Source organism: Miniopterus schreibersii (genome assembly GCF_964146895.1).
Source record: "Miniopterus schreibersii genome assembly, chromosome: X".
Taxonomy (NCBI): Eukaryota; Metazoa; Chordata; class Mammalia; order Chiroptera; family Miniopteridae; genus Miniopterus; species Miniopterus schreibersii.
The window spans coordinates 27,511,888-27,583,976 of record NC_138104.1 but is presented as its reverse complement, the minus strand read 5'-3'; the positions used below and the strand labels follow the sequence as shown (position 1 = coordinate 27,583,976).

Genomic DNA, 72,089 nt, shown 5'->3' with positions numbered 1-72,089 from the left:
AGTTGGCTGCTACTTGTGCTGGGCTTGGAGGTGTCCAGGAGAGGCCAGGCTATGAACCAATGCAGCTGCCACTAGTGCCAGGCCTGGGGCCACTTATCAAGCCATATAGGGCACACTGCTGCTTGTTTGAGAGATTTTAGAAAAGTCCTAAGCATGAGGCTCGAGAGGCCACTTCCATAGAAAAGCCCCTGGAAATGGCCTGGATGAGCTGCAGGTGGGGAGGGGCGGGGCCTCCGGGAATCACTGGGGCGGGGCCAAAGGTGTGAATCAGGTGCTGGGGATTCAAATATGGCACCTGCCTGCTGGCTGTGTGAGGGGAGGACTCACCAAAGGAGCAATGGCCTCCGCCAGCTCTCCTGCCTGGGAGAAAGCTGCCCTTCCACCTCGCCCTGATTTCAGGCAGGTTAGTTCCTCCCCAAGTGTCCCAGGTTCCTTTCAAGCTGCTGCTGGGCGCTGAGGCTCAGAGGGAGCGTCTGAGTGAGTCCGTGCACAGGCCCTTTAAGAGGAGCTGCCTGGGGCTCCTGCAGCCTCTGTGATCCTCAGGGACAGTCCCTGCTGGTTTTCACAGCCTGGAGTTGTGGGGACGTCTCTTCCTGGCCCTGGAGCCCTGGGCTGGGGGCCTGCTGTGGGGCTGGGATCCCTCACTCCTCCGGGAAACCTCCGCCATGGAGATGCCCTCCCGGATTTAAACTGTGGCACCTGGCGTGGGCCAGCAGCCGAGTCTCCACGATTCAACCCCGATCCGCCCGCGTCTGTGCCTCTCCTACAGGTCTCAGTACTTCTTCAGGTCCCTGGTTGTGGGGCTTCTGTTCAGCCAGATTTCAGGAGGCTCTGAGTGATGGTGGTTCTGTATTTTAGTTGTAATTTTGATGTGGTTGTGGGAGTCGGCGGGTGCAGCTGCTACCTATGCCGCCATCTTGTTTCTCCTCCTATTCCTATTTTTATTTTTCTTAATTATAAAACCAATTTGAATGCAACTTGGAAAAACATATTTAAGTTAAAAGGAAAAAAACAACAAAAATCACCTAAAATCCTAATACCCAAGGATAACTATTTGGTGTATGTCATTTACTCATTCATCTGTTCATTCATTCAGCAATGATTTACTGAGCAAGGATTTTTGGCTTTCTTGTAAGCTTAGGAGTTATAATAGTAAACAAAATGACCAGTGTCCTTGTCTCCATGGAGCTCAGAGTCTAATGGGGATTTTTCCATCATCACAAATTAAATATGCAGTTACACATTGTGTAAAAGGCCAGGAAGAAAAGGCACATTGTATGGTGAGAGGGTATGGGTGGGGGACTGATCTTGGTTTAGACATCAATGAAGGCTTTCCCAAGGAAGTGGCATTTGAGTTGAAATCTGAAATATGATTAGGAAGGACTAAGGCCAAGGAGGTTTGAGTGATAGGGTAGTGAGGAGGGGACAGAAGACTGAGATGGGAAGATCCTGTCAAGTTTAGGTGAAAGCCTGTGGAAAAAGCAGAAGTCCAGTGACTACAGGAAATATGAGATATCATAGGACAGGGGTGGGCAAACTAGATTTGCTGGAGCATTTCCTGTTTTTGTAAATAAAGTTCTATGTGAAGACAGAATGCCCATTCATATACATATTGTCTATGGTTGCTTTTTTTGCTCCAATTGCAGTTAAATTGTTCCAACAGACACCCTCTTGTAAAGCCCAAACTATTTATGAACTGTCCCTTTATAGAAAAAGTTTGCTGACTCCTATTGTGGGAGTTAAAAGAAGGCTAACATAACAGGAAAGGAGGAATGTGTGTGTGTGTGGTGGTGAGGTTGAATCAAAGGCAAGAACCAGACAGACTGTGCAGGTTAAGGGTTTTAAACTTCATTCTAAGAACAGTGGAAAAGCACTGAATGGTTTTAAGCAAGGGCTTGAAAAGGCCTGTCCTTCCAATACATACTGGTTTGTAATCTTTTTGTTTTAAATTTGGTAGTTTATTTTATATATGTCCTCATTCATTCTTTAGTCATATAATCTTTAATGGTTTCTCTATTCTTCCATCATATGGCTGTTGAAATTATATGTACTCAGAACTAAACATCCTGTGCATATTGTTGCTAATTTCCTTATGATAATTTTTTAGAAATGGAATTGTTGGGTCAATGGATATGTGTATTTTAAAGGCTTTTGCTTGTCCTGTATTTCTTTTCCTTCAGGAGTGATGGTTACTATCACCATCAAGATATGAGAGTATGTGGTTCCCCCATTCTCATGAGACATTTAATATGTTTACCAATTTACACAGGAAAAATGTTATTTTATCATTGCTTTAATGAGCATTTCTGTGATTATTGGAGAGGGTAACATTTACTTCCCATATGCACTGCTCCTTTTGTGAAATGCTTATTCATATAATTTTCTTATTTCTCTATTAGGATATTTATTTTTTATTATTGATTTTTTTAATGATCTCATTATGCATATATTGAGTATATTGACTCTTTGACATTCACATTGGAAATATTTTTTCCAAGCTTGTCTTTTGCCTTTACATTTTATTTATGAAATTTTTGACAGAATTTATAAATATTTGTTTAGTTAATAAATCAATTTTTCCTTTGTATTTTCTGCCCTTGGAGTTAGGCTTAGGAAGACTTTCTCCACACTGGGATTATATAACATGCACATATATTTTCTACTAGTTTTAAACTAGTTTTCTTTATCTTTTACTCTTCAATCCATCTAGTATTTATTTTGGTAGTGGCATGAGATAGAGATTTAACAGATTTTTAAAAGAGGGGAAATCTCTTTTGGGGGGAGAAGAAGAAATATCTCTTTGAAATATTGGGAACTGAAGAACACTGAGGTTCAGTGACTTGTTCCAGGTCATACAGGCAGCAAGTCATCACCATAATCTGTTGCCTTAAGTGACAGATTAGGGAAGGATTATTTTAAGGGATTTAAAATTTCCTCTGTGGAGCAGAAACAAATACCACCATAGGAAGAAACTGAAGTCTGAACTCATAGACATCATTATTCCATCTCAAAACATGAATCATATGGTTTAGAGTCTGTTGCCCTCACATAAGCCTTTTTAGTTACATCTCTACTTTAATAATCCTATCAGTGTTCATGCACATATTGCCATGTATTTATATGTGCTTTTAAAAAATATTTTAATTTAAACAATATTTAAATTAAAAAAATTTATTACACTTATTGGGGTGACATTGGTTAATAAGATAATATAGATTTCAAGTAAGCATTTCTATGATACATGATCTGTATATTGCATTGTGTACTCACCACCCAAAGTCAAATAATCTTCTGTCGCCATATATTTGGCTCTCTTTATCCTTTACTACCTACCCCCCCCCCCCCGGTGTTGTCTGTGTCTATGAGTTTCAGTTTTATATCCCACGTATGAGTGAAATCATATGGTTCTTAGCTTTTTCTGACTGACTTATTTTGCTTAGCATAATATTCTCAAGGTCCATCCATATTGTTGCAAATGGCAGTATTTCATCTTTTCTTGTGGCTGAGTAGTTTTCCACTGTACATATATACCACATCTTCTTTATCCAATCCTCTATCGAAGGGCACTTTGGTTGTTTCCATGTCTTTGTGTATGCACTTTTATTGGAAGCCTTCTAGAATCTCTTTAGATGTAGGCAAGGTATAAATTAGATTAAGAGTCTGAAATGTGCTCAGAGCATTTCAACTGAAGTAATCTTAAGACAAAAGAAATTAATTTATAACCTTAAAACAAAGGAAAATAATTTGTAGAAATGTTAATGAGAGTTCTACTATAACCATTAAAAGCTGGAAACAACTAGTCAGCAAGAGGTGAGTGGCTAAACAAAACCTTGCATGTCAATGAGATGGAATGCCCCATGCTTATTAAAAATGACAAATGTGGGGACTATATTGATCTATGCACATTTGTATCTAAAGTAATATTAAATGAAAAAGGCAGAATAAAAATAATACATACACAGTTATAAATATGTGGCAATCTATGACTACTTATGACAATACTTAAGACACTCCGTGAGAATGGAGATGCCCTGAGTGCTCAATAGAGGTAGGCAGAAAAGGGCCAGAGAAAATCTTGTCCTCTCTTCCAGAGGTGTTTGGTGGCTATGTTGGTTTTAATAATATCTGCTCCAGTTCTTTAATATTCCTCCCTTTAAGAGGTGGAGACTAATTTCCTTCCCCTGGAATGTGGGCTGGTCTTAGTAACTTGCTTCAAATGAACAGAAATGATGAAGTATCACTTCCAAGATTAGGTTATAAAAGGATTGTGGCCTCCATTATGGGGACTCTTAGACCACTTGCTGTGGGGGAATCCAGTTGTCATGAGTAGCCCTGTGGAGAGTTCCCTGTGGGGAGAAACTGAAGCCTCCTTCCAGAAATCACAAGTGTGAGCTTCTCCAGACCCCTCAGATGACTGTCGAGTTGGCCGATAGCTGCATTCTCCAGAGAGACCCTGAGCCAGAACCATCCAGCTAAGCTGCTTCAGGATTCCTGACCCTCAGAAACTGTGATATGTTTGTTGTTTAAGCTGATAAGGGTTTGGATCATTTGTTATGCATCAGTAAATAATTATTAATACAGTGATTGTCCAGTGCCTGATTATATTGTGAAACTATGTGACACCTTGGCTTAGTGCTAGGGAAAAGCCAAGATGGGATAGGGTAGTATATAGGTAGTTGAATGCTTATTCCAAGCATCTGGAATGGGGCTGAGATGTGTCAGCCACTGACAATCCTGGATGGTAAATGCTCAATGAAATATTGTTCTGTGTGTACTGATGAGAGGTATCTATTTCCCTTCTCTGTGTGGGAAATAGTGCAGGAAACATCTCAGCTGATTGGTCCCACAGTACCAGGGCCATTAACTCCAAAGTGTGGTGCCTGATGCTCAGAGCCAAGTGAAGAACTATGGTTGGGACTGGAGGGAACATAGGGAGAGTGCCATTGAGCCAAAAAGGCAAGTCTAGAACATATTGTTAGATGAGGTAAAGCTAATCTAAAGGACCAGGAACACTAGTGTGAGGAACAGAGTGGCCCAGCAAAAGGAGGGGTGGATTGGCCTGGATTCTTTCCACAGTTGTGTTTGCTGATGACAAACACAGTGGCACACACAAGGAGCAAGACTCTTGTGTTTCTGACTCAATCTTATGTGGATGAGCTAGACCCACTTGGGCCAAGATGGGCTGAGAAATGGAACTTGGCTCTTCTTCTTTCAATGACTTGAAAAGAGTTGGGAGTAGTTATTAGGTCTGGGTTGATGATCATTTCTGTTTCTTCCTCTTCAAACATTGTTCATTCACTGGACTTAGGAGGAATGGGGATCTATAATGAGGTATCAGTTGGTTGCATCATTTCCTGCAACATTAGAAATATGTCACATGTAGCTCGACTAGCCTTGGCTCTGGCTGCTGTTGAGATGGTTCTTTCTGAGAAGCTTGCATCTGGATATGTTGAATATCTCTAGAGAGCCTAGCAGCTGGTGCTAAAATACGTGTTCAAGTGTCTGCTAATTCTATCGACTGAATGCTGCATGGCCCTCTCAGCAGAATGACATTTCACAGCTTTCAGCTGCCATAAATCATTGACCTCAAGAGCTTCAGGGTTCAGTACCTAATCCATCAGGCCTGCCAGGCACTTGAGGCACTTTAAGACTTTGAATAGAAATAGACCCAAAGACATGCTGTCCCCAAAAGCCATTCCACTCCAGAATGATTAAATGTCCATGCTCCAGAGGTTTTCTGTGATAGTTTAGAAGACTGGCATAAATATACTCAAACTCTCCCCCCCCCCCCCATGTGTGTTCAGGCAGCAAAATCTTGATGGAGATGAATTTGTGCCATTGCAACTTTCTAGGGGTATCTTTCAGATGCAAACTCTTTGTCTTAGCTGAGCTGTCATTTGGGCATTATATCCCCTCAGGAGGGATTTGGAGCTCTGAGGTCAAAGCCTATATTTGAAAATAACTGTACTTTGTGTTTTAGTAGAGTTTGCCAGCAAGGAGATGCAGAGCAAACTAGGAGAGGTGAGCCAATTGGCACCTTTAGCTCATCTGGCTCTTGATACTGTTCCTAGCAAACCTCCTCAGGGACATTTGCTGCTATAAAACACCACTATATTCCTTCTGGTACAGTTGAACAGTGCAGCAAATCTCTGAAATAAAAATTATTTTGTAAGTTGTCTCTAAGGTTAAAGTTCAATTAAGTATACTGGCTAAGTGGATTTGCAGAGTCCACTTAGATGACTAATTAATCACCAATAAATTAACATTCTCCATCTCTATGAAGTTGTCACTGGGATTATATTTCTGAGTTCCCTTTGCATATAGATGTTTCCATGTGACTAATACTTGCTGATGGAATGTGAGCAGAACTGACTCATGTGGCTTTTAGAAGCAAGTGTTCATTCTACACTCTCTCTTTGCATTTCTTGATATAGGCAACCATAGTGATCTTTGAATTAAGTGTATTGAAGATGGAAGAGCTACAAGATGTAAGGAGCCTGGATCCCTTTAGTTCCATCTAAAAAGTCACCTGCTGACCAGGATCATCCACATTGGACTGTTAGGTGAGCAAGAAGTACATTTCTATTGTGTTAACCCACTAAGTTAATTTGTTATAGCAGTTAGCATTACCCTAACCAACATGCATGGCATTTCGAGATTCTTGGGTAAAATGCGCTTCATAGTGTTATGATTCGATAAGTTGTATCTTTGGCTAAACTGAATTTTTGAACTGAATGGCAATAAGATGTATACAACTCTACCATGACTATATTACTGCTACCTCCTCATCCTAATTCATTCATTCATTCCACAAAAATTTATTGAGGGCTTAAGATGTGCCAGGTACTATGCTAAGTAGGCACTGTGGATACAATAATGAGCATAACAGACATGGGCCATACTCACAGGAACTGCAAAGCATATAGAGAAGAGGAGATGATGAATTCCTGAACTATGTCAATGGAAGGGGGACTGGAGAAGAATGGATGGATCAGAACAGTGATTCTCAAAGTTTGATCTGTAGACCATCAGATTTTCAATCACCTGGGGAGATTATAAAAATATAGATTTCAGGTCCTGTCCCTACAAAATATGAGTCAGTAAGATTGGAGTGGAACCCACGTAATTGCATTTATTTTATTTTATATTTTTAAATATGTTTTTATTGATTTTAGAGAGAGGAAGGGAGAGAGAGAGCAAGAGAGAGAGAGAGAAACATCAATATGAGAGAGAAACATCGATGGGCTGCTTCCTGCACACCCCATACTGGGGATCAAGCCTGCAACCTAGGCATGTACCCTGACCAGGAATTGAACCAGTGACCTTTTGGTGCACGGGACAACACTCAACCAACTGAGCCACACCTGCCAGGGCCTATGTAATTGCATTTTAAAAATGTCCTCCCAGCCCAGCTGGGCATGGCTCAGCAGTTGAGCTTCGACCTAGGATCCAGGCAATCAGGGTTTGATTCCCGGTCAGGGCACATGCCTGGGTTGTGGGCTGCAGCCAATCAATGACTCTCTCATCATTGATGTTTCTATCTCTCTCTCTCCCTCTCCCTTCCTCTCTCTGAAATCAATGAAGATATATTAAAAAAAAAAAGTCCTCCCAGGTTACTCTGGTGCACAATTACTTTTGGGAACTGTTGGAGGGGGGAGAGAGGAGAGATTGAAAGAAAGAGAGAAGGAAAAGATAGAGTTGATAGTACTTTAATGATTTCTTGGAAATGGTAGGTAAAAGAGAGAGAGCATTCAATGATGACTCCCCGGTTTGTGGCATGAATCGTTGGAGGAGCAGGTTTCTTTTAAGGTGGAGATATAAGTTCAGCTTTGGAATTAATAACTTTGAATCACCCATGCACTGTACAAGTGGAGATGCAGTATGTTTGGCATGTATGGGGGGGGGGGCGGGGAGCAGAAAGTGAGATTGTTGGAAAGATGGGAGACCAGCAGAAGTGATCTTGATCCTGGCAGTTGGTTAGGTATCAAATGAGATGCAGCCTTGTCTTCAAGGAACTCACAGTCAAGTTGATATTGCATAAAGCTGATCTCAAGGTGTACATGGCGGCTTGTACTATTCCATCTCTCTACTATATACAGAGCATTTCAGATATTGAATACAACAGAAAAAGTGGGGTAAAGTTAACAGAAAATATTTGGCCTTAGCCCTTTAAACCTAGCCACGAAAACAGCACTTTTCCTATTCATTTGTCCAGGTCCAGTCCCTCCTTTCCATTGTTGTCCCTAATGCCCCACTCTTATATGACTGGCCCTCCAATTTCTGGCATTGCTCTTTTTTACAAATATTGTATTTGGTTTCATAGGTTTTGATAATCTTTCCTGGATTCTCTTGGTTTATAAGGCACCACTCTCCACTTAATTCTCAGCTCTGCTTGCTCCTTGGAGTGTGGTGTCTCTTGATGTTTTGGGCAAAAGGATCTACCAGCAAAGGTTTCCCTGGACCCCTGCAAAGGAGATGGAGTCAGACAGAGATGGTGTATGTGAAGCACTCCCAACATGTAAGCTAGTATTCTGACTTGCTTCATAAGGAAATCAAGGTTCCAGATGATACTGCATAGGGACTTATGAGGCCCAAAGTGGTCAGAATTTTCTCCTTTGAGTTCTTGATGCCTTTATGTCATTACTGTGAAAAATTTCCTAAAAAGCAAATAGCTACTATCTCATGAGAGTCTGTGAACTCACAAATCTATGGAAAGGCTTGATGAAAACAAACAGAGAATTCTCCAAAGAGAAGGAAAATTCAGTGATTTCTTATCCAGAGCCAAGTTCAAATTTTAAATTTCACTTTCGGCTAAAAAAACTTCCTACCTAAAATGTCGAAGTTTGAACATAATTATCTAGGCAGATCTAAATTTGCTGTATACAGCACTTTAAGCCCTGAGGTTGTTATCTTGAAGCACCCAGTCAGAGTTTTGGGTGCTTTCTTATTGGGGTCAGCTTTGATTTCCAATGAGTGAGTGATTTAAGTAAAATAACACGATTAGGTACTAGGAGAAGGGAACCAACTTTTCCTGAACTCTTATTATATGCTAGGTACTATATTATGGACTATGTATGTTATTTTATTTAATTGTCACAACAATCTTATTACCACTAACCTGTAGAAGGCAAAACCGAGGCTCAGAGAGCTGAAGAAATATGTTCAATGGCACACAGCTTTTAAGTAGCAAACTAGGTATTTGAACCCTGGTCTGTTGACTTGAAAGCCTATGTGCACTTTACATTAGCTTAGGGCCTCCAAAATTCAGTCATTGTAATTTAGCTACTGCCTCTACTATCTTACCTGATTTTTTTCCTAATAATATTTTTTAAAACTATTTTTGCCTTTACTTAAGCAAAGATATCTTGAAAATCATGTGTTTTGGAGGGGGGTGTGTGTGTGTACATACATTATTCATCTGGGTGCCATCTCAAATCTACTCCTGCACTATACATTCTTTGGAAACATTGCACTGTACTATCAGTTGAGGAGTAAAGGGAAGGCAGGTAGGTGCTTGAGCCAATTTGCATGTTCATCAGCCTTCCCCAAAACAGCCCCAAATGAAAAAAATCAATACATACAAAGAATATGTCAGCTAAGTGTGTGTATAAAACTTTCAGGCTGATAATTTGTAGGAAAGAAGAAAATGAATATACATTATAATCCAGTGCTTCCCAAGTCTTTTAATGTCACAGAAAACAAAAGAATATTTGTAGGGCACAGTGATGTCAATAAGAGAGGTTGCTCCCAGCCGCAGGCTCCCCCCAAGTGTCTTGAAGGTGGATAGGATGATATCTCAGCAAAACTGTAACACTTCTGTTGCACACTAAGTCCCCACAACTCAGGGTTGGGAAGTTCTGCTATAATCTACGACTGGAATAATTGACTGACTTTTGGAAGGAAAACAGTCCACTTTGATAAAATCTTCTTAAGTACTGTGCATGTGTCCTTGGGTGCACATCTCTGCTTGTGTGTGCATGTGTGTTGCTAATTATGTCCTTGTTTTTGTTTCATTTCTGCTAATCACTCCTTGTCATTTGAGTACTCAGCACTCAGGTAAATGCAACTTTAGGACATGCCTGAGTCCCTCCTGTCTACTCATATTCTTTTATTATAGAAAGTATAGAGTTATCATGCTATTTTATTCAGGGTCTTAGGATGATTCATGTAAATATATGCATGATAATGCAATATAAAGATGTTTCAATAGTTAAAATAAATTACTAGCAAAAGGTGCTAGCATACACTGATGCCCGAGACATTATTACCTGGTCTCTGCTCTCACCTCATTCCCTATGTGTCCCTGTTGAAGCCACCACCAATGTATATGCTCATTAAGGTTCTGCTTGTCCTTTCTTCCTGGCTTTGGATTTCTGGATGTCAGGTTTAGCTTCAGAATTCAAGATGTATAAACATATGCCTCACACTCTAAACTGCTAGTTAACTTCTGTTTGGGATCACTTTTTTGTATAGAACATTAACCATCACTACTTACTACCCTAACTCATCCTGATTTGTCTTGTAGACATCATGATATGGACACACTTAGTGGGCACAGTTGGCCATGGCTTAGTTAACTTTTGTAGCAGTAAAAGACTGGGAGGGGCAAACACTTTGGATTAGATGTAAACACTTGTTGGTATAGGCACTAGAAGGGTATAGTTGAGAGTGGGAAGTAAATACAGTCAGCACACCCAAGTTATGATTCAGGAAAATAGTTGGTGACAGGAATAAATGTATACCAAACATATACCTTCAGTGCAGATCTCTCTTTTCTGAGTTATATCCCTATATATCCACCTATATACTTAGAGTTCCACAGTGACCTCAAACTCAGTATAGTCCAAATTGTACCTGTTTCCCTTTTAGTGCTCTTTATATCAGTGAAAGATCTCATGATCTATCTAGTTGCTCCAACCAGAAACCTCGTGCTGCTGGTGGGGTCATTCTTGGTCTCTCTCCCCTCCCACCTACATGAAACCCCTCACCAAATCCTGTTGATTTTACCTTCTAGATGATTTCTCAAATCTCTCCATCCTCACTAATGTCCTCTAGACCAAAACACCAACATCTGTCACCTTGACAACTGCAGTAGCCTACCAACTAGTCCCTTGACCTCTACTCATGCTTCCCTTAAATCCATTTTCCTTATAGCATCCAGAGTAAAGCAAATCATGTTGTCACCATTCCCCTCTCTCCTTCACATTAAGACCCTGCACTACCTTCCATTGCCCTTAGTATAAAGACAATAGTTCCTATGGTCTGTAAGAGCCTGAATGGTCTGTTCTGGCCCCTGCTTGCATCTTTAGCCACATTTCATAGCATGTTTTTTCCTACTCAGAGTTGGAACAAAGTTTCCTGCCCAGTTTTCAGTAAATGAGATTGGAGCTCTAGCTTAATGAGGTTTTTAATTAAGAAGTCTATGAAAGGCAACATAAAATGAGTTGCAAATCAACACAGAAACCTGCCATCTTAAGATGATTTATGGAGATAATAGGGCAATGGTACTGACCTATACTGGGTTCACTGTTTTATTAAATTATTTTTCATGAGAATGATTACTAGAAGTCAAGTAACAACATTCCTTACTACCTGACATTCGGATTGGGCTCTTCTCTTTTTTTTCTAAGCATATGTACAGTTGGATTTGTTCTTACCACATACTGGGGAGGTGGGTAGAGCAAATATTTGTATTCCTTGATGGAGATAAAACAACTGAAACCTAGAGTAAGATGAATATCACATAGCAAGTCAGGGGCCCATCTCGGTCCAAAAGCACTGAGAAAAAATAATAATAATAAATAGTAACAGACACCACTTATAAAGCCCTTACTATGTGCTCAATACTGTGCTCAGCTAAATACTTTTATGTATTATTTGATCCTCTCAACAACTCTGTGAGATAGGGAATATTACTATATTTATTTTAGAGGTGAGGAAACTAAAGCTTAGAGATGTCACTTAAATAGTCAATGCTACTTTGACTTCAGCATATCTTGAATCTGGTTTCCAAATCTCTTCCAGTCACCTACTGCTTTTGTTCTGCTAGGGTTTTAAGTAATATAAAACACAGAAGGTACACTATATGCAAATGCATGTTCTTCACTAATTGCTGGGGCTTTGATCCCCAGATTCCTGTGCTATATGACTCTGGGAGAGTTGGCTTGAACCATTCATGAGCCTTGAGAACTGTTGGTTTAGCATGAAGCCTCCACTGGAAGGGTACTCTAGGCCTCTTTTACCTGCCAACATCTTCCTAGTCCAATCCACTTAACCATCTAGTTCCCACCATTCTGAAATGAGGGAAGGGAAGAAAGAAAATGAGAGAGATTTTCCTGAAGATTAAGAGCAGAGCAAATGTAAGCAGTTTGTGCCTTTTTTCCTTTCTCTTGGACCCTACCCTCTTCCCCTTGGCCTTCCAAAGGCCTCTAGCAGGAGGACTGTCTATTCTATCTTTCTGTACCAACCTTTTGAGGCTAAAAGAAAAGGTGAAAACTAATCCCTTCACTCTTCTCACCAGAGACCTTTGCATTTGGGAATCCTGCCAAAGGAGATTTTTGTGGTGCTGACAATATCTTGATCTATACAAGGGATTCTTCTCCTTAGTATGGGAAAAAGTAGACTTTTGCTCTCTCAGAAGTTAAAGTGTTTGACCCACAGTCAACATTGGGCATGCCAGACAGTAGGTAGCATCACATCAGTTACTGAGGTGAGTCAGAGACAGAAGTCCCAGTTCTTGGGTGGGGCTGATATCAGCAAAGCAGGACTTCCTTTATAGATGTTTGGGATATTAGATTACACAGAACAGGAATTGAGACTAAGACAGAAACTGATTTCTCAGTGTTACTTATTGTTAATGCCCAGGATATTGATGAAGGAAGCCCTTTAATTAAGTCCATCTTACTCATAGTCAGGATTTGTCTTTTACATAGGAGTAGGACAGAACCTTCAGGTACAAAGTAGAGGCTATGAAGCAGGTAAGGCCCAATATATTATGTGAAGATAAACTCTTAGCTGGTGCCTTCTCACCATCTCCATCTTTTTTAACTGAAAGTTGTCAGTTATCTCGTATCCTCATGGATAGGCTAGAGCTTTGCCTCTTACCTGGAATTCTCAGTGGCTCTCAAAGTGTAGTCCCTGGGGCTTCAGCATCAGCATCACTTGGGAACTGGTAAAAAATACAAATTCTCAGGTGGTACCCAAGACCCAGTGAATCAGAAAATCTGGGGTAAGGGTCCAGCAATCTGTGTTGTGACATTCTTTCCAGGGGATCCTGAAGCCCACTCAAATTTGATAACCACGCTGTATGGTACTTTGCTGGTCTATGCCATACCTTCACGCTACCATCAGTTTGTCTGTCCCAGAATCCTTATGTGCTTCAAGCTCTGAGTTTTAGTGACTGCATAGCTCTTGTCTCTACTTGTTCCCTGTCTAGTGATCCTGGCTCTGTGGCTGTCCCAAGTGGAAAATAATACTCAGACTCTCTAACCTGATGCCAGTACAACCAGCTTAGTGTGCAAACACAAACTCAAATTTGTCTATGCCTGCAGAAAACCAAATCACAAATATAGCATAGTGTTTAAGGCCCTCTAGCAAAATGGATAAAAGTGTGGTCTCTAGAATCAGGTACCTTGGATTTGAATTCTGATTCTGTCACTTATTAGCTATGTGATCCTGCAAAAGTTATTTACCATTCTGAGCCTCAGTTTTTCCATTTTAAAAATGGAACTAATAATAGTATTTTAGTGTAGGGAGTTAATGAATTAATATGTGTAAAATGTTTGGGACAGAACCTGACACACTTTATTTTGAAATTGTTGAAAAGCATTGAATGAATAGGATTTACAGAATATAGGAATGTCATGTGAGTGGGGGACACCTGTATAAATGTGGCCTAAAAGCCAGCCCAGTATCTAAAGACCATCCTGAGTGAGTGCCTGATTGACTCACATGTGTGTTTTGGCATTGTGTACATCCAGCTCTCTGTGTAGTGTGGCCCAGGTGTACTTTGCTTTGATTTTATTCTCTCTCTCTCTCTCTCTCTCTCTCTCTCTCTCTCTCTCTCTCTCTCCAGTAAGGAAATAATGAACATCTACCAAGAATCTCTCGGCTTAATACTAGGGCCTGTGGAAATACAGATGAAGAAGGGGAAATGGTCTCTACCGTTGGGGAACCTACGGTCTGGCTGGACAGAAGAAATCAGTATGAAACAACAAAAGAGTACAAGGGAGTATTAAGTGTTAAGTGGTGTAGCAGAGATGATATGTGCTGCTGCAAGAATCCAGAGAAGGAGGAGAGGAGGGAGGCTGAAGGGAGGAAGGGCTTCTTGGAGTTGATGTTCTGGGCTGGGTTTTAAAGGATGGGGGAGATCTGGCTGGGTAGAGGGAAGGGTAAATGAGAGGTGCTTATCACATTGGAAAAAGACTCATTGAGGATTCTTTTAAGTAGTTGACACCCTTAGGATGTTTAGTATCTGACTCAATTTACAAAGTTCTGTTTACATGTATACATTTTGAATCACAATGGACTAGGAGAGAAGGATCTGAGGTCTTCATTTTATCACTAATGAGTTATGCCCATTTATTTAAATTTCCTTCTATTTTCTAGGACTCATCTATAAAGAGAGGGCTGAAGTCAATGATCTCTAAGATCCTACTTTGAATATAGCCATACTAATTGCTAATGTTTATTGAGTACTTACTCTTGTATAGTTTGTATACTTATCAATTCACTTAACAACCCTTACAATATACATATTCTCATATCATCCCTTTTATGGATGAGGGAACCAATATACAAGAAGGTCAAATAAAACGTTCAGGGTTTGTCATGTAATGGGGTCATGGGCATATACCATTACTACCACACAGTACAGATAAAACATAGGGTTTCTGTGTCGGCAGTATTTACAAATGAAGAAGTATCAGTGTAAGCAGTCCTTTGAATTCTCATCATGCCACAGGACAGGCTGGGCATAGATGTTTTGTATGTATTGTGGCCAAGGTTCCAGCAGGGGTAGGGTCTGCCTGGGTCAGCACCCTATACTTGGGACAGAGAGTACTCCAAGTTATGAGAGTGAACTCTGTCCCCAACTCACATTACATATTCATAGGCTAGCTTAAGAGGAGCTAGGGAACACCTAGTTTTTTAAGTGACAAGGAATATAATTAAGACTCTCTCAGCCTAGGGACCTCACTGGGGAACAGGCATATGGAACACCAGGATCGGCATAGCAAAGGCCCTGGGAGTAGCCTTACCTACCAGGAATGGCAACATTAGCCAAAGGCCTTGCCTCTCTGCAGTCAGGTTCAGTGCAGCTGAGCCAGCTCTTGGTCAAACTACCAAAAGGGGGGAGGAAATAAGCATCTAGGGTCATCTGCATATGTCTTCTGTCAAGGACATCCAGGAGAGTTGGAGTCAAACTCAAAGAGTGTGGTGCCAGAGCCCACTCTCTTAACCAATAAACTATGTAGTGTGAATTCTCACACTTCTGCTAAATGTAGTGGGGATTTTATAATGTAAGGAAAGCAAGTTAACTTTTGAGCCAGTAAAGCCTGAATTTGAATCCTGGCTCTTCCACTTACCAGAGGTGAGGCTTCGGGTAAGTTATTTAATCTCTCTAGGCCTCAGTTTTTCTGTCTGCATAATGAGGAAAATGAATCCCTACTTCCCAGGCTTACTCTGAGGATTAACTGAAATAGACAAGGAGAATGAAGTTCCTAGTACCATGCCTGGCATATAGAAAGTGCTTATAAAAGGGTGGCTGCTGTTATCATCACAGGTGCTGTTCCTACTACTGGCTTGCCTTCCAAAAATGTTCAGTTCTAAGATCATCCACAAGATGTCCCTCTCTCAATAGAAACTTCTGTAGCACTGCTATGTGGATAAATACGTACATCTGAGGATCTGAGATCTTGAAAAATGACTTTCACATCCACGGCTGCCTGTGCAAAAACATGTATTGAACAATGTGCACAGGAGGAAATCATAGTTGGCTTTGCAACCAAGGCACATATGGCTCTTGAGGCAGTTCTAAGGCAAGCCTATTGCTTTCCAGGCTTCATGCCTACGGTCCAGTCCAAGCATGATGCGGTGCAAGGAGTTTCGGGGACTGTAATTATGTTCCTTTCTCAAGTCCTGAGGGAAGTATATGGCTCTCGAGGTGTGTGATTGTGAGTGAATGTATGCACTCATGTGCGTGTGTCCATGTACATAAGTGGGGGCAGAGAGAGGTTGGGGATGTAGCCTCCCCCCCTCCCCAAATTTGCACCAGATATGGAAGTACCATTTCACTTTATGCTATTTTGTGGATTTTATTTTTGGTGGGTCATTGTGGTACAGGACAGAAGTTCAGAAAGATACTCTGCTGTTTGTGCAGAACAGATAATACCAGACTTAGAATAATTACATGTATTCAGGACGATGGAACAATAAGAAATCTAAGTGTGAAGGCTGCCTTTGCAGCAGGAGCAATATAGCTATAGAGTAATGTATTTTTTTTTTAACCACTTGAAAAATCATTTACTCCTGGTCAACGCAGAGAGAAATAAAACAGAACAGCTGTTTTGATTCTCTCTCCCTTTTGATTCAACTCATTTGCATACTGAGCTAAGGGCCTACTCAGCCCGGCAAATATTTTGCCCATAAGTCTATTGTACATGGGCTTGCATCTCCTAAGGATAATTTCCTTTGTTTGTTTTTTTCTGAATGAAAGACAACAGCATCTCGGCTGCTATTTCTGGATCACATCACTTTTTTCCAGAAAAAGAAAATGGCCTTTTTTTTTGGTGGCAAACTCTTTAGTATCTGGATATTTCAGAAAAAGTTGTTTGGGGCGGAGTTTGTCTGGGTTGGGACTGCTGAAAGAGCTTTCTGCCCCAGAGAAACTCAGACATTGGGACTCACAAGAAAGGTCAGCACTCTCCAACCACAGCTCTCTTCCCAGGCTCACAGTGCCCTTACACTGTCCCCACCTTGTAGCAGTTGTTTTATCTAGACTGGGCCTTTCTGGACAACATTCCAAGATCTACATTTTTCTCAGATCTCCTTCCTTTGCCTGAGCTTCCTTGGTATCTCTCCCTCAATTTCCCAAGGTTGTCTTTGGCTTCATACTTTGCAGTGTGGTGCCAGGACTGTGCAAATCTTGGATGTACATGGCAGTGTGGCAGGGAGTTTGTATAGCTTCCCCTTGTACTGTCATTTTTTATGGTGGCAACTAATTTGAATACATTCTGGAGTAGAATGCAATATTCCCTCAAATCTTTAAGATAAAATAATGAACAGCAGTGTGGTGGTTGCCAGAGGGAAGGGGTTCTTAATATATGGTGATGAGAGAAGATATGACTTTGGGTGGTGAACACAAAGAGCAATATACAGATCTTGTAAAACAGAAACCCATACCTGAAACCTATATGTTCATATTAACCACTGTCACCCCAATAAGTTAAAAAAAGATAAAATAATGACTAATGGCCACAGAGTACTTACTGGATACCAGGCTCTGTTCTAAGCACTTGGTACATATTAATTTGGTTAATTTTTCCAACAACCCTAACAGGTAGGTTACTATGTTTAATCCAATTTTATAGATGAGAAACTGAGGCACAAGGTGGTTAATGACTTGTTCAAGGTCAAAGAGCTGGGTAAATGGCAGTCTGGCTGAGAGTGCATGCTCTTATCTGTAATACTGTATTTTCTATCAAGGCTACATTGGGCTGTGCCCTCCAGATCTAGGGAGTTTTCTCTGCCATTAGGGTCAACTGCAATTCTTCTATTTAGTGGATTTATAGTTTGACCTGGACCTTTGAACATGTAATGTTCACTTAAAGTAATAATTCTGATATCGGATATGGGGACGAGTGGCAGGTCAATGGAGGAGATAGCTTAAGATAAGGGTACTTCTTTTCATCCTCATATTAAATCAGACCAGAAGTTAGTTATCTCTGTCTACTTATAAGATCAGGGATATAAATGGATATAGTAGGTATGAGTTTTAGTTCACATCACTAAGGGCAATGTTAGGACTGAACTGTGTCCCCCCATTCATATGTTGAAACCCTAACCCCCAATGTCGCAGTATTTGAAGATAGAGCCTATAAGGAAGTAATTAAGGTTAAATGAGATCCTGATCAGTTAGGATGTAGTGTCCTTATAACAAGAGACACTAGAGAGCGCTCTTTCACCCATGTGCTTGCTGGAGTGTGCCCTTGGGATCTCCTCCCACTCCTTCTCCCTCCCTTTTTCCCTCTCCCTTGTCCTGTCTCCCTCTCTCCCTTGCTTCCTCTCTCTCTCCCGCTTCCATCTGCCCCCTCCCTCCCTACCTCTTGCCACAAATATACACAAAGAAAAGGTCATATGAGTGCACAGTGAGATGGAGGTCTCTTTACAAGCTTAGAGGGGAGGCATCAGAATGAAACCTATATTTCTAGCACCTTGATTTTGGACTTCTCAGCCTCCAGCACTGTGGGAAATACATTTCTGTTGTTTAAGCACCCGGTTCATGATATTTTATTATAGCAGCCCTTGCCAACTAATACAGGCAAGCTGTGTCTTATAAATGAAATATAATCTTTTCAGAGCCCCCAACATGTTGTATGGGCAGGAAATTAAATCTCAGTTATTTTGGGGGTTTCCTACATCCCTTCATGAGGTTACTGAAGAGTCCTGGGTTTTTGTTGTGCCAGAAAATCAGATGAGGACCTGGTTCTTAGTTCTTTGTGGTTTCACCTTCATTGTTGTTGCTTGGACTCCCAGAGGTTGCCATTGACAGGTACCTGTTAACTGTGTTTAGGCGCTGCTGCTCAAAGATACTGCCCAGAGATATTGCCCTTTTAACTGCTGATGTGTCTGGGGTACTGTGTCCACACACAGTGCACTGACTTTGTCATTCATTTCTCTGACCTCTTCCAGTCTCAGTGGGAGGGAGTATAAGCTCTTTCTCAGGCTCAGTGGCTTCCCTCTCCCTAACTCAAAGCCCTTCTCTCCATAGACTGATACAGCATAATCACCTTCATTAATCCTTTAGACTAGAGGTCAAGGAACTTTTTTGTAAAGGTCCATGTAGTTTAGGTTTGTGGGTTATAAGGTCTCTGTTGCAAATACCCAACTCAGCTAGAAAGTAGCCATACACAATATGTAAACAAATGGGCATGCTGTGTTAAAATAAAACTCCATTTATGGATACTGAAATTTGAATTTAACATAATTTTCACGTCAGAACATATTAGTCTTCTTTTGATTCCCCCCCTAACCATTTGAAAAAAAAATCAAAAAACCATTCTTAGCTCACAGGCTGTACAAACACAAGCACTATATGTTGCCGATCTCTGTTTTAGACATTTGCTATTCAAAGTGTGGGTGCATGGACCAGCAGTGTTAGTATCATCTGCAAGCTTGTTAGAAATGAAGAACTTCAGGCCTCACCACAGACCCACCCAATAGTAATTAGAATTTTAATAAGATCCCCAGGTGAGGCATATTAAAGTTAGAGCAGTGCCAATTGAGAAACCCAGTGCTGGCTTCTCTTTTCTAGACATTAGAGAGGGGAGAACAGGTGCTAACATTAGTTATCCATTTTCACTCCTGAATACCATCCATTGCTATCTCAGCATTAACCTTCCTACATGATTTCCACTGTTGCCCTTTCCTGGATGGAGCAACACTTAATAATGTGAGTTACAGCCAGTTTTCTATTAGTCATGTTAATCTACAGATCATTAGCACTTGACCTCAGAATGAATCATTTGATGTTTTTGGCAGATCTACTTCCTTTCCAAATTTTGGTTTATTTCTTTCAGTGTTAAAATTTCCACTTGCTGAGTTGAGCACCAGCTGAGTACTTAGGGAAGAGAAACAAGGTTAAAACAGCCTGAACTTAAAATTTTGCCGTGGTTAATTCCCACAACATATACAAATCAAGTAATACAATGCATGGACCACTACTATGGGAAAAAACTGGCAGAATGTTTTTAGAAGGGCACATGGTTTTTCTTACCATATTATTTTTTGTTTTGTAGGCTTTTTCTTATTGTGTTTTTCTAGACTAATATTAAAATGAGTTTGTAAAAAAAATAATATAATAAAATGAGTTTGTATTCCATGAGCACACACCTGTGGGCATAGAGAGCTCAGAGGCATAGGCAGAAGTGTGGGGGAAAGTCTCCCTGAGATTAAAGTTTTTCTTTAGCTAATTCATGAGATGATGTGCAACAGTCTTGTGAGGTGAGAGTGTATCGATAATTAAGACATGTTTTACCTGCTTTGGGCTCTTTACAATCACTTTCTTTCACAGTTTCCTTGGTGAATTGTAGACCAACTCTCTCATCACTAATTATCAGTGATTCCTGTGCAGGATTTCGAGGAGCCCAGTTTGGGGGAAAGAGGAGACAGACTGCTGCTTTTCTCTTCTTTCCAAATCTTGTGGTCATTAAAGTTTGATTTCCATTAATGCATGAATGTCACCACCCAGTGAAAATGCAACTCTTCTGCATGTGTTTTGATTACCTTGTCAGAGGCCAGGCAAAGAGAGGTTGAACAGCAGTGCTGCTCCTGCACTCTGTTATTTCTGCTTCCATTACTTGTCATATCTGTCAGTTTCAGGAACATTCATATCTATGGAGTCATTATTTTTAGTACTTTAATTATCTTGAATGTCTAAGGACACAATTAATGTATCATATTGGTCACATTGATGGGTTGCAAAGATGGCAGGTAGCCCTACGAGGGATTTGGGCTTAGGGAGTGGGTTTCCAAGTGCTTGGGAATGTGGTAGATTAAGTCGGTAAGTTCCCTTGGCTCTTAGCCTCTGGAGAGTCAGCCTCTGAAGCAAATCCCTAATATTTGTTTTTGTCTCCAAAAATGCTTTAAGGCTTTCTTACAATTTCCTGCTCCTCGGTCTTTTTAGTCTACACATCACCCAACTTGATTCTTGATTTGATCTTCCTGACCAGTGTCCTGTGTGCTAATCTCATGTTCCTGATAGATTGGAATAACAATAATAAGTAACATTTATTGAGTGTTTACACTGTTCCAGGCACCTTACAAACACACACTATCTCATTTAATCCTCTCACAACAACCCAACAAGTTAGGCATTATTTTTACCCCCAATTTACAGATGAGGAAACTGAAGAATAGTGAGTAACTTGCTCAAGGCCACATGAGTAGTATGTTCTGGAGCTGGGATTTTGGTCCTGACTCCAGTGCACATGCACTTAACTATTGTGCTGCACTCAACTCAAATAACAATAGCTAACAGTTACTGAATGCTTACCTTTGGCCACGTATGGTACTAAGCTCTTTATATATATTAACTCACTTATTAATCCTCCTAACAATTCTATAAAGTAGGTTTTATTATTATCTCTGATTTTCAGAAAAAAGAAACTGGGGCGCAGAAATGTTTTATAACTTACCAATTCACACCATTAATTAATCAATGATAGACAGAAGCTGCAGTCTGACTCCAGAGTCTACATTCTTAACATTTTCCTATGATTTTTTCCAGATGCCTGCTGGGACAAGTCAAAGAGTGAAATATGTTCATTTGGGAAGAAAGTAGGAGCCACTGTTCACTTTTTGCTCACTATTACCATTTAGGAATGGTAAGTACAATATTGTCAGGGGTGTCAGGTTTTAAAAGAGAAGAATCTTTATATGAAATTTCCTTCTTTTAAATATAGGCAATAAATTTCAACTTTTAAAAAGCACTGTTCTAGATTACCAAAAAATCTGTTGATAGAAGCATTAAATTATGTATAAGGTTATTCAATTCACATACAGAACTTATGAAATATTTATTTGGTGCTTCAATGAACACTGCTAATTCTAGATAATATTGTTCAATGTAAGCTCATGGACTCCCCATTTTCTATGTTAGTTCTCAGTGTTGTTGATAAGAAACTCCCTCCCTCCCTGATTTCATTGGTGGCAAATCACTTTAAATGATAGTTTATGTATATTTTATTTATTTTTTTGAAAATTATTTCCTTTTATTAAGTTCATATTTTAAATATAAATAAGCCATTCATATCAGCATATTACATACACTATATAACATAAACAGTCCAACATATTCTTTTACTGATGTGGTAAGTAACTTACATGTTGCATTTTAGCTAGTTATTCTATTTCGTTCTATTTAATATACTTGGAAAGCCTCTAAGATAAATGCTTGCTCCATTTTAGTGATGAAGAAGCTAAATCTTAAAAGGGATAAGAAACTTCCTTTAAATCAAAGAGCAAATAAATAAATCAGAGATTCACACATAAATCTCTGTTCTTTGACACCATGCTCTTAATCATGTTGTTCTATTATCACAACAACCCATGGCATAGGTTTCCAAAGATGTGAAATAGAGAAGAAGCATGGCAGATTCAAGGAAGTCAAAGAAGGTTAATTTGGGAAAAGCAAGCAAGGTGGAATGTAGTATGTGTTGATGCTGAAAAGGAGGCAGGCTTCATTTTATGGGCAAAGTTATAGATTTAACTTTTCTAAAAATAGTACTGAATCATTTTAAACAGGAATGTCATATGAATTTTTTTTTTTTTAATTTTATACCTGTGTTTCTTTTTTTAAAGTTTATCTTTATTGTTGAAAATAATCCAGATGTCCCCTTTTTTCCCCATTGACCCCTTCTACCCCACACCCACTCCTTGTCCCAGGCCTTCACCACACTATTGTCTGTGTCCATGGGTTATGTATATTTGCATGCAAATTCTTTGGTTAATCTCTCTCCACCAGTTTATGTATATTTTAGAGTTTAATTCCTCAGTGAATTTGTAAGGCTGTTGGAAGAAAACTGTAGACCTTCATAGTTTAATATACCAAGGATGCATGTTACATTATGTTTTCTAAATGTGAATAAGTGGTATGTAGAAATAAATATTCATTTATGTAAACTTTGCAGTGAACAAAACATATATATGCTACACACACACACACACACACACACACACACACACACACACTCTGCAAGTGAACTGGAACAATGGGCCAGACCAAGGGTTTTCAATCCTAGCTGTACATTAGAATCATCTCAAGATCTTTTTAAAATTCTGATTCTAGAGCTCCAGCCTTAGAAATTCTAATTTAAATAGTCTGTGGTGGGACTCTGGACCTCAGAACTTTTTAAAAGAAGCTCCCCAGGCATTCTAATCTGCAGGCAGGGTTGAAAAGTGGTCCAACTGATGAATATGTGTTTGTCAGAAGGTCCCAAACGTCCACTTTGGGCCTTGATCAACTGCTTTCTCCTTCACTAAAATCAGAGACTTTTGTAAGATAGTCAGGCTAAGGTGATCATATCTTTAGGTACTGTTTTCTTGTGAACCAAACTCTGTTGTTTCTAATCCTTCGTAATGTGGCTGGGTAAATAGACAAGAACATGGACTAAAGGTGTGTATTAGTTGAAGAGGGTGTGACAGGTGACTTCTGAAATGGTTCCTCAATGGGTGGTCCCAGATCAACAGCATCAATATCACCTGGGGAACTTGTTACATATGTTAATGCTGCAAAGGTTTATAGCATAGCTTAACTTGCAGACCTATATGCCCAGAAGCCTTGGATAGACTGTCCCAGATGCTGGAAAGTAACAAGCCTAAGTAGAGGTATAGACGATTCCCTGCCCACTGACAGAGTAAATGTCATTACCTGTTGGTGAGGGGAGACTGGCCTAGATGTAGCCCTGTTCTCTGCTCTTAGTTGACACGGCATTCTGGCTGCCCATTGAACAGCAGGGACTTGGGACTCATCTATTTGTTAGCCAAACCACAGAGTGGCCCTAAGATGGTGCAACCTGAATGGACAATGGTGACAAAGGCCAACTACTCAGGAAGTAAAGCATGATGTTGGGCTTCCTTCACTGTAAAAACCTTTCTATGGAGGTGAGGCTGGAGATCAAGTGGAATGAATTGTTTTCTTATTCTCCTACTGTACATATTTCCCACTAGGCCCTGTCCTTGCAAAGCTGATCTAATGAATGAGAAGGAGCTGAGGGTAAGAAAGGTTCCATACCAGCATTCCTGACAAATATGCTATGGGCAGAAAAAATCTGGTTCAAGTCATACTATAAGAGAAAACAAAGGCATAAGCTACAGCTGTCAGATATTTCAGTCAGTGAGGCCTGAGGAGCTGCTTTGCATAAGTTACCAACACCATCTACTGTGTTAGCCTCCAGGGAACTGTTGTCAGATGCTGTGGCTCTGCCATCACAGGAATTTTGATTGAGCAGGCCTCACACGCCTCATGTGGGCAAAAAATATGGCTATTCCAGAGATAAAGATTGCCAGTGAATGAAATATTCTGTATCTCAACCTACAATGAGTTGCTTGCCCTCCTCTAATCCCATTGTGCCTTACCAAGCCTCCTTGGCCACCACTAATTATACATACTGCCCTAATTATTTTCCAATCAGACATAAGCCACTTCCCTCCACTTCTTGTGAAGCCCTTACTGTACCTTTAAAAATGCCTATCTGTGAAAGCAAAAGTTCATGTCCTTAGCTTCTTATCAGTACATGTCCTCTGCTTCTTGCCATAATTGGAAACTTAGCTGCCTCCTAGCCATGTTTCCTAGGAGGTGAGGTTGGGGTTCTCATTGCTCTCCCAAATCCCTTTAAGATCATTGCTCCTGCAAAAGCCCCACACCTCTACTCTCCTCATTGCTCTCACCTACCAACCTCCTCATAACTTCCCATTTATCTCAGACCTAGTTTGTGGCTTATTCTCTTCCTCTTAGTTCCTCTCATCATTTTTTTTTTAAATTTTTTTTAGTCTTTATTGATTTCAGAGAGAGGAAGGGAGAGAGATAGAAACATCACTGATGAGAGAGTCGTCATTGATTAGCCACCTCCTGCACGCCCTCAACCGGGGATCGAGCCCACAACCCGGACATGTGCCCTGACCGGGAATCAAACCGTGATCTCCTGGATCCTAGGTCGATGCTCAACTGCCAAGCCACACCCGGCTAAGCACTCTCATCATTCTTGAGGACTTCAGTGTCTTTGTGTCAAGGATGTCAGAGCTTTATGTGCCCCAGGAGGCCTTTGTTTTTTTTAAAAAACTATGTTATTGGAAATTCAGAGATGAGTTGTCTGAGAGTAGAAGACTAAGAGTGGGAGCAGAGGCAAATGGACCAGTTGTGGGATATATTGAATCTCCTTAACCTGGCCACAGGAAAGTGAGGGAGGCAGGGTCCCAGAGTGACTGGGATATATGCCCTGATCCACCTACCTCCCAGCAGCCTGAGGGATGCAATAGAAATTCTCTTGATGGGGGGTGGGGGATGGGGTTCATCTTGCCCTCTAGGCTTTGCTGTTCTTTCTACCCTGCTTCTGACCATCATTCTTTCTTTTTTTCTTTTTTTTTTAAACATATCGTTATTGATTTTAGAGAGAGGAAAGGAGGGAGAAAGAGAGAGATAGAAACATCAATGATGAGAGTCATTGATTGGCTGCCTAGCCCGCAACCCAGGCATGTGCCCTGACCGGGAATAGAACCCCGATCACCTGGATCCTAGGTCGATGCTCAACCGCTGAGCCACGCCCGGCCGGGCTGACCATCATTCTTTCTGACTTCACAGTCGTGTGGATAACTCATCCCTCATGGATTTTCACCTCCTTGATCTCTTCATGTCAATAATCTTTTCCTCTTCCCACCTCAACTACTCATTTACTCCTCATATACTAGCCCTTATTATCATCAGAAACTGCTTTATTTTGTAAATCTTAACCTCCACTGCAGCAGTTCCTCAACCTTATCAGTTTGCAGCTCTAATCCCTTGATTTACACTACATTTTCTCTGTTCATGAGCCCACCATTGTTTATATTTACCTCCTTCCCCAGCTTAGAGTCCATCTATAGTATTGTTATTATCACTTTCCCTTTCCTTCTCAATCTTTTATATCCACTGAACTGTCATATCCTAACACTAAGCTATCCTATCCTCCTTCCCCTTCTTTTTTAAATAGCCAAGACTTTCACGACATGGTTGACTGTCATCATTCATCATGAACTTCAAATGGACACATGACACTGTTCATCACTTCCATTACCCTTCCTTAGTGAGGATTTTTGGATGACAATTCTCTGAACTGTCATTTTCCTTTTCTCTCCTTGGACCTCCCTCTCCCACCACCCTTCTCATAGTCACTGATGACCTCAACCCACATGGTACTGAGTAAACAGAATCCAGAAAATGGAAACATTTTCATCTTTTCACCACCAAATCTACCCTCCTAAATACACCTTAAACCATTGTCTTTCCCCCTTTTACAATGGAGAATGTGTCCATTCTCCTGATAGTAGAAGGTGCTCCTATTAGAAGCCAGTTCCCTTTAGATCCATTCAATCTTGCTTCCACAGGGGACTTGGGTTCTTCAGTTATCTCCTCTTTTTCCTGCATTATCAATATCCCCCTTACGTCTGTTTTTGTTTTTTTTACATAAACAAAAAACCATGTTTACAACATTTATTCAAAACATGAGCAAAACAACAACCTTTTCTCCTTTGACTCCACATCCTCCTCTAGCCACCATTTAAATTCTCTATTCCTCTTCACAGCTAACTTTTTTGAAAGATTTGTCTGTATAGTCTCTTCTTACATCTTATTCCACCTCAAACCCTCTCCATTCTGGCTTCAATTCCCAACTGACTATATTTTGCCTTTGTGGAGGCTTGAAAATCAAACTTATAGGCAACTGAGACTGTAGCTTCAGAGTCTATTATGGTGAGAACACAAAGGAAACTGAGATTCAGAGAGGTTAAGTGATTTGCCTAAAGTCATATAGTTAGTAAGTAGCTAAATTGGGATTAGATCCGGGTGCATCTAATTCTAAGAGTTTGTAAATAAACATTCTTGTCATTATCACACCTCTTTTGTGCTCTGTATATCTCTTGTTGGGATTATCACATTGAACTGTAGTTATCTGTTGACATGTCTCTTTCTCCATTGGATTATGATTTCAAGGACAAGAACAAAGTTTAGAACACATAGTAGGTGTTCAATAAATGCTTGTTGAGTGAATGAAGGAATGCTGTTATCTGAGCTCATTTGTTCTTTTTTTAGTCCTCAGCAGTGATGGATCACCACTGGTCACTACTTTTCCTTTAATATAATCATAGAATCATGAAATTTTAGAGCTGCAAGGGACCTTAGAGATCCGGAAATTAAGATCTATAGAGGTTAAGTAACATACCTAAGGTCACTTGGCTAGTTAGTTGCAGTCCAGTGCTCTTCCCATGCTATCTTCAATATGTGTTACAGCTCCCTCCTTCCCTCTCTCTCTCCACATCCTCTTTTTCAACAAAATAATTCCAATGCCAGGCAGCACTCAGGCAGCAGAAAGTCAGTAGAAGGACATTGTGAATGTGATGGTTAGCCAATGCAATGCTTTTTAGTGTTAATGAACACTTTCCTTCTTGGTTCAATCTGGTGCCTGCTAGCTACTTTGGTTCTAGTTTAAAATATCCTTTTCATGAGCTCCTGTCTTACATTATATTCATCTTAGTGCTTTGGTTATTTTAATGAGTTTTTCTTATCTCCTATTTATAAAACCAGACCTACTTTCTAGTGTTTTGTTGTTGTTTTTTAATAACTCAAATTCCCAAGACTTGTTCCTTTTACATTGCTATTTCTCCTTTATACTTTTTATGTTTGTGTGTTTGGAGTTGAGCAGTACATTTTTAAATGCAATCTTGTTGGTTGCTAATACAGTACTAGAGCAATTAGTTTTTTTATAGTGAAGAATAAGCTACCTAACCAGAACCCTCAGCCTAAAGCAGCGAAAGTAGCAAGATCTCTGAAATAAGGCATAGTTGAGTTTAAATCCTGGCTTTACTACTTATCTATTTTTCTTTTTTACTGTTGATCTCCCTCTTATTCTTTTTAAAATGAGGTATAATTGACATAACATTATATTAGTTTCAGGTGTACAACATAATTCAGTATTTGTATGTATTTCAAAATGATCACTGAAATAAATTCAGTTAACATTTTACTACTTATTAATTGTGTAACCTTGGGCAGATTGTTTAACCTCCCTATAAAGGTTTCCTCATCTTTAAAATGATAGTAATAATACCATATCTATCTCATAGAGCAGATGTAAAGGTTAAATGAAATCATATGTAGACCTAGGTTTAAAATGCTCATTCTGCTACATACTGGCTATAGAATAATCTCAGTAAACTTATTTAACTTCTTTGAGCCTCAGTTTTCCTCTCTATATCATGGGCATTGTTAACAGCACTTGATGCATAACATACCAACTCAAAATGTAGTGGTTTAAAATAATCACCATTTATTTGCTCATGATTCTGTGGGTTGGTAGTTGGGACTGTACTCAGCTGGGACTGTACTCAGGTGGAACTGTCTCTGCTTCATGTGTGTCACTTGGGTTCACTCATCCATTTATGTTAACTAGCTTCCCTCATATGTATGGCTATTGGCTGGTTGTCAACAAGGGTGATGGAAATAACTGGGCCATGTGTCATTCATCTCCTGCTGTGCTGGCCTGGCTCATTCATGTGGTAAATGATGATTACCAAGAGCATCAAGAGAGAGCAAGATCCAATGAGCAAGCACTTTTTGAGTCTCAGTTTGCTCATATTTGCTGTTGTCTCATTGGTCAAAGTAAGTGATATGACCAAGCCCAGAGCAGGTGTGGGAAGGGACTACCCAAGGGCATGGATGCAGGGAAGGTATTTGTTGCAGCCATTTTTTTCAGACACTCTATCATAGACTTGATAATACCTTTTTTCCAAGATGTTTGTGAGAATTGGAGACAATGCATATCAAGAACTGAGTGAAGTGATTGGTATAGTAGGCACTCAGCAAATGACAGCTAAAACATATTATATTGTACTTGACATAGAGTAGGTGTTTAGTTAAGGAAAGTTCTCTTTTCTGCCCACCCTCCTTTCCTCATTACTTGGCTATTAAAAGAAAACTGTGATTCAAAAAACACACAAAAACAAAAAAATTAAGCCAAAGTACATTAGTGATTTCTAATTTAATTTTTTATAAATTAAACAAACATCCACAAGAAAACATCAAGTAAAAAAAATCTCCAGACTAAAAATCTCCAAATCAGAATGTTGAGGAGGAACATACTTTATTATTGTAATTTCTTCATCTCTAGCCATAGGATCTGATGCCCCTGAGGCTATACAGGATACTGGATCTTCAAAGAAAAATTCCATTATAGTGACCAAGGCAGTGAAGAGGACACAGGCATTTAACAAAGAATTTCCACACCTGGGAGTTTAACCAAAACAGGTTTTGGGTTAACTCTATTTTTTGAACAATTCCGTTGAAATCCTTGCATCTTTGAGAGTTGGAAGAGACTTCAGAAGCCTTGGAATTTTAGACCTCCCTTTCCTCCTCAATTGTGGTTCCCATACTTTTTGATCTTAGGGTCACTTTACGCTTTTAAAAATGATCAGGGACCCCAAAGTGCTTTTGTTTCTGTGGTTTATATTTATCAATATCTACCATATGAAACATTTAAACTGAGAAAAATGAAAAACCAAAAGAATATACAGCATACATTCCTTTATCTGTCAGAGCAATGACTCATCATAATATGTTATACAACTTCTAGAAAACTCCACTGTATATTCATAAAAGAATGAAAGAGAAAAAAGCAAATAATGTTTTTGTATTATTATAAAAATGGGTTTGACCTCACTAACCACCTGAAAGAGTTTTGAGGACTCCCAAGGGTCTGAGGACCACAGTTGACAAATTTCTGCTCTATAGTTTCCATGTCAGATAGGAGTCACTCATCTAAGGCATTTGGTGGCAATACAGTAAAAAGGCACCACCCTAGACTCATGAGGTTAATTTCCTCATCTATAAAATGGGGATGATAACAATTAAATCTACCTCATATAGTTGTGAAGATTAAACAAAGTGAGGCAATGTGTCTAACCTATATTAAAGGCTTTATATAAAACCTCGCATGAAGTAGGATCCCAATAAATGTTGGTACTCCCATCACTGAAATAAATACTGAATAGTTCACTTCCTCATGAGGCAGCTTATTTGGGTTCTGGTTTTTAGAAAATTTCTTCTCCTGCCTCTGTGATTTCTACCCTGTAACTTTAGTGCTTATTTCTCTGTACAGAATAAAGCAAAGCCCTCCGAGTTTTAGATAAGAGCAGTTGTGGCACATCTGAGTCTTCTTTCTTATAAACTATGCTATGGTTTCCATCTTATCCTGGTAATTTTTTCTCTGGATAAAGTCACTTTCAACAAATATTTATCAAGCACCTAAGTACTATGTACCAGTAGTGGGGAAAAAAAAAAAAAAAAAAAAAAAAAGACAATACCTTGGCTTTCCAGGAGCTTGCATTCTAAGTATAGGAGACAGATCAAAAGCAAGTTAGCAAATAAATAATAACAGATGTGATAGGTCTAACAATGGAAAGTAAAGCAAGGGAAGGGAACAAAGAGTGATAGGGGTGCTATTTTAGGTAGTTGGGGGTGTTATTTTAGGTAGAGTAGTCACATAAATGCCTTTCTGAGGAAATGGCATTTGAGTGGAGACTGGAATAAAGTTAAGGGGGCAAGTTAGGCTGAGGAAAGAGTCAGTGCAAAATTTAAATTTAATTTTATTCTAATCATGATTGGAATTCATTAGAAGATTTTAAGTAGGAAAATGAATTGTCTTTGAAAAAGCTAACTGTTGCCATTTTGTGAAGAACAAACTAGGGGACAAGAATAGAAATAGAGGGAACAGTTAAACAGCTCTTGAAATAATCCAGAGAAGAGGTGATAGTGCCTTGGAGGTGATGAGAAGTTGGACTGAGATAGAGGCAGAGCCAACAGGGTTTACTGAAGGATTAATGTGTTATGTGAGGAAGAAGGAGGATTCAGGAATGATACCCTAGGGTTTTGGCCTGAAAAACTGGATGACAGATGGTGCATTAACTAAAATGGGGAAGACTGGTTGAGGAACAGAGTAGAGAGACAGAATCAAGAGTTCTGTTTGGGATATATGTTAAATTTGAGCTGCCTATTAGACATCCATATGGAAATATGGAGTGAATAATCTGGAGCTTGGAGGAGAGTTAGGGCTGGAGAATACCATTTTGGAGTCCTCAGTATGTAGAGAAAAGATAACATTCAAGAACTGAGCTCTTAGAACACTCCAATGTGTAGAGGTTGGGAAGATGGGGAAGAACAAGCAAGGGAGAATGAGAAAAAGTATCTGAGATGTATAGGGTGGCACAAAAGTAGGTTTACAGTTGTTCATATGGAAAATAATACAATAATTAATAAGTAATAATACAAGAATAAACTTGTGTTTCATGTACTCATAAATGTAAACCTACTTTTGTCCCACTCTGTAATAGAAATAAAACAGACTGTGTGGTCACAGAAGTCAAGATATATTTCAAAAAGGAAGGGGTAATCAACTGAGCCAAATGTTGTTAAGTTTAATTAGATGAAAAATAAAAGTTTGCTTTTGACCTTGGCAAGATGAAGGTTGTTGGAAACCTTGATAAGAATGGTGTTGCTGTCAGTAGCATGGAGACACAAGCCTTTTGGGAATGAGTTAAGGAGATAATGAGAGTTAAGGAAATGAGGAGAGCACCATAGACAACTATTTTGAGGAATTTTGCTATAAAGAGGAGAAAATAAATTGTGAGATAACTGGAGGTGTATATGTGGTCAAAGGAGTTTTTTGTTTATATTAAAAGAGAGACTTTGTATTGTGTTTATATTCTGATGGGAATGATCAATCAGTATGTTCATGGAAAGAAAAATTGGTGACATCAGAGAGAGGTTAACTGCTGGAGCAAAAATGCTTGAATAGCTGAGAGTGGAAGGGATCCTCTGCACAAGTTGGAGGTATGGCCTTATCGGACTGTGGAAAGTTCCTCCTTAGTAACAGTAGAGACCTCAGGGTATATGGATAATTATGCAGGTGAGTTGATAGACTTGCGGGTTTGAAGATGAAGTAGTTCTCTTTTGATTGTTCATATTTTCTCCTTGAAATATGAAGTGAAATCATCAGCTGAGAATTATAAAGGGGAATTGTTTGAGGTTTCATGAGGGAATAGTGGTATGAAATAGTTGTCTTGGAGAGAAGGACAGCAAACTGACTAGACACATTTAGAATTGTCAGGCATTGTTGAAGGCCAACTTGAGAGTTCTGGTAAAATTAAATTTAAAGTGGAACCATTTTGCTGAATAGGTGGAGTTGTTCTTAACCAGGGTTAAGTCTGATGGAGGGAATAGAAGATACTTTCCCTATTTTCAGATTTATACAAGGCAGTGGGTACAGTGATAGAACCTGGAATTTAGCTGGGTAGTGTAGGACAAGAAGACATGAAGGGACACAGGGACAGTGAGGGTAGTATGATGTATGAATTAGAGGTGGAGGTTATGTTGGAGGATTGAAGTTGAAATTATGGAGGTGATGCAGTTATAGGTAATGACACCTAGAGTATAACCATAGGAGTGTATGTCTGGGCTGGGATGATGGGAAACAAAAGGTTATTAGAAGTGACTTCAAGGGACAATGAGACCAAGGGATTGGCTATATTCTGAAGAGGATATTGAGATAACAGGAGAAATGGTGGGAGAAAAAGACTGAGCCAGGTGCTAACATTTCTAATGAATGAACAAAAGGGAGTGACTAAGAGGTTGGTGGAGTGCAGCCACAAGGAAGGGTGGCAATTGGCATAGTCTGATGGTCTACACTTTTGGTGGTCTGGTGTTTTTGAAATAAGAGAGAGGAGAAATGTCCTGGAGGTGGCAAAGAGGAAGAAAGAGGTCACTCCTCTACCTCCAGATCCAGTGAATGGTATGGAAAAGAAAACATCCACTGTCTGACAGGGCTGCATGGAAGAAGAGATTCAGGGAAAAGCCAAGCTTCTTTTAGAACAAGGAGTGGGATAAAATGTTTAGGATATAGAAGAATTTGCTGATTATGGGCTCTGAAATTCAGAGAGCAGGAAGGCTTGGGGATTCATTGATGAGCAAGATATTGTCAGATTAGGGAATATATGGAGCCTTAAGGGGTTGGGAATCCAGGTAATAATGATGCATGCTGAGGGGCTGGGACTTGTGGAGGTGACTGGGGTAAGTAGGCATGTAAGATGTGTCAGGATTAGTCTTGTTGGACTCCTAAGAGGAGGTGTATTATCAGTACTAATTGGAGCCTCCTTCTGGGGCGAGCCTCTTTGGTGGAGGGGAGGCCGGGGGAGAGGCACTCACAGGGAGCACTTGATACTCCCTACCTTCCCTTAACACTTTCTTTTTTTTTCCAATGTATCTTTATTGATTTCAGAGAGAGGAAAGGAGAGGGAGAGAGAGAGATAGAAACATCAATGATGAGAGAGTCACCGATCAAGCCTGCAACCCGGGCATGTGCCCGGGACTGGGAATCAAACCCTGATTGCCTGGATCCTAGGTCGACGCTTAACCGCTGAGCCATGCCCGGCCGGGCCCCTTAACACTTTCTGTGGTCCTTTTCAAGCCTGGAGTAAGGGACTTATTAAGACTTTTCATCAATGATAATACCTTGACTAACTTTAATTTATGGCCTCTAAATCTCCTTTCATCCCCACCAAAGCCACTTCAAATAAATATATCATCTAAGAAAAAACACATGCTTGTTATGTAAATGAAGTTTCAAGACAATTTTCCTAGCCACTTCAACCACCTTCCAACCAGATTGCTGAGGCCTCTTTCTTTTACCATTTAGTATGACAATTTCAATCATACAGAAAAGTAGATTCACATAATGAGCTCCCATATACTCCATCACCTAGATTTAACGGTTCTTAACATTTTGCCTTGATTGCTTCATCTATTTTTTCTTTTACTGAAATATCTTTAAGTAAATTATAGACATTATAATTTCTCACTCCTAAATACTTCAGTATCATAAGCCCTTTCTATATAGAAATTCTGAGGCTGCCACTGCTTCTCAAAATGTGGTGCCAAGAACTGGACAAGTGTTCCAGATGTGAACTGGTCAGCTGAGTATACAGAAAGAATGACTAGACACAATTTTGTCAATTCAGATTACAATCTCTAAAGTTAGTCGTTTTAGAGGCCACAGTGCACTATTGATTCAAGTGCATTTGTGGTCAGCGAAAGTCCTCATGTTCTTTGCACATAAACGGCTGTTGTCAAGTAGGCTTTCCCCCAACTTGTATTTGTGTAATTGAATTTTTGTTGTTTTTAGCCTATTGAAAATATTTTGAATTGGAATTCTGCCTTCCAGTGAATTAGTTAATCCTTTCCCGCTTTGGTTCATCAGCAGAGTTGATAAGTAAACCTTTTATATATTCATGCGAGTATATAGTAGTTACTTCCTAAAACTGAGGCTTATGCTATCTTAGAATTGTGGAGACTGCAATAAGATCATCTCAAGCATTAAGAGTGGACTTTTTGTAGCATAAATGATTTAAATTAAATGTTCCTGATTAATGGTTGAAATCTATCCTTCTTGACTATGCAGACTCGACTATTCTCTGGAATAACGAAATGGTATCTGAGTATAGTTTTCTAAGACATTCTAAACCATCCCCGAATAACTATGTAATATAAACAAATGACCAGTGTCTTAGTGGAGCCTTGGAAACACACACATTATTCATGACAGCTAAATCCAGGAGTTGGATTGACATTCTGAGAACTCCATGGGTTTGCTTGGGTCACTTCTCAGTTGACTGTTCTCACAATTATGTATAGGGATTATTTTTTAAATTCAAGTGTGAAAGTGATCTGAATGGACATGCCCTAATTCTGCCGCATGCTTAGGAAATGTGACTGTGCCAGGAGCATGTTGTCAACTGCTAGACAAGTGTTATTTTTGTAAATTTTCAAACTGAATATATAATATGCCTAAGCAGAAGGCATAATCTTGGTAATAACAAGGCTCAAAATAGCAATTCAGTATTGTAGAACTCCACATTCCTCAATATGGTTCCCAATGCTTAGGTATTTCAGAATGAGAGCTCTCTGACAATAGCATTAATGAGGAGGCACCATACCATAATAATTAAGACCATGGATACTGGACCTTGACTGCCTAGGTCCAAAACCTGTTTCTACTACTTACTGCCTGTGGGACTAGGGCTATTTATTTAACCTCAGTAGAGAGTAATTTCCTCATCTGTTAATGATGAAGACAGTATATGCACCTATCTCATAAAGCAGTTGTGGGGGTTAGCAGTGTTAATTTAAGCAATGTGCCAAGTATTGCTGTTAGCTACTATTATTTATCATGGTTGTGATAGTTCTCATTGGGACCCAAGGTATTGGATGCAATTTGGTGTCATATTCATGAAGTTTTAAATCTAGATTTAAATATGGCTAGTCTGGGGATGCTCTAGGCTGCCATGTAGTCTCATGTATTTACCTTATAATCCTAATTTCCATTCCAGTGCCTCCAGAGGCCTGGTAAGAACAGTTAAAGAACATGAAGAGTTCTTACACTTTCTACTTTGAGCAAGCCAAGGTAGTTTTGGCCTCTTGTTGCTTATTTTGAGCCTTCAATTTATTTCTCATGGTAGCAGGCAACGACTCCAACTTTCCGGGGGAAGAAATTTGAGAAATTTTATTTTTCTTCATACATGAATAAACAGATAAATTGCTTTCAGCATTCCAATATTCACCTAGGCAGCAATAGTGATTTCTCCTGTCTGTCCACTTAAGTGGTAAGAAAGCTATTTAAAAACAGTGACAAAAATTGGCATAAGTACTTGATAGGCACTGGCCAAAGAAAGAGTTAATATATATGCCCTTTTCTTATTCTTCACTCTAAGTTATGATATTCCTTTGCATTGACTGTGTATGAGTGGTAACTACTAATAGAGTGTGCATCTGGTACTTTCCATTACTAGACTTACTTCTTTTGTTTTCAGTGAAAAATTATTCATTTTTGAAACTTTCATTTTTAGTTAATTTTAGACTAATTGTAAATATGGTACAGAGTATTTCTGTGTAACCCCTCATCCAACTTCCCTTTATGTTTACATCTTATGTAACCATGGTTCAATTATCAAAACTAAGGAAATCACCTTGGTACAATACAACTAACTAATCCTACAGAATTTATTAAGATTTCACCGGTGTTTCTAATATCACTTTTCTGTTTGAGAATCCAATTCAGGACCTCAAAATGAGATTAGTTGTCATGTCTTCTTAGTCTCCAATCTGTGACAGCTCTTTAGTCTTTCCTTGTCTTTTATGACCTTGACATCTTTGAGGAATACTTGCTAGTTAGTTTGTAGAAAATCCCTCCACTAGGCCTTTTCCAGTGTCTTCTTATGATTAGATTGAGGTTACACATCATTAGAAAGGCTGACACATAGATGTGCCCTTTTTTGTGTGCAGTCTATCAAAGGGTATGTGATGTTGCCATATATTATGGGTAATGATAATCTTTATCCATTGGTGGGGTGGTGTCTGCCAAGATTCTCCACTGTATACTTACACTTTTTCTCTTTGTAATTACTAAATATTTTGGGGGAGATACTTAGAAAGTGTGCAAATATCCTATTTCTGCTTAAAATTTGCCCACTAATATTAACATTCATCAGTTGATCTTGCCTGTAGCAATTATCACTGTGATGTTCTAATGGTGATTTTCTATTTCCCTCATTCCTTACACATTTATTAGTTGGAAAATTGGAACTCTTCTTTAAGAAGGATATTTATTTTAACTATGTTGACTCTTCCAAACCATGAACACAGGATATTTTTCCATTTTGTTGTGTCGTTTTCAATCTCTTTTAATAATGCTTTGTGATTTTCAGTATATTGGTCTTTCATATTCTTTGTTAAGTTTATGCCTAGGTATTTTATTCTTTTGGTTGCAATTTCAGAGGGAATTGTTTTTTTTTCATTTCCTTTTCTGAAGTTTTGTTGTTAGTATACAGGAAGGCAATAGGTTTTTGTACATTGATTTTGTACCCTGCAACTTTACTATATTTGTTTATTGTTTCTAATGGTTTTTCGGTGGAGTCTTGGACACTCATGGACACAAACAGCAGTATGGTGGTTGCCAGAGGGAGGGTGTGGGGGAAGGGGGTCTTAATATATAGTAAAGGAAGAATATATGACTTGGGGGGGGCACACAGAGTAATATACAGCTCTTGTAACATAGAAACCCACATCTGAAACCTATATGTTCATATTGACCATTGTCACTCCAATAAATTTAATAAAAAAATTAATCAAAGAAAAAAAAAGGAGAGATTTATTTATTTATGCCAGAACAGACTACTAGATGTTTATTTTATTCTTTGGGTTATAATCCTATATTATTTTTATTTACTTTGTTCAAATTGTTCCAACTTTAGCCATTTGAAATATCTTGAAATCTCTTTCAGGTTGGCTCCTGTACCATTTTCAACATGCCCTTTATCTTTTTTTTTAAAAAGCACTTTGCTTATTTTCACCACCACAAGATATACTAGGCTTATCTTCTGTTTTCCCTACACCAGTTCTGAAATCAGCCAGTCATTTGTTTAATGGAGAAGGTATTTCAAAACCATGAGCTGTGCCTTAAATGTGCTGCTGTTGGGGTATCACTACTTCCAGCCCATCTCAGTGTATATAGCTAGGAAATATATATATATATATATATATATATACACTAACTTATACATGCTCACATCTATATTTCTGTATCTACCTGGATTACATTAAGAAAAAAAAAGCCCACAAATCCATATTGTGGTATATATCCATAGGTACATGACTCGAATCCAGCTCACAAGTTTATTTTATCCTTCTTCCCTTCCTTATTTGTACCTTTTTTCTCTGACACTGAGAAACCTGTTTTTCATTATCTATATTTACTTATTTTTCAACCCTAGTAATATATGAATAAAGTAGTTTCTGAATCCCTAAGCCATACACCCATGAGAAAAAAATTTATGAACTACAGTGCAGTGTTTGTATACTATTTTTTTTGGTCTTTAGGCTTATAGTATCCAGTCCACACCCTGTTCTTCAAAGTAATTTAGGTCAGCTCCTGTTCTTCCCCATCCACTTCATCATGTAACTCACTTGTAATACAGTTAGATTCATTTGCCATAGTCTGCAGTCCATCACCCCTCTCCCCAGCATTCTGGTTGAGCTTTCTAAGATTCATATACAGTAAAATTCACTCTGTGGTACATAGTTCTGTTCTGTGGGGTTTTGACAACCACATATTGGAGTGTATAACACTGGTACCATACAGGACAGTTCCATCACTCTGAAGAGTTCCTCATGCTGCCTCATTAGTGTCAGACCTTCCCCTTACCCCTAACCCTTGACAACCACACACCCATTTTTCTCTTTTCCAGAGTATCATGTAAGTGGAATCATGATATTGTAGCCTTTTGAATTTGGCTTCTTTAACTTAGCAAAATGCATTTAAGGTTCATCTAAGTTGTGTGTATTGATTTCTTTTTTATAGTAGTGTTCGATGCTTGATGCACCATAGGTGTTTAACCATTAACCCTTTGAAAGGCATTTAGACTGTTTCTACTTTTTGACTATTATGAATAAAGCATAATAGCTTTAAACATTCGTATACAGCTTTTTGTGTGAACATAAGTTTTCATTTCTCTTGGGTAGATACCTAGCAGTGGGATAAATAACTTTAAAGAAAGTACTTATTCAAATATCCAGAAAAGAAAAAGGAAAAAAAACCTACATTTTGGCAACTACTACCATTAGTCCTGTACCATTTCAGTGTAGTTTCGTAACTCCTAACTTCACATCTGCATCACTATTTACTCTCAGAATCATCTGATTTTGAAACTGGGTGCATTTGTGTTTTCCCAGAATTTCTGTCTTATAATCTTCATAATAACCTTACATGTTATATTCTGGTTTATTGTTACATGGATTAAAATAGGCCCTTGATTACACCTTCCCTGAAACAAGTGCACCTGAGTACAAAATGGGTAGTCTTGAAGCCAGGCCCTATTTACTAGCCCCTGAAAAACATTGATTTTATAATGACCATTCTTTAAGGAGATGCCCTTTTTGTAACCAGAATAAGCAATGACCTACCTGACGTTAATTGAGAGTCTTCTTAAAGAACCCCTGTCCTAATATATCAAACCTATCAGCTTACTACAGAACCTGGAGTTGCTGCCATTAGTATAACTCTTCTGGGCCAAGGTTCAGTCATTTTCTCTAGAAGGTTTCTGTTAAAAATGTACATTTTTAATCTGTGAGGGCAGATGTTTAGCACATTAGCTAGCTGTCACCTCAGAGAGATCGTGGCTCTGATCTCTGAGATTCCTCTTTACTGACACCTTTCCATTAGTCTGCAAACACTCATTTCTGTTTCACTAAACTGTGAGCTCTTAGACTGAGGGCAGCATTAATCTCTGTATTCCTTGTGCCTGGCATGTAGTAGGAGGCTCATACATACTTCTCAAATGATGAATAAATGCATGATGAGCATGTGATGTTTGAGTATAGAGGGTGGGGGATTTGTAGGGAAAAGTTCCTCATAGGTGGCACAAGCAGGAAAAGACAAGCCTAGATGAAAGGGCACAGTAGGGGTCTGGAGTACCAGAGAGCAGCAGAATAGAACAGGTCTGTCATGGGAACAGTAGACAACTAAAGATGGCAACTAGTTGAAGGCCAGATTCCAAGTTCAAAGTTTTTTGGAAGCTGTGGCTAAGGGGGCAGGCTTTGGAGACAGAATTGGCTAAAATCTCAGCCTTGCTTCTTTCTACTAGAATTTGGCTTTCAGTTCAAATGAGATGGGGATCCATTTTGGATGGGGTGTATCATTAAAAGAATAATTTGATCTAACTTTTATTTTAATAAGATCACTATGGGTACATTTTTGGGAGTAGAATGAAGTGGGAGGGCAAGTATAGCATCAGAGCCATCAGTAAAGAGGCTGTTACAGTAATCCGGGTGGGATATGACAGTGGCTTGGACCAGGATAGATACAGTGGAGATTGTGAGAAGTGGTGAGATTCAGCATATATACTGAAGGTAGAGTTGTCAGTATTTTATGATGGATAATGCTGGATCTCTTTCCTCTATGCCTAACAAAACCAAAACAAACACTTTATAATGTTTATAAACTATAAATAGAAGTTGATGATAGCAGTTTAAGTAGAACTAATTTTCTAGTGAAGCAAATCTCTCTTGATGTGGATGTAACCATGGATTCTGTATGTGTCCATCAGCTCACATGAGGCTTTCAAGTCCATGTTTTCCAGCTGCTTTCTATAAGGAGCTTCAGCAGAGCAGTATTTACATTACCTCTTTTCCTGCCAATTGAACCTGTAGCAAACAGAGCAGTGTGTATAATTTTATGTCATTTGAGAGCATATCTAACCGTGACTCTTTCCCTGCTTATATGGGGAATAGAATTCTTTCAGAGTGTACTTCTTTTAGGGAAAGCTTTTACCCAGTGAGATAAATACACTATGAAAACAATTTAATCAGCTAAGTGTTCATGAACCCTACCTTATCCACCCATGTACACACAATCAGCTTCATGTATTTTAAGTACAAGTCTCTCTGGCCCTGATGTGAGAAGACAAAATCTTGGTTAGAATAACAGTTGATATTTTAATCCCTGAGTAAAATTTTCATTGTTAAACTCTATTGATTATCCAGATGGTTTTATAGGATTGTGAAACAGCTGCTCTGAGAAGGTATTTATGAATAGGGAAGCCTCTGAACAAAGTATTCTTATGTCACTCAGATGGAAATCAAACTCCATAATTCAATTGCACCTTTCAGAATAGTGTCCCATCCCCTGCCCACTATGACATAACGAGCCATTTCAAGCAGCAAGAGAAGTATTGGCAAGGGGACCTGACCCTGTCAGGAGATGTGTAGTCTCATGATCAAGCCTAACTGTGATTGAAAAACATAATTGTCCTTCACTCTTGGATCTGTGGGAGCACCTCAGAGCAATATCTGGGAGTCCTGTGTATCTGGGGAAGTCACCAGAGACAAGGATCATATGCAAATGGCTTTGGGCAGTTTGGTTAAAATCCCTCATTTGCAGGAATGCTATTTGATCCATTGGCCCTTTCTTTGAGGTTAGATCTTGAACACTAGAGAAACCCTTATAATTTATGTCAGTGCGCTTATTCACAAGGTAGTAGCTAGAGGCTGAAGCTTGAAGAGGGTGTCTGTCAATGAAATAGCTATATCCCAGTCTGTCTGAAAGCTCAAGGAAAATTCTATTTTGATAGACTTTTCTTTGAACAGAAATAAAAATTTCAAAGCATAAGTGTTGAAGACTCAAGTGATTTTTTGGATTTTTGCCTTTTATTGTGCTTCAGTGTATTGTAAAAAGTATAACAAAGTCAGAAAGTTTTTTCTTTTATCATTATTTAAATATATTAGAATTCTCAGTATATTCGAAGGGCAGATTACTGATTCTTGGAAAATCTACTTTTACAGAGTACATTGTATTTTTTAAGTGTTTTTATTGATTTTATAGATAGAGGAAAGGAGCAGGAGAAAGAGATAGAAACATTGATGAAAGAGAATCATTGATTGGCTGCGTCCTGCATGCCCCCTACTGGGGATTGAGCCTGCAACCCAGGCATGTGCCCTTACCGGGAGTCGAACCAGTGACCTCTTGGTGCATGGGATAATGCCCAACCAACTGAGCCACACTGGCTGAGTGAAAGTACATTTTATGTCTGTCCATTCTGTAAAAATTGAATTTTACTGGGTAAATGTATCTATATTCAGAGTCTGTTAAAAATCATTCTTATGACATACACACAGAGAATAGCACAACACAATAAAGTCCTAGGTTTTGGGCCAAGCAGTTGAGTGGGTGGTAGAATGCCATTAACTGAGGTGGAGAAGACTGGAAGGAAAATATGTTGGGGTGCAAGTGGAAATAAAGAGTCCTGTTTTGTACATGTTAAGTTTGAGATGCTGATTAGACACACAAAAGTGGCTGCCAAATAGTCATCACCATAAAACTCATGTTTATAAGAAGCTCCTCAGGTCCTCTGTTAGAGCCGTTTTCCTTATTTTATGCACAGATTAAATGAACTTGGTCCCAGTTTTTAAACCCACAACAGAGTAAAAGCTTTGGCATCTCCCTCTCTCTTGAGCACCAGATCCCATTTCTCAAATTGTCTATTGAAAATATTCACCCAGCCTGACATGTTCAAAGCTAAATCTGTTGTCCTCCTCTTCATACTTTTTCCTTCTGTAATTTTTTAATCCTGCTTGATAATTCCTTTGTTCATCCTATGACCCAAGCTTATTTCTAGACTCTGTACCTCCCTCACCCCAACATTCAATGAATTCAATTGTGTTAAATAATACCTCCCAAATGTCTCTCTAATCACTCTGGTACTCTCCATCTGAACTGCTACTACCATTCAAGACCACATTGCTTCTTGCCTGGATTACCATATAAGCATATGCTGCCACACCATCATCTTAAATCACCTTTTACCCCCTAAATTTTGACTGCTTCTCCTTTAAAATTGAACTCAGTGATAACTTTTTCTAGTAATCCTTCACTGACATCTTTTACTTGTCCACCATCCTGTCTGAATTAGGCAACCCCTATTATATGTCTCTATAGTAGCCTATGATTACTTTTATTATAGCATATATCACATGGTATTATAATTGCTTTTTCAGTTGTCTCTTTTCAAATGTACAGTGAGCTCCTAGATGTCAGGGGCTTGATCTCTCATTGTTACATATCCAGTGCCCAATGTGGTATCTGACACGCGATTGGCAGTCAGTAAATATTTTTGAATGCATGAATACTTGAAGCAAATTAGAAGGGTAACCTGCTTACAGGGAAACTGATAATAGTAAGAAACAATAGCTTATACTTGCATAAGTGAGGAAGGAAACAAATAAGCCATAAAAATCTCACAAAAAGTACCATAGTCTGGGATTACTTAGCATAGGGACCATTAGTATTACACTTTATTATTATTTTCTATTATAGATTGTTCAGCATAATGCAATAATTGCCATTCATTTTAAAGACATTGGAGCATCTGAAAAAGACTGTTATATTTAGTAGCCTCCATTTAAGAAAATGTGGGAACATGTACTACATGATAAGACTTATGATTTATGACTAATCTACATCAAACCAGGTTGGGGGAAAATGATTATAGGCCAATAATTTAAAACAACCAGTTCTGGAACTTATGTGTTTCCCTCCAGATTGATTTGTAGGTATAGATTATAGATGATATCAGAACTTACACCCAAACTGTAATTTCATTTATCCACAAAAGTGCTAGTGAGTTCGCTTTCTGAGAGCATCCTCTAAATCTCTCATATACTAGACAATTAAAGAAAATGTTTCTTTAAAAAGAAATGACTTCATAATGTTCATGACCTGGGTAAATAAAATTATCAATATTTTGATGTAAAGTAGTATGGAATTGATGACTTGTGCCTTGATCCTCTGTTTAACTGCTCCATATCACTGTATTCTTTGGCTTCATTTTCCTATTCCTGATGTTTGCCATAGAACTTGTCTCTTCAGTTGACTAGCTAAATATACATAATATAGGTAGTAAAGATCTGGGCAACTATCAAACCATATTAAAATAATCAGCAACCTTCTAAATATTTGTTTAGGAGTGATTGGTGAACATCACTTAGGGCAGGAGAACCAGGATAAATTGTTTGGCTACAATGTACTCACTGCTTACATCTTCATTGGATGATCTTTTGTGGGGATGGGTGTTTGGAGTTGGAGGAAGAAGGAATATTGCACACTAATGAAAAAGAGAGCAAAGCCCATTTACAAGTCTTTTCTGTAATGCAATACTATTCAAACTTTTAAAAATATAAATTACTTTTTTTTCTGAGAAGATGGAGCTTCATTGGGCAAGAGAGAATTATGTGATTTCAGGATGGGCAGTCAATATGACACTTCTGTTGTTCCAGTTTCAACTTGGTCTAGAAGGGTGACATGTTGTATAGGAGTGGGAATGGATTGAGAAAAAAATTCTTTTTAAGGGGAAACAAAGATTCCTCCCTATCTTTTTAAGGTAGTACTTTGTTAAAAAAACAAAACAAAACAAACACAAAAATAAACCACAGGTTATTTCATATGCAGAAAAAAAATCATTCTACATTCTACAATGCCTAGGGCTAGAGGGGCTACACATAGGGAGTGGCCTGATAAGTGCTGTTGTTTGTCATAGAAACCTACAAATCATTAAGGGAAACTAATATTTATTTAGTGTCTACCACGTGCTATGCTTTAGTTTCCTTTCTTTCTTTCTTTTTTTTTTTAAATATCTTTATTGATTTCAGAGAAAGGAAAGGAGAGGGAGAGACAGAGATAGAAACATCAGTGATGAGAGAGTCATTGATTGGCTGCAGCCCTCAACCCGGGCATGTGCCCGGACCGGGAATCGAACCCCGATTTCCTGGATCCTAGGTCGACTCTCAACCGCTGAGCCACGCCCGGCCGGGATAGTTTTCTTTTTCTCTTAATTTAATACTAACAACAAGCCTATGAGATAAATACTATTATTATCCCATTTTCCAGATGAGAAAATTAAGGGCTCTAAGAGGTGACATTAATTTCCCAAAGTAACATAGTGAGTAAGTGATGGCATTATCATTCAAACACAGGTATCTGGAACACCAATGGCCATGCACTTTCCACTAAAACTTGTTATCCTGTTCACTGGTAAGCACCATTCTCTTTCCCCTTATCACCTTTCTACCCATGTTTTTGGGTAGGGAAATAAATGTGGTATATTGGCTTTACAGAATCCAAGTTGTGAACATGGAAATGTCTGGCCACAATTCTGTAACACTCCAAATGCCTGGAGTGTTTGTACAAGTGATTCATAGCAAGACTGGTTCTAATGTGATTTGAGGATTGTATAACCTGAGGGTCTCACAGTGCTCTCTCATCAGCATGCCATTTGAACCAAAGGGGGCATATTAAAGGGTACTAGGTGAAGGTGAGAGCTTTTTAGGAGTGAGGGAATAGTCCTGCTGAGTCCTCAGCAGTGCTCAGACACTTGTAAGATGCTCTCCTGGAATGGGATTTGATGATGGAGTCATATTAAGGCCCCAGCATAGAATTATGTGGTTTATAAATGCATTTGTTTCAGCTAAGTGTGGCACCTCTGATGGTTACTAATGGATATGCTAATTATAATCAGAATAGGATTTTTAAAAGGAGAGAAATATCAGAATTCATTTAATTTTTTTACACTGGAAAGATGACAATATTTCTTTCAACTGAGATAGAAACCAAAATATTTCAGTCGCTCCATGACACTAATGAATCACAGACACAGTAAGCTTGCCAAAAACACAGAAGCAAAATATATTCTTTGTTGTGCCTGAAGAATGTCAAGATAGAAGTAGATTTTTATTCAGACTTCAATTTTGAATACATGAATGAATGAATTAGAGGTGAATGGGTGAGAAGTTCTTTTGTAAGAAGTCCTCTCCTCACCCCTGAAATTCTGAAAACATTTTCTTAAAGGCATAATGTTATAAATGGTGTTATTTCTGTCAATCTGAAAAATCCACTAAAATCTATCCTTATACAAACTATAACCACCACCACCACCACCACAACAGCTACTATTACAAGGACAACTGTTTATTGAGAACTTGCTATATCCTAAGCACTTTCTAATGTGACACCCACAAGAAGCGCTGATATTGGGTATTATTACTGATATTATTTTACAGATGAGGAAATAGGCTCAGAGAGCTTATATCCTTGACCTAGGTTACATAGCTAGGGAGTGATGATTATAATTGATTCTACAAATCACTTCCTTAACTACTATACTGTACTGTTTAAGAATTATGTTTATAGAGTACCCTTAATAATAAGTCCAAAGTAAAGAACAGAGGTAGAGATAAATACTTCAACTTAGTCTTACTTGAAGAACTAAACATTTAACTCTACCTTAAAATGCCTCAGTAGTACCTAATGGCCAGTAAGTAAATGGTCCAAAGTTTGTGTAAGTAGGCATAACTCATGTAGTGTATTGACTGTTGCAGGGTGGAAGTTAAAGGACAAGGCAGTCACCTTTCTACATTATATCTATGCTAAAATTACATCATTCTCCTGCTCAAAAACCTTTAGTGCCTCCCTAATGCCAAGGGAATCAAGTTATGATTCCTTACCTTGTATTCAGGATCTGCCACACCATGGTCACAACCTAACTTGGCATTTGATCTTAGGCTTGTTATATATGCTCTAGACTAACTGCATTACTTGCTCTTTGAACATGCTGTGTGCTTACCTTCAGTCTTGATGCTTTTGTTTAAATTGTCCCCACTCCCTGTTAACCTTTGGAGATGATTTTTCTTCTGCTCCTTCTATGCCCTGCTCCCCACAACAGTTTACACCTGTTAAAATCAAATTTACCCTTCATTACTTTTCTCAAACACCACTTTTTTATCAGATTTATTTTTTTAGAGCAGTTTTAGATTTACAACAAAATTGAGAGGAAGGTACAAAGATTTTCTACATACTTCTGTCCCTCCAACATACATAGCCTCTCCCATTATCAACATCACTTACAAGAGTGGTACTTTTTTTTTTTTTTTTTTATGGAAGATGAACCTACACTGACACATAATCACCTAAATTCCATAGTTTACATTAGGGTTCACTCTTGGTGTTGTACATTCTATGGGTATGGACAAATGTATAGTGACACTGTCCATTATAGAAATATCATATAGTGTTTTCACTGCTCTAAAAATCCTCTATGTTCTGTCTGTTCATCTTCCCCCACCCCGCTGTGTAACTCCCTGGCAACTGTGGCAACTACTGATCTTTTTGTTGTCTCTAGTTTTGCCTTTCCTAGCGTTTCATATAGTTGGAATCATGCAGCATGTAGTCTTTTCAGATTTGCTTCGCTTGGTAATATTCATTTAAGATTCCCCTGTGTTTTTTAAGGCTTGATAGCTCATTTTTTTTAGTACTCAATAATATTTCACTGTCTGGAAATACCACTGTTTATTTATCCATTTGCCTACTGAAGGACATCTGGGTCACTTCTAAGCTTTGGTAATTATGAATAAAGCTGCTATAAACATCTGCGTGCAGGTTTTTGTGTAGACATCAGTTTTCGACTGCTTTTGGTAAATACTGAGGAGCACGACTGCTGGATCATATGACAAGAGTATGTTTAGTTTGGTAAGAAACCACCAATCTGTCTTATGAAGTGTCTGTACCATTTTGTACTTCCACCAGCAATGAATGAGAGACTCTGTTGCTCCACATCTTTGCCAGCATTTGGTGTTGTCAGTGTTCTGGATTTTGGTCATTCTGGTAGGTGTGTAGTAGTATCTTATTGTTGTTTTAAATTACATTTCCCTGATGACATATACTGTGAAGCATCTTTTCTTGTGCTTATTTGCCATCTGCATATCTTTTTTGGTGAGGTGTCTGTTAAGATCTTTGGCCCCCTTTTAAATCAGGTCATTTGTTTTCTCCTTGTTGAGTCTTATAAGTTCTTTGTGAATTTTGGATAATAATCAGTTTCTTATCAGGTGTGACTTCTGAAAATATTTTCTCCCAGTCTGTGGCTTCTCATTCTCTTAATATTGTCTTTCATAGAAAAATAAGTTTTTCATTTTAATAAAGCCCAGCTTATCAATTATTCCCTTCTTGGATTATATCTTAGGTGTTGTGTCTAAGAAGTCATTGCCATACCCAAAGTCATCTAGGTTTTCTCCTATAGTATCTTCTAGGAGTTTTATAGTTTTGAATTTTACATTTAAGTCTATGATCTATTTTTTTTCTTCACCAAGCAATATGGAACTTTTATTTTTAAGGTGATTTCTGTACATCTGGAGTATGAGAGTAATCCTTTTACAGATGGAACCGATTACTAGAAGAAACAATGACAAAACCAAACTGGTATTTGATGTGAATCCATAGGAGTTTAAGCTTCAAATCCAGCCAAGAAGTTTGTTACAATCTCTTTCAGCTTTGCATCTGACTGTTCAGAGATCTTTCCATCAGCCCTGATATTGCCCAGCAGGGCTTGGTGTTGGCTGATAACATGAGACAAGAAAGCATTCTCAAACTTTGGGATATTGCTGGGCTCCAGTTTATCAAGATACCTTCTTACACTGGCATAAATAACAGCCACTTGCTCTTCAACAGCCATGGGAGAGTCCTGTCCTTGCTTCAGCAATTCCGTCAGATGCACACCATGACTCAAGCGTTGCTGAGTGGCAGCATCGAGATCAGAACTGAACTGAGCAAATGCAGCAACCTCATGATACTGAGCCAATTCTAGCTTCATGGTACCTGCCACCATGGCTCTGGTTTGGGCAGCAGATCCAACACAGGACACAGACAAACCAATGTTAATGGCAGGGCGAATACCTTTGTAGAACAATTCTGTTTCCAAGAAGACCTGTCCATCAGTGATGGAAATGACATTCATTGGAATGTAAGCAGACACATCACCAACTTGTGTTTCTGTGACTGGTAAAGCAGTCAAGGAGCCACCACCAAAAGAATCATTCATTTTGGCTACTCTTTCTAGTAGATGGGAATGTAGGTAGAACACATCACCAGGATAGGCCTCACGACCAGGGGGTCGGCACAGGAACAAAGACATCTGACATAAGCAACAGCCTGATTGGATAAGTCGTCATAGATGATCAAAGCATGTTTGCCATTATCCCTAAAATATTCTCCCATAGAACAGCCAGAATAAGGAGCCAGGTACCAAAGTAGGGCAGCATCAGAAGCTGTAGCTGAAACCACAATGGTGTACTTTATGGCACCTACATCTGTCAGTCTCTTCACCAACTGGGCAACAGTGGATCTCTTCTGACCAACAGCAACATAGATACAGTATAGCTTCTTCTTTTCATCAGTTCCATCATTGAAACATTTCTGGTTAATGATTGTGTCAACGGCAACTGATGTTTTGCCAGTCTGTTGGTCACCAATAATCAGCTCACACTGACCACGACCAATTGGCACCAAGCTATCCACAGCCTTAATCCCAGTCTGCATTGGTTCCTGCACAGAGATTCGAGGAATGATCCCACGGGCTTTCAAGCCAACTTGCCTAGGGGTCCTGGAACCAATTGGACCCTTTCCATCAATAGCATTACCAAGGGCATCTACTACACAACCCAACAGCTCCTCCCGAATGGGAACATCCACAATGGCTCCTGTTTGCTTCACAGTACCTCCTTCCTTAATTAGTTTATCATTTCCAAACACGACAACATCAACATTTTCGAGTTCCAAGTTCAGAGACATACCCTTTAAGCCTGAAGAAAACTCTACCATTTCTTCTGCTTGAACATTCTTCAGACCATGTACTCGGGCAATACCATCACCAATACTTAAGACAGGCCCAGTCTCTTCAAGGTAAACAGAGGTATGGGCTCCAAGAATTCGCTCTTCAAGAATAGAGGACATCTCAGCAGTGCCATTCTTCTGAAGATGAGTGTTAGAGGCATGGAGATTCCTTGCAGCAATAGAGGATGATCCCAAAGTGTTTTTGGAAACCAGCCCGGCCTGCCAAGGGAGGGCGCGGGCCACAGCCACAGCGACGCTCGTGGACAGCACTTTTGCAGCTCCTCAGTAGTTCCTCTGCAGCTGCAGCCTTGGGCTGACTGGCTATGAACTATTTTTTGTTTTGTTTTCTTCTTTTGAAATTTTCTTTGCCTGACACTTTCCCCCCCTATAATTACAATGATAAAAGAGGTTTTAAAAATTGTTCCTGGAGCCCAGAAGACATCTCTCCATAGTTCACTGAAACAATGGATTGCATTTTGCTCTGTTACTAAGGCAGACAGGAGCCCTTGCAGTTGACCACTTTAGGAAATGGTCCTTAATTCCTCCTGAGTATGGAGGTATTCAAAGGCCCATTTCTCCCAACAGACAGCAGTTTAAGTACAGAGGAAAGAGCAGTTTGGAAACCATCTCCTAACTGTGGAGTACAGCCCACCAAGAGCAGTTCTTCCCAGGTGTGGTTGGAGGATCACTGTAGTGAAGGAGATGGAGCAGGATGTCAGAGGGTTTTTATAATTTTCTTCATGTCACTTTAAAAATTTTTTAATTGAGATATAATTGACATATAGCATTTTGTAAGTGGAAAGTATAAAAAATACCGATTTGATGCATTAATAGATTACCACTGTAGCATTAACACCTCTATCATGTGACATAATTATCATTTCTTTTTTTGTGGTGAGAACAATATTATTGAACCATGAGAAAGAAGGAAATCCTGTGATTTGTGAAAACATAGATGGGCCTTGAAGGCATCATGCTGAGTGAGGTAAGTCAGACAGAGAAAGATAAATACTATATGCTCTCACTTATGTGAAATCTAAAAAAACTGAACTTTTAAAAACAGAGAGTAGATTGTGGTTACCTGGGATTGGGGGTGGAGGAATTGGGGAAGTTGCTTAAGGGTATACCACTTCTTCGAGTAGCCTTTTTAGACTATGTTTACCATGAAACTGCTAAACGCATGTTTTTCCTTCTATTGTGGTTGGGGTGATCATACATTTTTTGCACAAATTGAGACACTTTCCACAGTGAGAGGATGTGAGGGTGTACTAGTAATAATGGCATCAGACACAAACTGGAAATATCCTGTACAAACCCAGAACTTATGGACGTTAAGATGCATGCCTTGCTTTATCCATATTCTAGTAATTTGCAAATTTAACCCAAGAATGCTGTGAACTCCTTGGCATAATCTTTCTGTTTTCTGATATTCCTAACACAATATTTTCAATGTACATAGAAGCCCTCATCCAAAGTAATTCTACCTACTTAGTTAATTGAAAAAGTCAGGTAAAAAATATTAAGTAAACATGACATATGCTTACCTGAAACATATTTTTTTCAAAACATGTGTTTATTTTTTAGCCCATCTTTTGATCTAGAACCTACCAAGTCCTTTTCTTTGAGGATGAGTTTATCGATTGGTGTTCCATGAACACTTTTTTTCAAGAAACTACACCTATAAGGTATTAGTTCTGATTTTCAGGACAGTTTCTTTATAGTGAGATCCTAAAGATACTTGTAAAGTAATAAGTAATAGTTCTCTCCTTAATTTTTTTCATTTTTAAAATACATACACATAACATAAAATTTATTGTCTTAACCATTTTTAAGTGTAAAGTTTAGTGTTATAGAATACATCTGTAATGTTGTGCAACCATCACCACCATCCACCTCCCTAACTCTTTTCATCTTGCAAAACTGAAACCCATTAAAACACTAACTCCCAATTTCCTCCTCACCCAGCCCCTGGCAACCACTATTCTACTTTCTGTCTCTATGATTTTGACTACTTCAAGTACCTTGTATAATAGAATCATATAGCATGTATCTTTTTGTGACTATCTTATTTCACTTAGCATAATATCCTCAAGGTTCATTCATGTAGCATATGTCAGAATGCCCTTCATTTAAGGCTGAATAATATTCCCTTGTCTGTATAGATCACATTTTGCTTATCCATTCATCCACTGATGGACACTTGGGTTACTTCCACATTTTAGCTATTGTGAATAATGCTGCTATGAACATGAGTGAACAGAGATATCTTTTCAAGACTCTGCTTTCAATTCTTTTGGGTATATATTCAGAAGTGGAATTGCTGGATCATATGATAATTCTATTTTTAATTTTTTGAGCCACATTGTTTTCCATAGTGGTAGTACTATTTTACATTCACATCAACAGTGCACAAGTGTTCTAATTTCTCCACATCCTCATGAACACTTGGTATTTTCTGTGTTTTTTTTAAAAATAGTAGCTATCTCAATGGGTGTGAAGTAGTATCTCATTGTAGTTTTTATTTGCATTTCTCTAACAACTAATGATGTTGAGGATGTTTTCATGTACTTATTGACCATTTGTATATATTTTTTGAGAAATATATATTTAAGTTCTTTGCCTATTTTTTTAATTGAGTTGTTTGTTTTTTGTTGTTAAGTTTTAGGAGTTCTCTATATATTCTGGATATTAACCCCAGGTAACTTTATCAGATATATTATTTGAATTTCCCCCCCCAATTTCATGGGTTGCATTTTTACTCTATTGATATTGTCTTTTTTTGTTTAATAACCTTTATTGAGTTATAATTTACATATAATAAAAGGCATCCATTTAAGTGTACATTGGAATAAACATTGACAAGCAAATACACTTATGTAGCTACTACCACAAAGAAGACACAGAATATCCTGCATTCCAACAAGTTCTCTTGTGTCTTTTGATGTACAAAATTGTAAAATTTTCATGAAATCCAATTTGTGTATCTTGTCTCTTGTTCACTATGCCTTTGGTGTCATGTTCAAGAAATAAATGCCAAATTTAATGTCATGAAGCTTTTGCTCTAAATTTTTTTCTAAAAGTTTGATAGTTGTAGGTCTTACATTTAGTTTTTTGATCCATTTTGAGTTCATTTTTATATATGGTGTAAGGTAAAGGTCCAGCCTCATTGTTTGCATGTGTATATCCAGGTTTTCCAGCATCATTTGTTGAAAAGATTGTACTTCCCCCAACTGAATGATCTTGACACCCTCATCAGAAATCATTTGACTATATATGTGAAGTTTGTTTCTGGGCTTTCTCTTCTATTTCAGTAGTTTATATGTTTGTCTTTATGCCAGTACCACACTATTTTGATTACTATAGCTTTGTAGAATGTTTTGAAATCAGGAAGTATGAGTCCTACAGCTATGTTCTTCTTTTTTTCCAAGATTGTTTTGAGTATTCTGGGTCCCCTGATATTCCCTATGAATTTTAGGATTTGTTTTTTATTTTTGCAAAAAAAGGTCAATGGGATTTTCATAGGGATTGCATTTACTCTGTAGATTGTTTGGGAAGTATGAAATATCTTAACAATATTAAGCAACCACGTCCAATCCATGAACATAGGCCATTTTTCCATTTATTTGTGTCTTTTTAAATTTTTTTCAATTTTTTCTTAAAATTTTATAGTTTCACTGACACCTAATATGACATTAATTTTAAGTGACTCCCTTTAGTCTTTTAAAATGTTTTCATGAAATTTTTCATAGATACAACTTTCTTTTCTCACACATACTTTATTTGCACAATATTTTATTAAACTACACTAACAGATAACAAGTAGAATTGGTAGAAAAAGGTTTAGGAAACAAATCAAACTGACTCTTGGTAAACCTAGAACATTATGGGCAGAACAGAAGCACAGGAAAACTAGAGATTAGCCTACCAAAAGCAAATTTGTCCTGTGGATTGCAGTTTCAGGCTGTGCCTGAGAGTTTTGGCCTGCTTTCTCTGACAGCCTGCCCTATCAATTTCAGACTTTCCTAGGCAACCCCCACAATCCTGTGAGCCAAATTCTTGCAATAAATTTCTTTATACACACACACTCACACACATGTGCACACATATATAAAGCAATGGCTCATTGAACATCTGACTTTTGTTGATATGTTTTACAGAGGGAATGGAGAAGCTTTGTTAACAAGATGAGTTGGTTAAGTGGAGAATTGGTTAAAAGAATATTTACTATAGACCAGTTCCAAGATGGCAGCAGATTAAGTGGACACTACATTGACACTCTCCCAGGACAAAATTGGAATTACAACAAAAATATAGAAAACCATCCTGAATAATCAACTAAAGACTAGATGGAGAGAAATCTCATAACCAAGGACATAAAGTGGAGACCAAGTAGAGACTAGTAGGAAGTTCGGAGGTGTGGGGGGTCTGGCCAGGCTCCCACAGGCAGCAGCTGAAGGTCTGGAGGGATATTTCAGCTGCGGGGTGGTTTCCACTGAGAACTCTGGGGTCTAAACTCCAAGCTGGGCTTCCCAGTCCAGAGCACCAGGACTGAGAAGGTGCCCACTTAACATCTGGTGATGAAAGCAGAGGGTGTTTTTGACTGCCAGGAAGAGATGGCTGGAAATGCAGGCACCATCTTCAAGGGCCAATGCACAAAATTTTGTGTGCAGCCACAAACCTTGGGCTCCAGCAGAGGGAGGGCAGAGTGGATTAGAGTGTGTGAGGAGAATCCAGGGTTGGGGGCTCTGAGGATAGAGTTCGGGTTCCTGTGCTGAATCATTCCCCCATACTGCAACAGACATCTTTCTCTGGCAGACCTTAACCATCCAGGCAGTTTAGCCTGGGGGAGAGGGGAAGCGATTGCCCCATCATGTTGGAAAACCTTTCTACCTGCCCTGTGGAGTTTATACCTTGCTGTGGTCTACAGCCTGAGGCTCATTAAAAGACTTAGACTAACAATCAACCTAGAGGCAGAGGTGGATCTATAGACACTTTGAGCCTTTGCCTGATCTGCTTCTGGACCTTGGGTTAGGAAAAGCAGACCTTGGAGGGTATCTTGGTACTTTCCAAATGCACCAAGCTCCAGAAGAGGGAGCTACAAGCTGTGAATTGCTGAAAGCTCCAAACAGGGTACTAAAGGCTAGTCTCAAACAGCATCTGACATTGTACTGCACCAGAGTGCCTTCAAAAAGACTGGGAGATATTGCAGATCTACCTAATATATTCAAACAACCCAGAACAAACAGCCAAAGTAGGGAGACAAAAAACAAGTCCCAAATGAAAGAACAAGAATATTCTCCAGACGAAGAGCGAAATGAAATGGAGATAAGAAATTTATCATATATAGAGTTCTCAATAATGATTACAAGGATGCTCAACAGCATTAGAAAAGATATAGAAACTTGAAAAAGGACCAGTCGGCAATGAAGAATGACATAACAGCAATAAAGAACATATTGGAAGGAATAAATAGCAAATTAGAAGGAGCCAAGGATCAGATCAGTGAATTAGAAGACAGGGTACAAAAATATCACTCAATCGGAGAACCAAAAAGAAAAAACAAATAAAAAACAAGACAGCTTAATGGAGCTGTGGGACAACATAAAATGTAACAATATTCACAGCATAGGAGTGCCAGAAGGGGAAGAAAGTAAGCAAGGAGTAGAAAATATGTTTGTAGAAATAATGGCAGAAAACATCCTTAACCCAGTGAAGGAAAAAGTTACACAAGTTCAGGAGGCACAGAGTCCCAAGCAAGTAGAACCCAAAGGGGCCCACACCCACATACATCATAATTAAATAGCCAAAAATTCAAGACAAGAGAGACTCTTAAAGGAAGCAAGAGAAAAGAAATTTGTTACCTACAAAGGAGCTCCCATAAGGCTATCAGCTAATTTCTCATCAGAAACTCTACAGGCCAAAAAGGAATGGCATGAAGTATTCAAAGTAATGAAAAGCAAGAATCTAAAACCCAAGTGCTCATCAGTAGATGAGTGGATAAAAAAGCTGTGGTATATTTGCACCATGAAATACTATGCAGCTTTAAAGAAGAAGGATCTCATACTCTTTTGGACAGTATGGATGGACCTGGAGAATATTATGCTAAGTGAAATAAGCCAAGCAGAGAAAGACAAACATCACATAATCTCGCATATATGTGGAATCTAAAGAATTTAATAAACTGATGAACAGAATAGATTCAATGACATGGAAGCATGGAACAGACTTACCAATGTCAGAGGGATGCAGGAGGGCAGGTGGGTGGAGGGGGAGAGATTAACCAAATAATTTATATGCATATATGCACAATCCAAGGTCACAGATAATGATGGGGAGAGGGACTGGGGAGGGGGATGCGATGGGGTGGAGTGGGTCATTGAGGAGAAAAAGGGACATCTGTAATATTTTAAACAAAACTAAAATAAAATAAAAATAAATAAAAATAAAACCAAGGTTAATCTATCCAGCAAGGCTATCATTCAAAATATATAAAATAAAGGGCTTCCCAGACAAAAAAGCTAAAGGAGTTTATCATCACCAGGGACCCCAGTATTGCAAGAAATGTTAAAAGGACTTCTGAGAGAGAGAGAAACATGCATGAAGAATTAAAGTAGCAATAGATAAGTACATATCAATAATAACCTTAAATGAAGATGGATTAAATGCTCCAATTAAAAGACATACGGTCGCTGAATGGATTAAAAAATGACTCAAATATATGCTGTCTACAAGAGACCCACCTCAGAACAAAAGACTCACATATCATGAGAGTGAAGGGATGGAAAAAAAAAATTCCATGCAATTGGAAATGGAGATAAGAATGCTAGGGTAGCAATACTCATATCGGACAAAATAGACTTCAAAATGAAGGCTATAACAAGAGACAAGAAAGTTCACTACATAAAACTAAAGGGATCATTACAAGAGTATATAACCCTGGTAAACATATATGCACCCAACATAGGAGCACCTAAATATATAAAAAAAACTTCTGGAGGAATTTAAGGGAGAGATTGACAGCAATACAGCCATAGTAGGAAACGCCCCACAGGCTCCACTGGATAGATCTTCCAGAAAAAAAAAAAAAATCAACAAGGAGGGTGAGAAAAGATGGTGGCACTCTGACAAGAAGCAGAGTGCTCTTGCTTCCAGCCATGAACTACATTTACAGCTAAAATACTGTGTAGCCAGCTTGGAAAAACAAGAGAAATATACCTGAGTGGACATATTTTGAGTAAGGAGCACTGAAGAAACACCATAGAGTCTGGTAAGGGGGGGCAGAGAAAGGGGGAGTCCACCCTGAAGCCGGTGCTTGGCTTCAAGGCCTGAGGATTAGAGGCTGCAAAGCTCCCTTCCCTTGGGAATGTGGACTGGCATCCAAAAGCTGGGATCTCAAACATGGAGTGGAGGAGAAGAAAAGGATAGCCTGTGCACAGCGGGCAGAGGGAGCCCAGGGAACAGTGTGCCTGCAAGAAGGGGACTGTGCCTTCCCAGTAAAACAATGCACTTGATGGGTGCAGCTGGCGCAGGAGTTTCACCCCAGGACCTGACTGCAGGAAAGGCTGTCCTGCAGGGTGTGGCTTCTCAACAAAAAGGGTCCAGAGGGCTACACATAGCCACCTCAGGGACCTTCTGCTTTCCTGTAAGGCATTGTGTAGAACCCCAGAAAGCATTTGAACTGTGTGGCACAGGGAAGGGGTAGAGAGCCCTCCCACTACCAGAAAGATGGACCGGAGCTGTCACCAGAGTGGATCAGAACTCCAGCTGCTGGAGCTGCTGTTGGGGTGAATCAGAGATTTTTGACCTGCTCTGAGGGGAGCCAGGATAGCATTCAAGGAGCTGCTCCAGATTTACTGAGATCAGCTATGCAGGAGACCTGTGTAGGGCTGACTTTGTGACCCCCCCTCCTGCTTGGTTCCAAGGTGTGGGGGTCCCAGGACCTCACAGGCTGTGTTCTCTACCTGTTTGTTGCTCTGTGTGTTTTTGATTGCTAAACGGGCAACCACCTTTCTGGCTTGCATTGGGGAGAAACACCAGGAAAGCAGGGAATTGTGTCTGCATTGTGGAGAGTTTGAACTGAATGCCCTGTGAGATCAGCCAACCAGAACTTGGAAAGGAGAGGCGGAGCATGCCTACCTCTCCCACAGGCTAAAAGCACCACCCCAACAGGAAAGAGTCTGGTTCAGCTCACTGAAGCCCCAGATATCCCCCACAGGGCACAGTCCTGAGAGGGAAGGGAGAACATCTCACAGGATGCCAATACATGAGTAAGACTCTCAGGGACTATTGTTCGGGAACTGGAGAAAAAGTTTAAAACTCCTTCTGGGGGCTGGGCAGTCAATTTGCTCTCCAGATTCTTTTTTGATCAAACCCACTGAGCCAAGGTCCCTTAAACTGCCCATACAGAAAAGGCAACAGACTGAATTCAATCTGAACCTGCAGCAGGCCATTGTATGGGGAACTAGAAGTGGAGAATAGGGTAGAGACTGAGGAGTTGGCTTTGAAGCAGAGACTATCATCCCCACAGTGAGTACCTGACAGCTAAACCTCTAAGTAAAGGGAGCAATAGCCTGAGCTATACTAACCAGCCTGCATCCTAAAGACTCTTTTCAGAGGACTCTGCAGTAAGACCAGGCAACCACAAGGGGTCAGCAAAATAGCTGACAGGTGGAGGTGGCCCACAGAGAGCCTCAGACCAGCCAACTACCTAAGGACACCAGAGGCAAACTTAGACAGCCCCTGACATTGGCTGACACACAAGTACCAAGTGCCTCCAAGGAGACCCAAAATCAGCTTACAAAGCAGTGAGCCTCAGACAACAGAAGCTGCCCAGATGAAACTCACCTGACTGACTTTCATTTATTTATTTATTTTAGAAAAGAGGGGAAAATTTTTCTTTCTAAAGTTTTTAATTATTTTTCATTTAAAAAAAAATTTGTCTTGTTTTCCTTTGCTTTTTTTTTTTTTTTTTTTTTTTTTGCTTTGTTTTGATTTTTGTTCTATTATCAATATTTTCTTGATATTCTGTGATTTATTGCTTGGATATTATTATTATAATCAATAAGTTTATTGCTTTTCTCTATTTCCTCTCTATCTCTTATTGGCCTCCTTCCCTGCACTTGCTTTACCTCTCTCTCTTTTCTTGTTCCATTGGCATAACTTTCTTCCTCCCCTCTTTTATTCTTTGTCTTCCTGTCGTTTTGTTTGTGATAGTCTCTTTATTTTATTTATATTTTTTATTTTCAACCATTTTCCTATTCTTACGCTCTACCATAATTTTTTTGCACATCATTCTTTCCTTTCAGAATCTTTTCTCTGCCCCTTTTATCTCCCAGTAGCTTGTCTTTTTTTTTTTCATTTTACTTAATTTTATTATTATTTTATTTTATATTATTTTTACTATTAGCAATAAAATACTTCTCTATCTATCATCTCTCTCTCTCTCTCTCTCTCTCTCTCTCTCTCTCTCTCTTTGCTTCAGCATTTGTGTTGTCCCTTTGCTCTCCCAATTCTACTTTCTCTGGATTGTTTTCATTGAGGTTTCCAGGATATTTTGTAAGTTACTGTTTGTTTCCTGGCAGTTGGCTGTGTTTTGTTTTGCCCAACAGCACCTGTACAACAGCTCACATGCTGTGGTTGTGGTTGAGCCTGACAGTTAGCCAGCCCGAGAGGAGAGTCCACCAAGAATGGATCAACAACACTACACCCAATCACAACAGGAGAGCCCAAAGAATCCACAAAAGGGACACCCACAAAAGTGACACGCCTAGAGCAAATAGCTCAGAAGTATAAGAAAAACACATCTCTGAGTCCCACTAGACATACACAACAAAAACCCACCCCACAATACTGGGAGACAGCAAATATATCTAATATACAGATAAAACACTAAGAGCCACCAAAATGGGGAGACAAAGAAACAACCACCAAATTAAAGAAAAGGAAAAATCGCCAGAAAAAGACCTTGATGGGATGGATTTAAGCAAATTATCAGAAATAGAGTTCAGAGTAATAATTATAAAGATGCTCAAGGAAATTAATGAGAACAATAAGACACTTAATAGGAAGGTCCAGGAATTGAGTGAAAGCATGAAAAAAGAGCTAGATATGATAAAAAAGAACCAGGCAGAAATGAAGAATACTATATCTGATATCAAGAATATGCTGGAAGGAATTCAAAGCAGGCTCAAAGAAGCAGAGAATGGAATAAGTGAATCAGAAGATAAGGTAGAAAAAAAGCCACTTGATCAGAGCAGCAAAAAGAAAAAAAAACACTTAAAATGCATATGAGTATAAGGGAACTGTGGGACATGAAGTAAGAAACATTCGCATGATGGGGATGCCAGAGTAGGAGGAAAGTGAGCAAGGTATAGAGAACCTGGTGGAGGAAAAAATGACAGAAAACCTTCCTAAGCTGGTTAAGGAAAAAGCCACACAAGTTCAGGAAGCACAGAGGGTTCCAAACAAGAGGAACCCAAAGAGACCCACTCCAAGATACATCATAATTAAAATGGCAAATGTTAAGGACAAAGAAAGAATATTAAGGGCTGCAAGAGAGAGAAGCAGTGACCTACAAGGGAACCCCCATAGAACTGACATCAGATTTTTCATCAGAAACATTTCAGGACAGAAGGGAGTGTCATGAAGTTCTCAAAGTAATGAAAAGCAAGAACTACAACCAAGACTACTTTATCTAGCATAGCTATCATTTAAAATTGAAAGTGAAATACAGAACTTCCCAGACAAAAGAAAGCTAAAGGAGTTCAGTACCACCAAACTAACATTGCAAAAAATGCTAAAAATACTGCTTTAAGAAGAAGAAATATTGAGAGAAAGGTACATCAGCATAAACGGGAAAAATGGAATTAAATAAGTATATATAAAGAATAATTTTAAATGGAAATGGAAGAAATGCTCTAATCAAAAGACGTATGGTAGCTGAATGGATAAGAAAACAGGACCCATATATATTCTGTGTACAGGAGACTCACATGAGAGCAAAAGATTCACACAGGCTGAAAGTGAAGGGATAGAAAAAAATATTCCATTTAAATGGAAATGAAAAAAAAAAAAGCTGGAGTAGCAATACTTATTTCTGACAAAATAAACTTCAAAATAAAGACCATAACAAGAGACAAAGAAGGTCACTACATAATTCTAAAGGGATTGATCCAACAGGAGGAAATAACCCTTATAAATATATATGCACCCAATATAGGAGCACCTAACTATATAAAAAATTTCTTGGTGGACTGTAAGGAGGAGATTGACAGCAACACAATCATAGTGGGGAACTTTAACACCCCATGTCATCATTGGACAGTTCATCAAGACAAAAATCAACAGGGAAATAGAAACCTTAAATGACACTCTAGTTCTAATGGATTTAATTGACATTTACAGAACATTTTATCCCAGAGCAGCAGAATACACATTCTTCTCAAGTGCACATGGAACATTCTCAAAAATTGACCACATGTTAGGGCATAAACCAAGTTTTTACAAATTCAAGGACATTGAAATCATATCAAGCATCTTCTCGGATCACAATGGCATGAAACTAGAAATCAACCACTATAAAAAAACTCAAAAATATTCAAACACATAGAGGCTAAATAGCATGTTATTAAACAATGAATGTATGACCAATAAAATCAAGGAAGAAATAAAAAACTTCCTTAAAAATATGAAAATGAACAGACAACAACCCAAAATCTATGGGACACAGTGAAAGCAATCCTGAGAGGAAAGGTTATAGCATTACTGGCATGCCTCAAGAAACAAGTAAAAGCTCTACTAAACCATCTAACACAACTGCTAAAAGAATTAGAAAGAGAATAATAAGAAAAGCCTAGAGTAAGTAGAAGGAAGAAAATAATAAAGATCAGAGCAGAAATTAATGACATAGAGGCTAAAAAAACAGTACAAAGAATCAATGAAACCAAGAGCTGGTTCTTTGAAAAGATAAATAAGATTGATGCACCTTTAGCCAGATTTACCAAGAAACAAAGAGGGAGGACCAAAAGAAAAAAAAAAAATCAGAAATGAAAGAGGAGATATAACAAGTGACCCAACAGAAATACAAAGGATCGTAAGAATACACTATAAGCAACTATATGCCAACAAACTGGACAACCTGGGTGAAAAGGACAAATTCCTAGAAACATACTATCTTCCAAAGCTGAATCAGAAAGAATCAGAAGACCTAAACAGACCAATAATTACTAGTGAAATTGAACCAGTAATAAACAATTCCTAGCAAACAAAAGTCCTGGACCAGATGGATTTACAGCAAGGTTTAACAAACATTCAAAGAAGAATTAACTCCTATTCTCTTCAAACTATTCCAGAAAATTCAAGAGGAGGGAATACTTCCAAGCTCTTGTTATGAGGCCAGCAACATCCTAATCCCAAAACCAAATAAAGACACTACAGAGAAAGAAAATTACAGACCAATATCCCCGATGAACATAGATGCTAAAGTCCTCAACAAAATACTAGCAAATTGGATCTAGCAATACATTAAAAAGATCATACACCATGACCAATTGGGTTTTATTCTGGGGATGGAAGGCTGGTATAATATTCACAAATCAATAAATGTGATACATCACATAAACAAAATGAAGGACAAAAATCATATGATCATAACAATAGATCCAGAAAAAGCATTTAACAAAATCCAGCAACCATTTTTGATAAAAACTCTCAGCAAACTGGGAATAGATGGAACATACCTTAACACAATAAAGGCCATATACGACAAACCTTCAGCCAGCATTGTACTCAATGGTCAAAATCTAAAACCGTTTCCCTTAAAAACAGGAACAAGAAAAGGTTGTCCGCTTTCACCACTCGTATTCAACATAGCACTGGAAGTCCTAGCCACAGCCATCAGACAGGAAGAAAACATAAAAGGTATCCAAATTGGGAAGGAGGAAGTAAAACTGTCATTATTTTTAGATTACATGATATTGTACATAGAAAACCCTAAAGACTCCATCAAAATACTACTACATTTGATGAATGAATTTGGTAAGGTAGCTGGATACAAAATTAACATCCGGAAATCAATGGGATTTTTATACACCAACAATGAACTCTCAGAGAAACTAAAAAAAAAATACCATTTACCATTGCAAGTAAAAAAATAAGATACCTAGGAATAAACTTAATCAAAGATATAAAAGACCTATACTTGGAAAACTACAGGTCACTGAAAAAAGAAATAGAGGAAGATGTAAACAAGTGGAAGAATATATACTATGTTCATGGATTGGAAGAATTAATATCATTAAAATGTCCATACTACCCAAAGCAATCTATAAATTCAATGCAATTACTATTAAAATAGTAACAGCATATTTCACAGAGCTAGAACAAATATTCCAAAAATTTATATGAAACCAAAAAAGACCCCAAATAGCCGCAGCAATCTTGAGAAATAAAAGCAGAGTTGGAGGAATCACAATACTAGATAGCAAGTTATAGTACAAAGCCACTGTAATTGAAAGAGCCTGGTATTGGTACAACAATAGACATATAGATCAGTGGAACAAAACAGGGACCATAGACATAGACCCACACCATTATGGTCAGTTAATATTTGACAAAGGAGGCAAGAGCATACAATGGAGTAAAGACAATCTCTTCAATAAGTGGGGCTGGGAAAACTCAACAGGTATATGCAAAAAAAGAAACTAGATCACCAACTTACACAATACACAAGAATAAGTTCAGAATGGATAAAAGACTTAAATGTAAGTCATGAAACCGTAAAAATCCTGGAAGAAAACAGGCAGTGAAGTCACAGACATCTCACAATTTGGGATTTTCACTGATATATCTTCTAGGGCAAGAGAAACAAAAGAAAAAAATATATATATGAGACTGCATCAAACTAAAAATCTTCTGCACAGCAAAAGAAATCATCCCCAAAATACAAAGGAACCCCACAGTACGGGAGAACATATTTGCCAAGGATGCATCTGATAAGGGGCTAATTTCCAAAGTATACAAAGAACTCATACAACTCAACAAGAGGAAGACAAAGAATCCAATTTAAAAATGGGCAAAGGATCTGAATTGACACATCTTCAAAGAGGACATACAGATGGCAAAGAGACATATGAAAAAATGCACAACGTCCCTAATCATCAGAGAGGTGCAAATGAAAGCCACAATGAGGTATTACTTCACACCTGTCAGAATGGCTGCCATCAATAAATCAACAAATGACAAGTGCTGATGAGGATGTGGAGAAAGGGGAATCCTGGTACACTGCTGGTGGGAATGCATTCTGATGCAGCCACAATGGAAAACAGTGTGGATGTTCTTCAAAAAAAAAAAAAATGGAACTGCCTTTTGACCCAGTAATCCCACTCCTAAGAATCCTGAAATAGTAATCAGAAAGAATATATGCACCCCTATGTTCATAGCATTGCAATTTACAATAGCTAAGATCTGGAAACAACCCAAGTGCCCATCAGTAGATGAGTGGATAAAAAAGCTTTGGGATGTTTACAGCATGGAATACTATGCAGTTGTAAAGAAGAAGGATCTCTTTTCCTTTGGGACAGTATGGATGGACCTGGAGAATATTATGCTAAGCGAAATAAACCAGGCAGAGAAATACAAATATCACATGATTTCACTTATATGTGGAATCTAAATAACATAATAAACTGATGAACAAAATATGTTCAGTGACATGGAAGCATGCAACAGACTGACGAATCTCCCAGAGAAGGTGGGAGTGGGTGGTTGGGGAGTGATTAACCAAAGAATTTATATGCATATATGCATAACCCATGGATACAGACAATAGTGTGGTGAAGGCCTAGAGAGGGGAGTGGGATTGAGGTGGAAGGGGTTAATGGGTAAAAGGGGACATCTGTAATATTTTGACCATAAAAAAAAATCAACAAGGAAACAGTGACTCTAAATGACATACTAGATCAGATGTATTTAATTAACATTTACAGAATATTTCACCCAAAAGCTGCAGAATATACATTATTCTCAAGTGCACATGGGTCATTTTCAAAGATAGACCACATGTTGGGACACAAAACAAGTGTCTACAAGTTCAAGAAGATTGAAATCATATCAAGCATCTTCCGAGGTCACAATGGCATGAAATTATAAATCAACTACAGTAAAGACACTCGAAAACATTCAAACACATGAAGGTTAATTAGCATGTAATTAAACTATGAATGTGTTACCAATAAGATCAAGAAAGAAAAAAACTTCCTGGAAACAAATGAAAATGAACACTCAACAACCCCAAATCTATGGGACACAATAAAAGCAGTCCTAAGAGGGAAGTTCATAGCATTACAGTCTTACCTAAAAAAAACAAAAAAAAAACTTTCTAATAAACTCTCTAACCCTACAATTTAAAGAATTAGGAAGTGAACAACAAGAAAGGCCCAGAGTAAGTAGAAGGAAGGAAATAACAATGATCAGAGCAGAAATAAATGACATAGAGACTTAAAAAACAATACAAAAGGTCAATAAAACTTAAGACCTGGCGTTTTGAAAAGATCAACAAGATTGATGAATCTTTAGCTAGACTCATCAAGAAACAAAGAGAGAGGACCCAAATAAATAAAATCAGAAACATAAGAGCTGAAGTAACAACTGACATCACAGAAATACAAAGGATTTTAAGAAAATATTATGAAGAACTATATGCCAACAAGCTGGACAATGTGGATGAAATGGACTAATTCCTAGAAAAATTCAATCTTCCAAATCTGAATTAGGAAGAATCAGAAAACCTGAATAGGACAATAACAATTGATGAGAGTGAAGCAATAATAAAAAAACTCCCAGCAAACAAAAGTTCTGGTCCAGACACCTTCACATGGGAGTTTTACCAAACATTCAAGGAAGAAATAACACCTACCCTCCTCAAAGTTTCCATAAAATCCAAGAGGAAGGAACACTTCCAAGCTCTTTTTACTAGGTCAGCATTACCCTAATTCCAAAACCCGATAAAGACACTACAAAGAGAATTACAGGCAAATATCCTTGATGAACACAGATACTAAAATCCTCAATAAAATATTAGCAATTTGGATCCAGCAATATATTAAAAAGATCATACACCATGATCAAGTGGGATTTATTCCAGGGATGCAAGGCTGGTACAATATTTGCAAATCAGTAAATGTGATACATCACATAAACAAACTGAAAGACAAAAATTCCATGAGCATGTCAATAGACATAGAAAAAGCATCTGACAAATTCCAACACCCATTTGTGATAAAAACTCTCAGCAAAGTGTGAATCGAACGATCATACCTCAACATAATGGAGACCACAGATCACAAATCTACAGCCTACATCATACTCAATGGGCAAAAACTAAAACCATTTCCCCTAAGAACAGGAACAAGACAGGAATGTCCACTTTCACTACTCTTATTCAACGTAGTACTGTAAGTCTTAGCCACAACAATCAGACTAGAAGAAAACATAAAAGGCATCCCAATTTGAAAGAAGGAAGTAAAACTGTCATTATTTGCAGATGACATGATATTGTACATAGAAAACCCTAAAGGCTCCACCAAAAAATTATTAGATTTAATGAATGAATTCAGCAATGCAGCAGGATACAAAATTAAAACCCAGAAATTAATGACATTTTTATACACCAATAATGAATTCTCAGAAGGAGAAACTAAAAAAAAAAAAAATCCATTTACCATTACAAGAAAAAAATTAAGATACTTAGAAATAAACTTAACCAAGGACGTAAAAAGACCTGTACTCGGAAAAGTACAGGATGTTGCAAAAAGAAATAGAGGAAGATATAAACAAGTGGAAGAATCTATCATTTTCATGGATTGGTAGTATTAACATTAAAATGTCCACACTACCCAAAGCAATCTCTAAATTCAATGTAACTCCTATTAAAATACCAATGGCATATTTCACAGATCTAGAATGAACACTTTAATGAGATGATGCATGCAAATGAGTTAATACATGGCAGTTTTGTGACAGTCAAGATTTAACAGTATAAATTACTTCAAAGGTTTGTGATAGAAGGAATTTAATGCAGGGAATTGGTGATAAAGGGGATGAAGGATTTGAGAATCCAAATAGGAGAAGAAAAGCTAATCCATAGATTAGCAACAACAGAAAGCTAAGGGTTGGAGGGACAATAGTAGAAAGTGGTGTTACCAGAGGCCAAATACTTGGTCATCTGAGGTCAGCTTGTAACTTAGTAGGTCTGTCTGTCAAGGAACTGAATTCATAGGGAAGATTCATCTTCTGTAGGAGATGCCACCCTAGGTGGAGAGTATGGGCAGAAATACGCTCTCTCCCCCATCCTACTGCTTAACAGTCTACCTCCAATATCTCTCATTGTCTGAACCTAGATAGAATTTAGCTCAAGTGGGGACCTGGGAAAGGCAGCCTGTAGTGGTCGCACCCCTCCCCCCTGCCATTGATATGCAACAGAACCTGGGACCAAAGAGGAATGGCATACTGTGTTTAATCAATGAGAACTATTATTTCTATTATTGGTCTCACTAACACAATGCAGAGGTAACTGGCTAGAGGCAGTTTGTTACATAAGGGAAAATGTGCTAAATGATGAATCAGAGCCAGATTTTGTTATGTTCAACACCATTTACACTAGTCATGATGTGACTGACTCACAAGGGATTGGCTGGGTATTTTAACACCTTGAGGTTCAACACAGTGTTACTGATTTTGAATATCATGTTTTAGCTATGGACATAAGCTTTTCCCTATCCTTAAACTTAGGCCACTTCCTAATTTCACAGCTAAATATTACTTACAGTTCCATAAGTTCCAACCAAAATTAATGTAAACTGAAATTTTTTAATTTTTTGATGCTCAGTTTAAACAGCCCATTATGGACTAAATTTAAATTAAAAACTCAGCATGAATCAGATGGCTTATGTCTCTGTGTGATGGCTTTTATATTAAATGGTTTACATGAGTGCTGTTGTTTATCTTGGAAACAGGTTGTCATGCATATTAATGAGACCCAGGTGTTAACTTCATGCTGTTTTCTTTTCAAAGAAAAATCTTTACATTAAGTTAAAGTGTTTTTACAAGTATTTGTTGTAATAATTATAAGACAATGTTTTATGCATCACAATGTTTATCAGGTTGATTTCCTAATTCCAGCTCATTTTTTAATTCCTCTCCTTTGTCACTTCACTTTTGCTTTTGGATGCTGAAGGCTTCCAGCTAGAAGTGATGGTAACCTTAAGGTCCTAAGGAGCTAAAAGGACAGACTTGCAGTAGTTCTTTACATGGCAAGTCTTCATGTTCATCTGTGTTCTGCCCAAGGTCATTTTATACTCATCCTTGTGGTTTTCTCCTTCCTTATCAGGAAGGAGATCAGCCAAGTGATTGCAGGTTAAAGGACCCCATATCTTAATACTTTTATAATATTTCCTTGGGGTACTTTCTTTTTACACCTTTGATAATTTCTGTGACTTCTCTGTAGCTCTCTGGCTTTTCTTAAAGTGCAGGAACCTAGGCTGGTTGGACTTCTTTAAGAGGAACTGCTTGATGTTCCATATAGCAGGACAATGACTTTGTGAATCTTGGTCATCTTAGAGAAAGTTCTCAAAGCAGCTATTATCTACCTAATTTTTCTGAGATTGATGTTGTGGGGCTGTTTTCAAAGGTATCACCCTCTGAATGGTGGGTGCACACTCCTCTCAATTTTACAAACAGTTCTTGAGCACCTTCTGTATGCTGGGCATTGTGCTATGTTCTGGTAATATAATACATCATCCTCGCCCTTGGAGAATTTGTAGTCTCACAGAGGAAACATTCACATAAAGTTTTAAAATGTATAGTACGATTTTAGAGGTATACACTGGTAGATTCTGAGTTTCAATAGAAACACCCACATCAGCTTTGGGTAAGGATCCTAGAGGATATGATACCTGGAGTTAAATCTTGAAGTAGAAGTAGTTATTCAGGTAAAAGATGAGGAAAGAGCATTCCTGGAAGAAGTAACAGTGTGAGCAAAGGCAAGGATGTGTGAGGAAACATGGTCTTTTCAGCAGTTCAGTGTTACTATAGATTTAAGAGTGAGGTGAGATGTGATGAGAAAGATTAAGAGGTGGGATCAGGTTGTGAAAGGCCTGTTCGTCAGGCCATGGAGTGTGGCCTTTCACTTTGAATTTGTTCTTGGGATAGCAGTAGGGTGGAATGGGGTGAGGAGGCATGGAAGGGTTTAATAAAGAGTATACATTTTCTTTAAGGGTAGAAAGGAAGAAAAAGGATGAACACGTTATCTTGAAATGCCACTTTTTTTCTTTAGATTTTCCAAAGCTGACATGTATGCTCTGAGGCTTCTGTCTGTTTGTATGGGTGTGTGAGATTTTTTTCATCATGAAAATTAAAAAAATCACAAGAACCAAAATTCAAAGAACTCAATTTTTAAAGTAATATTTACTGTGTTTTTCTCTTATTCAAAGTAACACATGTTCATTTTAAAAATGTGATAAGTACAGAAAATCACAAAGAAGAAAATTTAAATTATGAATAATTCTGATAATCAGAATTAACATTGTTAATATTTTGGAGCCTTTCCTTCTAATCTTTTCAACACACACACACACATACACACACACACACACAAACATATACTCATATACACACATATATACACTCATACCCATATATGTATGTATTTTATAAAGTTGGGATCTATTAAATTGTTTTGTAACTTGCTTTTTTCTACTTAACATAACATGGGGAATATTTTTTAGGTTATTAAATATTATTTTATAAAATAATTTTAAATAGTTGTATAATATTTTGTTAAACTTACATGCAGGCTATTTACTCCTCTATTGTTAGACATTAAATTTTTGTTTCACTATTATATATAATGCTGTGATAATCTATTCCCTGAATAAGTATTTATGTACCTTACTGAATATATTCTATCAGATGAATTCTTAGAGGTGGTATTGCTAGAAAAAAGGGACTGCATATATTTAAGCATTTCGATGGCCTAGTTAGGTGTGGCTCAGCAGTTAAACATCAACTTAGGATTCAGGAGCTTGAGGTTCGATTCCTGGTCAGGGCACATGCCCAGGTTGCAGGCTTGATCCCCTCAGGGGCATGTAAGAGCCAGCTGGTCAATGATGACTCTCATCATTGATGTTTCTATCTCTCTCTCTCCCTCTCCCTTCCTCTCTCTGAAATCAATAAAGATATATTTAAAAAAAAAAAAAAAAAGAATTTCAATGGATTTTGCTAAGTTCTCCTGTAGAAATTTTATTCTATTGTTTCTTCCACTTGTTATAGATGTTAAAAATGCTGCTTGTTTCTCCATACTTTTGTAAGTGAAACTGGTATCTCATTTGTTTTAATTTACTTGATCACTAGTGAATTTTACCATATTTTCTTATGTCTATAAGTCATTCATATCTTTTTCTTTTAATCCTCACTGAGTATATTTTTTCCATTGCTTTTAAGAGAGCATGGAAGGGGGAGAGGGAGAGAGAGAGGGAGAGGGAGAGTGAAACATCGATGTGAGAGAGACCATCCATTGGTTGCCTCCTGCACACGCCCCAACTGGGGCTGGGGACCAAGCCTGAGGTACGTACCCCTGGCTGGAATCAAACCCGGGATCCTTCAGTCCAAGGTCTGATGTTCTAACCACTGAGTGAACTGGCTAGGGCCATTCATATCTTTTTAATGAATTTCCCACGTGTATTCTTTTTTTTTTTTTTTGTATTTCTTTTTATAATTCTTTAAATTAAAAAAATTTTAAATTGAATTTATTGGGTTGACACTGGCTAATAAAATTATATAGGTTTCAGGTATATAATTCTATAATACACCATCTGTGTATTGTGTTGTGTGTTCACCACCTCAAGTCAAATCTTCCATCACCATTTATCCCCCCTTTACTTTCTTCTACCTGCACCCTACCCCCCCCTTCCTTCTGGTAGTCATCATACTGTTGTCTGTGTTTATGAGTTTTTTGTCTTTGCTTATTCCCTTCACCTTTTTCACCTAGCCCCCCAAACCCCCTCATATCTAACAGCTGTCAGTTTGTTCTCTGTATCTATGAGCCTGTTTCTGTTTTGCTTGTTAATTCATTTTGTTCATTAGATTCCACATATGAGTGAAATCATAGTATTTGCCTTTCTCTGACTGGCTTATTTCACTTAGCATAATACCCTCCAAGTCCATCTATGCTGTCACAAAAGGTAGGAAATCCCATTTGTATTCTTTCTGAAATTTTTTATTGATGTGCTTTCTTTTTCCAGATTGATTTCAAAAATGTTTACTTAGTAATGATATATTACTGTTTATCTGTCCCTTATATTGCACTTTCCCCAGTTATTTTACTTTATTTTCTTCTTTATGGTATTTTTATATACATTTTGGTGTAGTCAAATCTGTAACATTTCATTAGGTTTTCCTTTTAACTTTTATTCTTAGAATAAAAAAATTCCCACTCTATGTTTAGATATTCTCCCATAATTTTTTTTATTAAAAATATTTAACTTTCTACTCTATATGGAATTTAGTTGATATATATTATGAGGAAGGGGTCTAAATGTTTTTTTTTCCCCCAAATTGTAGGCCAATTAGTCCAGTATCATTTATTGAATAATTGATCCATTCCTCTCCCATAACAAAATGACACATTTGTTGTATATTGAACACACATATAAATCCATATCTCCTTCTGGACTTGTTATTCTCTTGCTGTGAACTCTGTTCTGGCACTAGTGCCCTTTGCAATTATTGTAATATTATGTTTATTGTCTGTGCATATTTTTTCTTAATAATCTCATTTAAAAATTTTAGCTATTCTTCCCATTTCTTGTCACACGAACTTTAGATATTTACGTTCATTACCTAAAGAAAAAAAATTTAATCATGATTTTGATTGGAATGTCTGTACCTTTATAGATTAAAGAGAGAGATATTAGTATCTTTATATATTTGGACTTATCATCTAAAAACATCATATGACTCTCCCATTTATATGAATTAAAAAATGTTTGCCATCAGAACTCAGTTTTGAAAATGTCCTGTAGACCAGGGCAAACAGCTTGCATGTAGAACCTGCATCTTTATGTTGAAGATTAGTTGGTTTATCATCCGACCTGACTGGGCAATTTGACAGCTACAAACACAAGGAAAAGAAGCAGCACAAGAAAATGTGTAAGGCCCTTTCAACATTTAGCACCTAGTGATATTCAGATGTTCACAGTTGCACATATCCTCCTAGATCACTTTGGGCTTTTATCCTGACAGAGGCATTCTGCTTGTGTGTGTTTGTTGTTGTTGTTGTTTTGCTGTTAGGGAAGAATCTGGAGTATCCCTTGTGAATAGCAATATGTCAACACTTCTCTAATTAGAAGAGATCCTGCAACTAAAAAGAGCCAGGGAAGGGTCATGATTTCAAGCAGAGACCCAATTTTAAAGCACAAAATGTAGACAGAAAAACTAAGTGGTAAGATTCTCTGACTTGGCTGTTACCATTTCCAGACACACCTACTCAGTGTCACACACACATGCTATTTGCTGTTTGAGTTGTTAAAGTAGAAACATTTTCATTGTTCAGAAGAAAACAGTGTAACTTGTATTATCATATCACTTCATATTTTTTATTTTTTATTTATTCATTTTAGAGAAAGAGAGGAAGGGGAGAGAAAGAGAGAGAGAGAGAAACATTGTTTTGTTCTACTTATTTATGCATTCTTTGATTGTTTCTTATATGTGCCCTGACTGGGGATTGAATCCATAACCTTGGCATATTGTGACAATGCT

The 72,089-nt window shown here is 38.3% G+C and overlaps 1 pseudogene across 1 annotated transcript; it reads right to left on the bottom strand.

The window, feature by feature from the left end:
- Nucleotides 1–47,749: 47,749 nt before the first annotated feature.
- Nucleotides 47,750–49,475, bottom strand: LOC308551195 (ATP synthase subunit alpha, mitochondrial pseudogene; annotated as a pseudogene). Its single transcript has one exon. The product of its transcript is annotated as an ATP synthase subunit alpha, mitochondrial pseudogene (transcript).
- Between the last annotated feature and the right edge of the window lie 22,614 nt (nt 49,476–72,089).